This window comes from Somniosus microcephalus, chromosome 22 (genome assembly GCF_052327205.1).
Source record: "Somniosus microcephalus isolate GS21.2 chromosome 22, FLI_Smic_1.0, whole genome shotgun sequence".
NCBI lineage: Eukaryota > Metazoa > Chordata > Chondrichthyes > Squaliformes > Somniosidae > Somniosus > Somniosus microcephalus.
In genome coordinates, this window is record NC_141008.1 from 18,175,377 (window position 1) to 18,239,505 (window position 64,129).

Genomic DNA, 64,129 nt, shown 5'->3' on the forward strand with positions numbered 1-64,129 from the left:
TGATGTCTGCGGGGAAATGGCCTGCTGACACACACACTTGGCTCATCCATGAAGAATGACCACTTGGACAGGGTGCCATAGGATATGTGTTAACTGTAGAACTGGACCTTAGCAAGGGTCAGAAGGGTGAAATAGAGATCATTTACAAATCAGCCAAAACCATTTTTTAAAAGCAGCATTTGAGATTTCAGTTTTAAACCCAGAAGGGTTTACTTTAATATCATGTTATGTGATAAATACGTGACATAACCTGTGACATATGATATTTATCCACTAAATGAGAACAAACTCACCCGAAACCTTGAATTCATTCAATGAAAGCCTTGAAAATCAATCATCTTGACCTACTTAGCAATAGATCCCTTGATGTGTGTACATTAATTTTGAATACCTGACATCTCAAATTCAACACAAAAAAAACTCAGTCAAAAACAAGCAGAACCAATCACACAGCATTGTAGAGCTTTGAATTTTCTATTTCTCAAGCCTGCAATTAATAAAACATGTAACATTGTACTGGGTCAGGATTGGCATACAGTTCTGGCTTTCGCTAGCAGGTAAACTCCACATGCATTGTGACTGGATTCAAAGGAGTATCTATCCAGCCAACATTAAGCAAAGAAAAATATATTATTGTCACACCTTCACATAATCTTATAGCTTTTCATTGTATCTCACACAATTCCATACTTCAGCAAGTGCATATTCAAGCTACACATTGAAAGCCTTGCCACGTTCAAATCTTTAGAAATGCTGCAAATAGTTTTTAAATATTTGTCAGACGTGGCAAACCAAAATTGAGGGAAGCCAAGCACAATGCACAGGTACAAAATGGAGTCTGTGGGCAAGTGGTGAAGTGCAGCAGTACCCGCTCCCCTGTTTGATGGTGAATTCGAAGTGCTGCTGCATGGTGAGTGTGAGGAGGGGGTGAAGAATTGAGCCTCCAAATTTTCTCCAAAACATTTTTTTTAAAAGCCAGATACATGGTGTCATAAATCTCATCATCAAGAAACTACCTATGAAATAACACTGGACGGCCAGCTGGTGGCGCTGTCCAAGGAGTATAAATACTCGGGCGTCGGCCCTAGCTTGTCAGGGACATTTTGTAAGACAAGGAACTAGTGAAGTACAACTAGACCTCCATGTTCAGAAACAAGTTGATTAAAGCCTTGCTTTATACTCAAACCAAGTGTGTAGTGAGTTTTATTACGTCACATGGAAAAAGCGTCAAATAGAAACACCACACGAACAAGGCCTGTGGCAATTTCACGGCTCCTTTTCACCCTCAGAGCTTTCCTTGCTCTGATTTTGAGAGACTTTGCTGTGCATAAATCTTTCTGCCATATCCGCCTGCGTAATGACAGCTACCGCATTTCACAGAGTAATTGATTGTGTCGCGCTTTAGGGCGTCCTGAGGATGTGATAAGGTGCTACATAATTGGCAAGTTCTTTATTTCTTCTTCCTTTTTGTGCCCATGTTGCAAATCCTTGAGGTACCTTTGTAAACAAATATAAAACATATTAAGCATATATGGAACACAAAACAAGGTACAAGGTAACTGAAACCTGCATCTGAGATAATTGCTTGTGGAAGGCTATTTTTTTCTTTCCCAGGAGAGATCTACAGATGTCAGCAAGCTTTGATATGGCATCCTGCATATATTTTATACCTTGTCCCCAAGGGTTATCTGCTTCACTTATCCAGATTCTTATTGACTTGCGGCAGAAAAGAACGGCCTAAGAAAAAGTCCTGTCACACATTGGGAAGATGATACCCTCCCTGATGGCATTTTATTGTACTTACATTGCATATCACAAATTTTGTTTCCCTCTTGTGTTTCAAGTAATTGAAGGTTTCTATTACAAAGTAAGAATGAATTATGACAGTGAGTCAGCATGAACTAAGCAGCCCTCTGAGTGTTGGTGCTCTCTGCAATCTTAAAATTGCTTTCCCAGTGGCTCAAAAGTTTAAGTGAGTAGCTGAGCTGTACAGCCAGTTAACTGACCTCAGCTGGGATAATGCTCGCGGTTCCTGATTATTATCCAATAACCTTTGCTGGAAAGTGTGCTCGTGTGTTTGTCAGGTGAGGGCAGGATTGGTCTTGTAGTGATGTCTCCATGGCAAAATAGCCAACTGGCACTAAATGTCGAAAATCACACAGGAAGAATGGGCAGTTGGGTGAAATACTGGAGGGTGATCGATGTCCATGGCACTGTAACATCGTACTATAACACCGTTGTTATAAATCTCATCATTCATCAAGAAACTACTCATGAAATAATGCTGGACGGCCAGCTGGTGGCGCCGTCCAAGGAGTATAAATACTCGGGCGTCGGCCCCAGCTTGCCAGGGACATTTTGTAAAGACAAGGAACTAGTGAAGTACAACTAGACCTCCATGTTCTGAAACAAGCAGCACGGTGGCATAGCGGTTAGCACTGTTGCCTCACAGCACCAGAGACCCGGGTTAGAATCCGGCCTCGGGTGACTGTCTGTGTGGAGTTTGCACATTCTCCCCGTGTTTGCATGGGTTTTCTCCGGGTGCTCCGGTTTCCTCCCACAGTCCAAAGATGTGCAGGTTAGGTTGATTGGCTATGATAAATTGACCCTTAGTGTTAAGGGGATTAAACACGTGGGGTTACAAGGATAGGGTGGGATATGTGTTGGTGTTGGTGTAGGGGTTACGGGGATCGGGTGGAATATGTGTCGGTGCAGGCTCGATGGGCCGAAATGGCCTCTATCTGCACTGTGGGGTTTAAAAAAAAAAAGCCTTGCTTTATGTTCAAACCAAGTGCGGAGTGAGTTTTATCACATCAACCGTGCTGTAACATCATATTATATCCCCGTACTGGAACCCAGTACTGTAGCACCATACTGTAACATCGTGCTGTAATACAGTATCGGGGAATAAGAAATGAGTCACATAATGACTATCAGTCAATGTCAGCAGAACAGGAGCTGGCTAAATATGTAAAACAGCCCAAACCTTTACAAAGCAAATTTTGTCAAAGCCCAATGAAAAGTAACTCAAAGAGGAGCCAAGGGTGGGAAGAATGCATGACTTTGTTGGCTGTGTGTGAGGAAAATCGAGAGAACCCATTACACACCTGCAACTCTAAAGTCTGATGGCTGATGCCATAGGATTTTTTTGGCCAACTATCTTCAGCAGAAAGCAATGGAGGCAGCAAGTATCTATTGGAATTATGCAGGCATAACAGAAAGAGGGATAAAGCATCTTCATTAATGACCGAATGATGGACCTGCTAAGGATCCAAAATGCAATTCATCAGTTTAACAAAAACTGTCAGTTTTATTGGACCAAATATCATTGCAAGAGATCTTAAAACGTGGCTTGCTAAGGTACAGGAGGAGACAAAGGGGTAGAAATTTGTCTTGGCCAATAGCGTAAAATGGCCGGCATCACACTGGCCACCAATTATATGCCCCGCCCAATATTCAGCTCAAGTGAAGTCAGCATAGCAGATGACCGATGCGATAGTGCCCGTTTAACGCTACCGCCCACGCCAAATCTTACCCCCAAAGAATCCAAATAAGTGCCCGCTACCGTCGTTGCTGCCCTTTAAAAATAGCTGGCCCCAAAGGTCCGCGAGTCTCGCTCTGCTGCCAAACCAATGGCTAAGCAGGACTTTTGCTCACTGGACTACAGCTTCCCTGACTGAATCTGAACTCTTGGGGGTCATTGGCATTTGCATTAATTGGAGGGCGCCAGCCCTATTAAAAGTGCAGCTGGGGTGCGCACTTTGGGAAGAGCGGAAACTGGCTGAGGAGCCTCCCCTATGTGCATGAGGACTGTTAGGACATGTGATGCCTCACCTACTGCTTCTTAGTGTTGCTACATTGGAAGGGTTAAGTGAGGGTGCCCAGGTGAGTGTCTGTCTGCCACTTAAATCAATATCAGGGTGAATGGTCTGGAGTGAGGAGAAGGTACACACCTGTACTGCCCAGCAGTCCAGTGAGAGGGTGCATTAATGTTCTCCGTCTATATGTACAAACACCTGTAGGCTTAGCCTTCTCGTTTTCTCACTTTCTTTTTTTTAAATTCTTGAGAACAAGCCCCACATCCTTCCTGCGAATCTCCAGGCTGCGTGTGTACTCTAACAATGTAACAGTCCTGGGAGGAGATTCTTTTTCTGGACCATGACAGATGGAAATGTGATAAAATCTGAGCTAATAGAGAAATTGCTGTCTGCTTTTTAACTCTGGAATGGAATTCAGAAAACTTTCTGTGGCATGGATTGTGGGAATTCTTTCTACTGATTCCAGTTACAGATGTCTAAACCCTACCCTTTTGAGCTCTCCAACAGCAGTTAGCAGTGCCATCTGGGCATTGTCTGGGAAAAGCATGGACCGAGGCCCACAGCCCCGAGACCGGAGAAGCAGCGGACCTGCGCGGGAGCAGCCCGAGGCGGGAGAGCTTAAAGGCTTGAGAGGGAGCAGTCAGAGGCACCGAGGCCCACAGCCCCGAGACCGGAGAAGCAGCGGACCTGCGCGGGAGCAGCCCGAGGCGGGAGAGCTTAAAGGCTTGAGAGGGAGCAGTCAGAGGCACCGAGGCCCACAGCCCCGAGACCGGAGAAGCAGCGGACCTGCGCGGGAGCAGCCCGAGGCGGCGGAGCTTAAAGGCTTGAGAGGGAGCAGTCAGAGGCACCGACCAATCCAGGTTCCAGGAGAGAGGTAAAAAGTAATCCAAGTGTGACGTCACCAGGGAGCAGGTAAGTGATTGGTTGGTGAGTATTTCTCTCTTTTCAATACAAGCTTGAATTCTGTGGTGTTAAATTTCTGTGGTGTAGTGGGGATAGTTGGTAAATAAAACGCCCTAGAGTATACCTGTAACTGGGGTATTGAATAAATTTTTTAATTAATTAAAGGAGTAAGTCATGGCAGGAGAGTTCAGACCCGTGTTCTGCTCCTCTTGCTCCATGTGGGAAGTCAGGGATGCTGCCAGTGTCCCTGATGACCATGTGTGCGGGAAATGCATCCAGCTGCAGCTACTTGTAGACCGCATTGCGGCGCTCGAGCTGCGGGTGGATGAATTTTGGAGCATGCGCGATGCTGAGAGGGTCGTGGATAGCACGTTTAGCGAGTTGTTCACGCCTCAGGGTAGGGCAGCACAGGGGGTGACCATCAGGCAGAGCAACAAAGGCAGGCAGGTAGTGCAGGGAACCCCTGTGGACATCCCCCTTTCAAACAGGTATACCAAGTTGGATACTGTTGAGGGGGATGACTCACCAGGGGAAGGCAGCAGCAGCCAGCTTCCTGGCACCAGGGACGCTTCTGCTGCTCAGGAAGGGAGGAAAAAGAGTGGGAGAGCAATAGTGGTAGGGGATTCTATCGTAAGGGGAACAGATAGGCGTTTCTGTGGACGCAAACGTGACTCCAGGATGGTTTGTTGCCTCCCTGGGGCCAGGGTCAGGGATGTCACTGAGCGGCTACAGGGCATTCTTAAGGGGGAGGGTGAGCAGGCAGAGGTCGTGGTCCACATTGGGACCAACGACATAGGTAGGAAGGGGGATGAGGTCCTGCATCAAGAATTTAGGGAGCTAGGTAACAGATTAAAGAGCAGGACCTCAAAGGTTGTAATCTCTGGATTACTCCCAGTGCCACGTGCTAGTGAGTATAGGAATGGGAGGATAGAGCAGATGAATGTGTGGCTAAAGAGTTGGTGTAGGGGGGAGGGTTTTACTTTCCTGGATCACTGGGCCTGCTTCTGGGAAAGGTGGGACTTGTACAAGTCGGACGGGTTGCACCTGAACCAGAGCGGGACAAATATCCTTGCGGGGAGGTTTGCTAGCACTGTTGGGGGGGGTTTAAACTAACTTGGCAGGGGGATGGGGTACAGAGGGGAGCTGAAATAGGGGGTGATGTGTTGCCAATTATAGAGAAAAAAACAAGTCAGCTTGGTAGACAGGGCAAATATATAAGGGCAAGGCTGGATGGCATCTATTTTAATGCAAGGAGTCTTGCAAATAAGGTGGATGAACTGAAGGTGTTGATAAACACATGGGAGTATGATATTGTTGCTATCACGGAGACATGGTTGAGGGAGGGGCAAGACTGGCAGCTCAATATTCCGGGGTACAGAATCTTCAGGCGAGACAGAGGGGGAGGTATAAGAGGAGGGGGTGTCGCAATATTAATTAAGGAGTCAATTACTGCAGTAAGGAGGGATGATATATTAGCAGGTTCCTCTAATGAGGCCATATGGGTGGAGCTTAAAAACAAAAAGGGGGCAAGCACTTTGCTGGGAGTGTACTATAGGCCTCCAAACAGTCAGGGGGAGATAGAGGGACAGATATGTAGGCAAATCTCAGAGGAATGTGCAAATAATAGGGTAATAATAATGGGGGATTTCAACTTCCCCAATATTAACTGGGATAGTCAGAGTGTGAAAGGCTCAGAGGGTGTAGAATTCTTAAAGTGCATCCAGGAGAGCTTTTTGAGCCAGCATGTAGAAAGTCCTACAAGAGAGGGGGCGGTACTGGACCTAATTCTAGGGAATGTGGCCGGCCAAGTGGAAAAAGTGCTAGTAGGTGAGCACTTTGGTGACAGTGACCATAATATGGTAAGATTTAAGGTGGTCATGGAAAAGGACAGGGATGGGCCGGAAATAAAGGTTCTAAATTGGGGGAAGGCCAATTTTAATAGGATAAGGCAGGATCTGGCCAAAATGGACTGGGATCAGCTACTTGTAGGAAAATCCGCATCAGAGCAATGGGAGGCTTTCAGAAGGGAGATTGGGATCATACAATGGCAACATGTTCCCGTAAAGGTCAAGGGTGGTTCCAAAAACCACAGGGAACCTTGGATGTCAGGGGATATACGAGAATGGATTAGGAAAAAAAGGAGGGCTTTTGGCAGATACAAAAGGCTAAAGACGGAGGAAGCCCTAGAGGAGTACAAAAAGTGCAGGGGGATACTTAAAAAAGAAATTAGGAGATCAAGGAGGGGCCATGAAATAACACTGGCGAGCAAAATAAAGGAAAATCCTAAGATGTTTTATAAGTATATTAAGGGTAACAGGATAACTAGGGAAAAAATAGGGCCCATTAGGGACAAAAGTGGCAATCTGTGTGTGGAGCCGGAAGATGTAGGAGGGGTTCTAAATGAATTTTTTACATCTGTTTTCACTATGGAGAAGGACGATGTAGACATAGAAATAGGGCGGGGGGACTGTGATATGCTCGAACATATTCACATCGAGAGGGAGGAGGTATTGGCGGTTTTAGCTGGCCTAAAAATGGATAAATCCCCAGGCCCGGATGAAATGTATCCCAGGCTGCTGTGTGAGGCAAAGGAAGAGATTGCGGGGGCTCTAACACATATATTCAGGACCTCTCTGGCCACAGGGGATGTGCCAGAGGACTGGAGAACTGCTAATGTAGTACCATTATTCAAGAAGGGAAGTAGGGAAAAACCGGGGAACTACAGGCCAGTGAGCCTAACATCAGTGGTAGGAAAATTATTGGAAAAAATTCTGAGGGACAAAATTTGTCTCCACTTGGAGAGGCAAGGATTAATCAGGGATAGTCAACATGGCTTTGTCAAGGGAAGATCATGTCTGACTAATTTGATTGAATTTTTTGAGGGGGTGACTAGGTGTGTGGATGAGGGTAACGCAGTGGATGTGGTATACATGGATTTCAGTAAGGCCTTCGATAAAGTCCCGCACAGGAGACTGGTCAAGAAGGTAAGAGCCCATGGAATCCAGGGTGCCTTGGCACATTGGATACAAAACTGGCTTAGTGACAGAAGGCAGAGGGTGATGGTCGAAGGTTGTTTTTGTGACTGGAAGCCTGTGGCCAGTGGGGTACCACAGGGATCGGTGCTGGGTCCCCTGCTGTTTGTGGTCTACATTAATGACTTGGATATGAATGTAAAAGGTATGATCAGTAAGTTCGCAGATGATACAAAAATTGGTGGGGTGGTAAATAGCGAGGAGGGTAGCCTCAGTCTGCAGGACGATATAGATGGGTTGGTCAGATGGGCGGAACAGTGGCAAATGGAATTTAACCCGGAAAAGTGCGAGGTGATGCACTTTGGGGGGACTAACAAGGCAAGGGAGTACACAATGAATGGTAAGACCCTAGGCAAGACGGAGGGTCAGAGGGATCTGGGTGTGCAAGTACACAGATCCCTGAAGGCGGCGGAACAGGTGGATAAGGTGGTAAAAAAGGCATATGGGATACTTGCCTTCATTAGCCGAGGCATTGAATATAAGAGCAAGGAGGTTATGATGGAACTGTATAAAACACTGGTTAGGCCACAGCTGGAATACTGTGTGCAGTTCTGGTCGCCACACTACAGGAAGGATGTGATCGCGTTGGAGAGGGTGCAGAGGAGGTTCACCAGGATGTTACCGGGGCTGGAGCGCTTCAGCTATGAAGAGAGACTGGGCAGATTGGGTTTGTTTTCCTTGGAGCAGAGGAGGCTGAGGGGGGACATGATTGAGGTGTACAAAATTATGAGGGGCATAGATAGGATGGATGCTGAGGAGCTTTTTCCCTTAGTAGAGGGGTCAATAACTAGGGGGCATAGATTCAAGGTAAAGGGCGGGAGGTTTAGAGGGGATTTGAGGAAGAACTTTTTCACCCAGAGGGTGGTTGGAGTCTGGAACTCACTGCCTGAAAGGGTTGTGGAGGCAGGAACCCTCACAACATTTAAGAAGCATTTGGATGAGCACTTGAAATGCCATAGCATACAAGGCTATGGACCAAATGCTGGAATATGGGATTAGATCAGACAGGGCTTGATGGCCGGCGCGGACACGATGGGCCGAAGGGCCTCTATCCGTGCTGTATAACTCTATGACTCTATGACTCTATGACTCTATAAAGGACCATACTTCCTCTGAAGAACTGAAGTGACGGGGTTTTAGAGATCGCTCATCTATTTACATTTTCCCTCCTCTGTTCCTGAAATTCCACAGGGCTACAACTGATCTCTTGGGAAACCCGAGAGTGGAGCCGCTGTAAGCCCCAGTAACACGGCTGAAAATAGCCATGTGTGTTGTTTCTCTGGGGTTTCCGCCCATCTCCCACTGGAGTGGAAGCTCGGGGCCAAGGATTCTTCCCAGTCTTTGATTTGCTGGTTGCCAGTGGCCTTCCAGTATCCGGTCTAAGTGGACACTCTTCAAGTGTGAGCCTAGGCAGTATTGGTAGGCAATTTGACCATCACAGCTTAGCTTGATGCTTTCCTCTCCAGATCGTCACGTGTGTTCTGTATTCTGATCACAAATATGGGTGTGTTCTTTTTTACCCTCCCTAGCCCAGCATTGAGGGCAATTATGACACCTGAACATCATCCCAACTGACCTCAGCGCACTCAGCACAGATTGGAAATCAAACCTGGCACTGTTCTGGTTAAACTATGCAGTGTAATGTTCAATTCAATATAATCCCCCTTTCAAGCTTACAGGATTGTGATGTGAAACCAAATAGTGTGCATGTTACTCAATACTTCATAAAATCGCTCCTTATGGTATGAATGCTGATAGTCACAGATTAAAAAGATCGATACATTTATGAACCAGAGGAACGAACAGATAAATCAGGAGCTCTTTCCAAAAAAAAAGTATGAAGAAAATAAGCTTGATTTGGATTCCAAAACGTTAAAGGGGTCATCTTCTGTTTTTGTGCTGCTGGTGCAGAACATGACACACTGAGAGCGTATATCAGAATATGGGATGTGAAGGATAGCACTTCTGTTACACACTCCGATCATAGTGTTTCTGAAGGAAAATCAGGAGGGCTGTCTGCATAACCACTACATCTAATATTCTGATATCTGCCCCAGCATACAGTGCTCTGTGCTGGGAGTGCAAAAGTGGTCAATTACAGCAGAAGTTACAGGGGACACATTCCCAGTCCAAATCTATTTTTCAAAAAAATTCAACCACAAATAAAAAGGCCAAAATCCGAAGGCAGAGTAATAGGTTCCAACCATGCACTGTATGAGGCCTGTATTAAAACAGTGTTCATTGTGGTACTGGACTAGCAACCCAGAGCTCATGTGTTCAAATCCCAGTGCGGCAAATTGTGAAACTTAATTTAGTAAGTCTGGTCATTTGTCAGCGATGTTGTCTTCTGGATTGTTGTAAAAATCTAACTGGTTCAGGGAAGGAAACCTATCACCCCCTACTTGGTCTGGTCTAGACATGACTCCAGTCCTCCACTATGTGGTTGACTCTTAATGCCCTCGGGGCAACTAATAAAATGTTGCTCACATCCCAAGAACAAATGCTGCTGAAAACTGGAGTTCCTTAACTTCGTCAGGCTTTTAAAACCCAAATTTGCCATCATGTAACCCTTACTACTTGATTTATCTCACCTTCTCTTCTAATCTTATACTATACTATGGATCTTGGTCCTGCACCTAGGCTTCTCAATAAAATAATGTAAAGAAGCAGGCACATGCAATTGTAGTGGTTGTTGATAGGAAGCTTGCTACCAGAATCCCATAATGAGGGGCAAAGTTCTTAAACTTATAGGATGCTATAAAGACCTAATAGACCTTTTGAGCATTGTGCTAGAGCATGACACCCAGTGAGAGGACAGCAAGCAAGGTGAATTCACGTAGAGGTTGAAATCACCAATGATGGGATGTAAAGATAGAGCGAGGACAAAAGAGAGGACATTTTGGTTAGAAAGTTTCCCAGGGCCAGGAGACACAGAAAACAGTATTTTTTTTCAGTTCTGACGAAGGTCATTGACCGGAAACGTTAACTCTGTTTCTCTCTCCACAGATGCTGCCTGACCTGCTGAGTATTTCCAGCATCTTCTGTTTTTATTTCAGATTTCCAGCACCCACAGTATTTTGCTTTTGACACAGAAAACAATGATCTTGAAGGAGAGGTGGGAAGGGTGGTGGGGAATGAGATGTCCGAACATGGAGAAAGCGCCAGACAAGTATGGGATAGGCCAAGATAAGACCTATAGGTGAGAGCCACACGATCTCAACTACTTCTTGATTTACTTAGAATTTTCAACTATTTCTTCAACTTGATGTTCTCTGCACTGTAGACCTTGGCATTTCTCAGTTAAAAAAAAGGAAGCAATTATTCATACTAAGATATATACATGAGGAAGAATCAGCATACATCCTTAATGATGCAAGGGAAAATGATTAATAATGACCGCCTCACGAAATGATCTATTAATGCCAAAACTAAAGTAATGCCTACTGTACTGGCAATTAATAGGAGCGCAGAACATGGCGAGGATATTGCAATACTGCTGTAGTATTATAAGCATTTGTTCAAAAAGGTATTCATTGTAACCTAGTTCATTTCTTTTCTGTAGGTGGGAAAGAAATCAGAGACTATAGATAAAGATCACAAGGTATTGTTAGGAATGCAATGCTGCAGCCAAGTGTTTGTGGAACAAGGTATCACTGTTTAAAAACACTTGGTGAAGTTTGTTGGCAAAACACAGCTCCACAAAAAATATAAAATAAAATGCTAAATAGGGACAAACAAAAGTGGAGTCAAAGCCTGCTTGTTGCTTTGGGAAAACTGGCAACAATCAATGCCAACCCCTACTACAAGAGTGATTACTTTATAATGGAGGCACATACCTTCTCCATATTTCACCCACATAACAGTGAACAGGTTAAGGGTTGGGCTGGCTGTGGGTGATAAATAGCTGCTGGAATGACTAATATATACATTCATCTTCTGCTGAGCAACCCTGCCCTATCATTCCTTGGCAATAGCACAGTGAGCGAGCCTGAGGTTCAGAGGCACATTTTGATTTCAGGAGGAGACGCAAGGCAAGATGACATATCACCTTCCAAAATTCATGAGTCAGTATGGTTTGTAAACCCCTCAGCAACTCTTGAAAAGTGATTGATGCCGCGGAGATACCAACTTGCCACAGTTAATATGTAGGCTCCAAAGTTTCTCACCTGCTGAATTATCTTATGGTTTCTCCCCATTTCCAAAAATCCAGGCAGGCAGCTTTTACTGAAAAGCCTGCAGTCTTCATATGAAAGACACCATGTTGGAATCCACGCAATCAGGTAGTGTGTAAATACATTGCCCTATCTGGTACTGAATCATTAGAGCAGACAAAGTCCTCTGCTTTAATCCCTGGTCTGAACTGAGTTAGCCGAGTCTCGGCTGGTGCAGCAGTTAATTTGTTACAGTGCCCATGGGAAAGGAAAAATCAACCTGGGTTCCCACATCTGATTAAGGGCAATAAGAACCCTCACTGAAGTCTGGCTGCCAGCCAGAGCCACATCCAGCATGACACCAGGCAGGAGTTACAGCTAGTTCAGGAAAACAGCGGGACCTTATCCTTCAAAACCTATCTGCAATTTTAGAAGAGATACTGGGATATTTTGGACAAATTATGATAGCTTTCTTTTTAAGTACCAATAAGATATCATCACCATATCATTAAGAAAGCTAGGCGAATGAAAAAACTTGCATTTAGATAGCACCTTTCACCACCTCAGGACGTCCCAAAGCGCTTTACAGCCAGTTAAATACTTTTGAAGTGTAGTCACCATTGTAATGTAGGAAACACAGAAGCAAGATCCCACTAAACAGCAATGAGATAAAGGACCAGATCATCTGTTTTAGTGGTGTTGGTTGAGGGATAAATATTGGCCAGGACATCGCGGAGAATTCCAATGCTTTTCTTCGAATAGTGTCATGGGATCTTTTCCGTACACCTGAAAGAGCATCAGTTTAAGGTCTCACCTGAAACAGCATCAGTTTAAGGTCTCTCCTGAAAGACGACACCTCGGACAGTGAAGCACTCCCTGTCCTGGAGTGTCAGCCTAGATTTTGTGCTCAAGCCTCTGGAAAGGGACATGAACCCATGACCTTCTGACTCGGATGCGAGAGTGCTACCACTGAGCCAAGGTTGACACCTGAAGCAGTACAAGGATCAGTCATTTTTAAAAGGCAGGGCATGTGCGTCATCAAGTCCTTGGACTACTGTAAAATGATCACAAAGTGTATATCCTCTAACAATACGACGGATGCATTCTATTTTCCTTGATCTATTGAAGGTGTGTGTCCTGGTTGGTACAGATCAGTGACGCCTGCATAGCAGAAAGTGATCTGTGCAGGTGTGGTTGGGTCAGCAGCAACAATGAAAGGGGAAAATCAAGAGAACCATCTTTAGAGTAAGATCACGTCACTGTCCAAACAAAAAGGCAATGCGTTTTCCATAGAAACGCCGCAATAAAGCAATGGTCACAAAGAAAGGCTCGAGTTTCATATTCAATCCACTGAAGAAATGAGGTTACACAAACAACACGCACAAAGATATCTGACAAATTGATGTGAATTCATGATCAGAAATCTGAGACAGTTCTAAAGAGCAGGCACTGTGAAAGCTTTTTCCATTTTTTCTAGATTTCTAATATGCAAGAGCAACAACATTCAAATGAAGCGTTAAATTGAGATGCTTAAAGAGAAGGAATGGCTAGTACTGTGTACGTCCCTTTGAACTGCCTCTCCTTCTGTTAATTAAATCCGTTTGCCATATTCTGTTAATAATAAGTCACAGTCAAAGGCCAAGGCCCATAGCGCAGGCTACATTACCAGTTATTGTGCATATTATATCGCACTTTGATTGGTAGGGAGAGACTAAGAAAGCAGATGAGGGGAAGTCAAAAAATAGCAATTAGGTGATGCTATGAAATGACTGAGGAAATTAAGGAGTTTCCAAGCTTTGAATGGGAAGAATAAAGTCGATTAGGAGATTGTGGGGTGAATCTTTATTTCAACACAATGAGGATGCAGGAAGCAGGAAGACTAGGTGGGTTGCCAGATTGGGAAGTTAAGAGGAACTGGAGAAAAAACTGGTATGCTTTTAGGGCTTCACAAATATTTCTCTTGTGCTCAGAGCCAAGGACAACTCCCGTAAACATGCCCTCCCTTCTTACGGACCTAATGTAGCATTGCCCTGGAGTTGAACAGTAAGCTTTGTTATTGTAATGTATCACTGGGCTTGATTCATGCTCTGTCCTATTCTCTTACCCTTGGATAGCAAAAGAATAAACACTGTAGCAGACTATGCGGTAGACTATAAACTACAAATCAGGTTAAGTAGAAGGAAAAATTGAACGTTATCAGAAATTAAATAAGAGCAGATTTTACTAGATTACAGAACTTTTAACTTACACCCCCATGGATACAAAATAATAAAAGATGTGATCCCTCTCACAACTGCTGAAATGCAGTGCGGTATCCGGTTGGCAATGGCACAGGCAGTCAAATGATGAAGCAAAATACTATGGATGCTGGAAATCTGAAATAAAAACAGAAAATGCTGGTCAGGCAGCAGATCAGGCAGCATCTGTGGAGAGAGAAACAGAGTTAACGTTTCAGGTCGATGATTTTTGAGTGAAAACATTTGTAAAGAAGTTTGTAAGAGCTCTACTAAGAGATAGTTAACCAAGTGTTTTTGTTTGCTTCCTGGAAAATAAATGATTAATATTTTCCTTACTCACCACAGCTAGATAAATAAGTAGATATCACAGCTGCATGGAAACAATTGTCATTGCTATAAATTCTAAATTCTCAATATAACAAAGGCCTCAGCTGCAATCATCCCCCCTCTCTATCAGCCAGCTTCTCTCTGTGAAGCAAGCAGGGTTACTGGGTAGTGCAAAGGAGAAGGGTGCACATCTTCAGTGTTTCTCTCATATGCCTTCTGTTGTCTCAAGCTAATATCACTTGTTATTTAACCATCTCCTGTTTTCCAAGTAGGCACTTTACAGGTCATTCTGTTTCTTCTCTGTTAGATCCGTGATTCTGAGAGTATGATGTTTTTCAATAACCACACGGATGCTGTAACTTAACAATCAACAGGTGTTTACTGGAGTAGGGTAGTCTCAAGACTGACAGTACAGAGGCATGCTCAAGGCTTATATACAGGTGTGGTCACTGCTGGTACTACAGTATACAGGAGCTGTAAAAGTAGTTCTCTCTTAAAGGTACATACACTACAATTCCTCCCCTTTTAGATTAGCAGTACCCATAATATTCAAATAACAATTAACACTTTAACATGTACATTAAACAACAATAGTCCATTTATAGATTCAGTCTTTGGGGAGGCTTCCTGATCCTTTCGGGATAGCGCCTTTCCTGAGGTTCTTGTTCTTGGTGCGGAGGCGATTCTGGCCCCTTTTCGTCGGTTAGTTCATCGGTTTCCACTGCTACTGGTTCGGAGGTAGGTGCTACCGGTATGTCGGGTTCATCCCCAGGTACGCGAGACATGGGGTTGACTCGTTCCTGAGACGCTAAGATCTGATCAACGTGGCATCTCACAATGTTCTCCCCGACATCCACTGTGTACATTAATGGCCCCTGCCTTGTGCATATCGTTCCGGGTTGCCATTTCTCTGTTCGGTAGTCATGGGCCAAGACTGGTTGTCCTATGTTGAAGCTGCTTGTCGGCTTCTCATTGATGTGCTGGAATTGTTTATCCTCAACATTCCTTCGCACATTTGGTCTGAGCAAGTCCAGACGAGATCGCAACCTTCGGTTAAAGAACATCATGGCCGGGGTCTGGTTGGTAACTGCATGTGTCGCGTTTCAGTAGGCTAATAAGAAATTGTCCACCTTATGCTGTAGTGGAATTTCATCATCGCACATGGCCTTTATCGCCTTCTTAAAGGTTTGTACGAACCTCTCAGCCAATCCATTTGTGGCTGGATGATACGGGGCGGATGTGTAATGCCTTACCCCATTCCTTCTCATAAATTTTCAAAACTCTTCGGACACAAACTGTGGTCCATTATCAGAGCAAATCTGCTCTGGCAAGCCGTTCCTGGCAAATATGGTCCGTAGGACTGCAATCGTTTCCTCTGTAGTGGTTGAGGACATTTTTATCACCTCAGGCCATTTCGAATGAGCATCCACTGCTATTAAGAACATTGAATCCATGAATGGACCAGCGAAATCAATATGCACCCGTTGCCATGGAGAGGAGGGCCACTCCCATGGGTGTAGAGGGGCATGTGGTGGTGCATTTTGGATCTTCTGGCATCCTGAGCAGCTCTTGGTTAGGTCTTCAATTTGTTGATCGATTCCCGGCCACCACACATAAGCCCTAGCAAGGCTTTTCATTTTCACTCCCCCCAAATGACCTTCATGAAGCTCATTTAACACTCTCTCCCTTAACTTGGGTGGAATCACCACTCTGGATCCACACATCACTGTCCCCTGGCATACTGACAGCTGTTCTCTTCTGGATGAGAATGCTGGCAACAGTGAGTCGCCATGTGTTGGCCATCCCCTCACCGTCAAATCATATACCCGAGACAGCGTCGGATCATTGCGGGTCTCCTTCTCTATATCCGCGTTCGTTACTGGCAATCGTTCAATTATTGACGAATAAAATATCTCGATAGGGTCCACTGATGGTGCTCCCTCCACAGTAGGCAGTGGCAGGCGTGATAGCCCATCAGCGTTTCCATGCTGTTTCGTGCCTTTATATTCTATTTCATATTGATTCGCCCCTAGAAACAGGGACCATCTTTGTAACCGTTGTGCAGTCATCACTGGAATGCCCTTCTTAGGATTAAAGATGGAGACAAGTGGTTGGTGGTCAGTCAGCAAGGTGAACTTCTGCCCATGCAGATAGTGGTTGAATTTTTTTACTCCCCATACTAGGCTGAGGGCCTCCCTGTCAATCTGGGCATAGTTGCGCTCGGCTGAGGTTAGTGACCGAGACGCAAAGGCTACTGGCCTCTCCAACCCGTCTGGGAATTTGTGCGACAGCACCGCTCCAATACCATAGGGTGATGCATCACATGCCAAACGAATTGGTAGTGCTGGGTTGAAATGGGCCAACACCTCTTTTGATGTGATCAATTCTTTACACTTCTGGAAAGCTCGTCTATGTTCGTCATTCCACTTCCATGGTACCCCTGTTTGCAGTAGGGTGTTCAGTGGGTGTAATACCGTGGACAAATTTGGTAAGAACTTATGGTAGTAGTTTACCAGCCCGAGGAACGACCTCAGTTGTGATACATTTTCCGGTGCTGGAGCCTTGACTACTGCCTCAATCTTTTCAGGGGTCTTATGTAACCCCTCTTCATCGATGATGTGGCCACAATACGAGATCTGCTTCTGGAAAAACTCGCACTTGTGGCGATTAGCTCGTAGCCCATGATGTAAGAAAAAGGAGACTTACCATCAAGTAACTTTAAAGTAAGCTTTAAGTAACTTATAAACACACTATATACAAGAGAGGTCTTTACCATGCCTCTGGTAGAAGCCTCTTACAATACTGAACAGACCAGTATTTATACCAGTCCAACAGGAAGTGACATATGACAGGAAGTGAGGTATGTACACAGTTCATAGTTCATAGTTCACAGGAAGTGATGACATAACTTCCCGGAAGTTATTATTTTTATCACATTCTTCCCTCCTGCAGGATTAGGAGGCTGTGGTCTACCTTTTGGTCCGCAGCCGCCGAACAAGGAAGAGTCGCACCCGTTTGGATTCCCGTCGTAGAGGGTCGCTGGTCCGCTTACATGCGGTTGGCCATTGGTCAGAGTCTGTGTGGCCTGGATTGCCCTGTGAAGGGTCGGGGAGATCATGGCTTCGAGTACGAGCCCCAATAGGTTCAAAGTCGGACTGCCTCTGTTCAGAGGGAGGTGCAGAGCTGGTCTGTGGCGGATCAGTACTTTCATGCGCGGTACTGGGAGGGTCGCAACCTTGAGCACGGGGTTCTAATGGCACCAAGCTAGTTGGTGTCCGATCAGGATACTGGAGAGGGGTACCCGATAGGTCCCAAGAGTTTCCTGGTGAAATGCCATCACCCGATGTCCCACTAGGTCCTGGTGGGCAGGGAGCCAGATCCCGTAATGATACGGTAGATTCTCGGCCGTCGGAATATCGTATGTTTGCATAGGTGGGGTTGGCATCGGTTAGTTCGACCTCGTCTACAAGAGGGTCATTTTTAGACGTCCGAACGTATCTTCGGAGTAATACAGGTCCAGGAGTAGTTAGCCATGACGGGAGTGATGTCCCATGAGATGAGCGACGCTGGAATCCAAAGAACCACTCATGAGGTGTAGTATTTGTGGTAGAAAGCAGGGACCGTATAGAGTGCAATGCATCCGGAAGCACTGTTTCCCATTGCTGGTCTGGTAGGCCCCGAGATCTTAAAGCGAGACGTACGGAATTCCAGATGATACCGTTATACCTCTCTACCTGCCCATTTCCGATGGGATGGTATGGTGTTGTTTTGCTTGTAGCAATTCCCCGTTCTGAGAGGTAGTCCTTGAGTTCCCTTGACATAAAGGATGGACCCCGATCTGAGTGAATATAAGCCGGCATGCCACAGAGAGAAAATACCTGCTCAAGGCAGCAGATTACTGTGGACGCCAGCATATTGGAGCAGGGGAAGGCAAACGGAAAACGTGAATATTCGTCGATCATGGTGAGCAAATATGTGTTCCGAGTTGAAGAGGGCACTGGGCCCTTAAAATCGATGCTAAGTCGTTGCATCGGTTGGGTTGCATGTATGAGTATACCATCTGAGGGGCGGAAGAACTGAGGTTTTAATTCCGCACAAAGCCGGCATTCTGAGCATATTTTCTTTACATCTCCAGTGGAAAAAGGGAGATTCCGTGATCGTACGAAATGTAGCATGCGCGTAACGCCAGGATGACACAAACCATTGTGGACATCCATGAGAGTGGAGGATGACATAGTGGAGCAGAATGCCCGTGTGAGGGTGTCCGGGGCCACATTCTCCTTGCCAGGCCGATAGAGAATGGTATAACCAAAAGAGGCCAGTTCCATCCTCCAAAGTTGTATTTTATTATTCTTAATTTTGGTTAGTTTTCGATTATCGAGCATGAAGGCGACTGATCGTTGGTCCGTGATCAATGTAAAGTGCTGGCGAGCTAGAAAATGGTTCCACTTCCGTACTGCCTCTATGATGGCTGTGGCTTCTTTCTCAACCGGAGGATAATGTAGCTCGGCACCTTGTAAGGTCCTGGACATAAATGCTACAGGACGACCTTCCTGATTCAGAGTAGCCGAGATCGCCACCTCCGAGGCATCACATTCAACCACAAAAGGGAGATTCTCATCAATGGAGTGAAGAGCCGCTTTCTCCAACTGTTTTTTGAGAAGGTTAAAGGCTGCAACAGCCGCTGTTCCCAGTGGAAATGATCTAGCATGCAGCAAGGGTTGGATTTTGTCTGAAAAATGAGGAATCCATTTAGCGTAGTATGCAAACAGACCGAGAGCCCGACGTAAAGAAGCCGGATTCTTAGGTGACGGGAGCTCTTGGAGCGGGCGAAGTCTTTCTGGGTCTGGCTTAATGATACCATTGCCTACGCAGTAGCCAAGGATGTTGATGGTCGGTTGCGACTCAACAGATTTGGATTCATTCAGGGTCAAATTACGGCGATGGAGGGCATCCCGAAATTTTTGGAGGTTGGAGTCGTGTTCCTGTTGATCGTGACCTGCAATGGTAATGTTATCAAGATAGGGAAAAGTGTCCCTTAGGTTTTCCTGCTTAACCAGGCCATCCATTGCCCGTTGAAAGACAGCCACTCCATTAGTAACCCCGAATGGGAGGCGACGAAATTGGTACAGCCGTCCATTAGCCTCAAAGGCTGTGTACTGCTTATCTGAGACCTTCAAGGGTAACTGATGATAGGCACTTTTTAAATCGTAAGTTGAGAACACTTTGTATTCGGCCAGTTTATTAACCATATCATCAATGCGTGGCAATGGGTAGGCGTCCAAGTCGGTATATTGATTGATGGTTTGCGAATAATCGATGCATAGTCGCTGTTTGTGAAGTTTTAGAGGGTTCTTGACAATGACGACTTGAGCCCGCCAGGGCGACGAACATGGTTCAATGATATCCTCTGCTAGAAGTCGAGAGATTTCAGCCGCAATAAAAGATTGGTCTTCCTGATTAAAGCACCGCGATTTCGTTATTATCGGTTGGCATTGAGGCGGAATACTGGCAAATAATGAGGGTTCATCAAGTGAAGCTGCTGATAATGCACAAAATGGTAATTTAGACGGTATATTAGAAATAGTAAGTCCGGGTTTGGATCCACCAAACTCAATGGTGAGTTTCTTATGCTGTTTTTGGAAGTCCAGCCCTAAGAGGAGATCACTACATAAGTCCTTGAGCACCGAAAGTCGGGTGGAGGGATACATACGACCATGAAGTGTCATATCAACAACACAAAAGCCGGAGATTCTGGTATTAAGTGATGACTGGGCCATCGCAATTCCCTGGTCCGATGGGGAGACATGTAGTTTCAATTTCGCAACAATCTGTTCCTTAATGAAACTATCAGTACTTCCTGAGTCAATTAAGGCATCTAAGGTATGCCCTTTAATTGAAATTTTTGTGGCTGCATGAGACAGGTTCTGTGGGCAAGCAGCTGTAATTGGTGTCGTTGCACAGAGAGTGGCTAAAACTCTCGGTGTGCTTCTTCGGGAGAGAGCTCGAGAGGAAGCTTGATAGGTCCTAGCTGGAGCATCTTGATAGGCCCTAATTGGGGCAGTTCGGTAGGCCTTAGCTGGATTGGCCCTCGTAGAGGCCCTTGATAGGCAAACTTTAGCAAAGTGTCCTTTTTTCCCGCAATAACTGCAGATTGCATTGCGAGCAGGGCAGGTTTTCCTAGGGTGAAAAGCATCTCCACAAAAGAAGCATTCCTTCCTAGATTGCCAAGAGGCTGCTAAAGTGGGGTCGTCCTCCTCTTCTTCATCAGAATTATCAGAATTAGATTCCCCCATGATAGGGTTCACCTGAGACCGCTTGAATTGTTTGGTTGCAGCTACAGCAGCAGATCGAGATCTGGGCAGCTGATAGAGGTCTGCATTTCTCTTTGCCAAATCCAGTGAACAAGCTAGGTCAAAAACTTTTTGTAGCTCAAGTGTTTTACTTTCTAGTAGACGCTGGCGTATAAATGGAGAGGCAATCCCGCAGATGAAAGCATCACGAATCATTTCTTGGCGGTACAGCTCAGCTGAGGCTGCCTGAAAGTTACAATCTACGCTGAGCCTGCGAAGTTCTTGCAGGAATTCGTCAATTGATTCCCCTGGCCCTTGTCGGGCTGTGGCCAGTAGATGTCTAGCATAGACCTCATTTGGGGTCTTCGCATACAGTTTCTTAAGTGCCCGAATCACCTCTTCGTAATTATCCCATTCATCAACATATTCGAACACTTTTGGGGTCACATAATTGACAAGTATCTTCAATTTAGCAGGAGCATCCGCTTTACATTCATCCAGAAAATTCTCAAAGGTACGATACCAATGCTTCCATACCCTGCCAGCTGCTGGTGTATTCGGGTCCAAGTCCAGACGAATAGGTCTAAGGATTTTCTCCATGATGGGTGGTTCCCTGGATCCTTAACTTCCGAGTTTGTCTGAAGGTCTAGTATTTGTCAGTGTAAATACTAAGTTACTTAAATTGATGTAAGAAAAAGGAGACTTACCATCAAGTAACTTTAAAGTAAGCTTTAAGTAACTTATAAACACACTATATACAAGAGAGGTCTTTACCATGCCTCTGGTAGAAGCCTCTTACAATACTGAACAGACCAGTATTTATACCAGTCCAACAGGAAGTGACATATGACAGGAAGTGAGGTATGTACACAGTTCATAGTTCATAGTTCACAGTTCACAGGAAGTGATGACATAACTTCCCAGAAGTTATTATTTTTATCACAGCCCATATTCCTTTAATCTGGTGAGCACCTTCTCCAAGTTGGCGAGGTGATCACTGTCATTTTCGCCCGTGACCAGGATGTCGTCCAAATAACACTGGGTCCCTGGAATCCCTTGCAGGACTTGATCCATCGCCCTTTGCCAAATAGCCGGATCCGATGCTACCCCGAACACCAGCCGGTTGTATTGATAGAGACCTTTATGAGTGTTGATCGTGAGGTATTGTTTCGAGGCTTCTTCTACCTCCATTTGCAAGTACGCCTGGGCTAGATCAATTTTGGTGAAGCGTTTACCTCCAGATAGCGAGGCGAAAATATCCTCAATTCGTGGAAGCGGATATTGTACCGTGTGAAGGACTGGGTTCACTGTCACCTTAAAATCCCCACAGATGCGGACCTTCTTTGGTTCCCCAGGTGTATTACTCAATGACCTCTTCCCTCCTGGAACACTTCTTTTGCATCAGTTAGCATTTTTGACAATCGTCCAGGTGTGACGTCGTCATCCTTCAGACGAACAGAAAAGTGACACAGACTCCGGAAGCAAGGTGCTGGGTTGTCTGAAACTACATAAGGTAACCAAAATGGAGGATCACCAGACTATCTGGGTTACACTCAAGATAGATGGAGTCCAAGTGAAAATGGAATTGGACACAGGATCAGCCCTAACAGTCATAAACCAAAGGGTCTACAAGCGGCTATTTTCACATATACCCTTGAAAGCTACAGAGATTGTCTTGAAGATGTACACGGGGCAAAAAGTCTACCCCAAAGGAAAAATAAGGGTGAAAGTGATATATAAAGGCCAGGAAATACCTAAAATGGATATATATGTATTGCCAGATGGAGGACCACCACTGCTAGGACGTGAATGGATCCGGAAGATACAATTAGATTGGCATTCCATACAGGCACTGAAGGTTGAGGCCAAAAAGGATGACGACGTCACACCTGGGTGACTGTCAAAAATGCTAACTGACGCAAAAGAAGTGTTCCAGGAGGGACTCGGAACACTAAAAGGCATAACAGCAACGATTAAAATAGAGGAAAATGCAAGCCCAAAGTTTCTTAAGGCCAGACCAGTGCCTTATGCGATCAGACCAGCTGTCGAAGCAGAGCTGGAAGGGTTGGAACGTTCAGGAGTACTGTCCAAAGTAGACTGGAGCGAGTGGGCTACACCCATCATTCCTGTAATGAAGAGGTCGTTGAGTAATACGCCTGAGGAACCAAAGACGCTTCACCAAAATTGATCTAGCCCAGGCGTACTTGCAAATGGAGGTAGAAGAAGCCTCGAAACAATACCTTACGATTAACACTCATAAAGGTCTTTATCAATACAACCGGCTGGTGTTCGGGGTAGCATCGGCTCCGGCTATTTGGCAAAGGGCAATGGATCAAGTCCTGCAAGGGATTCCAGGGACCCAGTGTTATTTGGACGACATCCTGGTCACGGGCGAAAATGACAGTGATCACCTCACCAACTTGGAGAAGGTGCTCACCAGATTAAAGGAATATGGGCTACGAGCTAATCGCCACAAGTGCGAGTTTTTCCAGAAGCAGATCTCGTATTGTGGCCACATCATCAATGAAGAGGGGTTACATAAGTCCCCTGAAAAGATTGAGGCAGTAGTCAAGGCTCCAGCACTGGAAAATGTGTCACAACTGAGGTCGTTCCTTGGGCTGGTAAACTACTACCATAAGTTCGTACCAGATTTGTCCACGGTATTACACCCACTGAACACCCTACTGCAAACAGGGGTACCATGGAAGTGGAATGACGAACGTAGACGAGTTTTCCAGAGGTGTAAAGAATTGATCACATCAAAAGAGGTGTTGGCCCATTTCAACCCAGCACTACCAATTCATTTGGCATGTGATGCATCACCCTATGGTATTGGAGCGGTGCTGTCGCACAAATTCCCAGACGGATTGGAGAGGCCAGTAACCTTTGCGTCTCAGTCACTAACCTCAGCCAAGCGCAACTACGCCCAGATTGACAGGGAGGCCCTCAGCCTAGTATGGGGAGTAAAAAAATTCAACCACTATCTGCATGGGCAGAAATTCAACTTGCTGACTGACCACCAACCACTTGTCTCCATCTTTAATCCTAAGAAGGGCGTTCCAGTAATGATGGCACAATGGTTACAAAGATGGTCCCTGTTTCTAGGGGCGAATCAATATGAAATAGAATATAAAGGCACGAAACAGCATGGAAACGCTGATGGGCTATCGCGCCTGCCACTGCCTACTGTGGAGGAAGCACCAGCAGTGGACCCTATCGAGATATTTTATTCATCAATAATTGAACGATTGCCAGTAACGAACACGGATATAGAGAAGGAGACCTGCAATGATCCGATGCTGTCTCGGGTATATGATTTGACGGTGAGGGGATGGCCAACACATGGCGACTCACTGTTGCCAGCATTCTCATCCAGAAGAGAACAGCTGTTAATATGCCAGGGGACAGTGATGTGTGGATCCAGAGTGCTAATTCCACCCAAGTTAAGGGAGAGAGTGCTAAATGAGCTACATGAAGGTCATCTGGGGGGAGTGAAAATGAAAAGCCTTGCTAGGGCTTATGTGTGGTGGCCGGGAATCGATCAACAAATCGAAGACCTAACCAAGAGCTGCTCAGGATGCCAGAAGGTCCAAAATGCACCACCACATGCCCCTCTACACCCATGGGAGTGGCTCTCCTCTCCATGGCAATGGGTGCATATTGATTTTGCTGGTCCATTCATGGACTCAATGTTCTTAATAGCAGTGGATGCTCATTTGAAGTGGCCTGAGGTGATAAAAATGTCCTCAACAACTACAGAGAAAAAGATTGCAGTCCTACGGACCATATTTGCCAGGAACGGCTTGCCAGAGCAGATTTGCTCTGATAATGGACCACAGTTTGTGTCCGAAGAGTTTTGAAAATTTATGAGAAGGAATGGGGTAAGGCATTACACATCCGCCCCGTATCATCCAGCCACAAATGGATTGGCTGAGAGGTTCGTACAAACCTTTAAGAAGGCGATAAAGGCCATGTGCGATGATGAAATTCCACTACAGCATAAGGTGGACAATTTCTTATTAGCCTACCGAAATGCGACACATGCAGTTACCAACCAGACCCCGGCCATGATGTTCTTTAACCGAAGGTTGCGATCTCGTCTGGACTTGCTTAGACCAAATGTGCGAAGAAATGTTGAGGATAAACAATTCCAGCACATCAATGAGAAGCCGACAAGGAGCTTCAATGTAGGACAACCAGTCTTGGCCCGTGACTACCGAACAGAGAAATGGCAACCCGGAACGATATGCACACGGCAGGGGCCATTAATGTATACAGTGGATGTCGGGGAGAACATTGTGAGACACCACGTTGATCAGATCTTAGCGTCACAGGAACGAGTCAACCCCATGTCTTGCGTACCTGAGGATGAACCCGACATACCGGTAGCATCTACCTCCGCACCAGTAGCAGTGGAACCCGATGAACTAACCGATGAAAAGCGGCCAGAATCGCCTCCGCACCAAGAACAAGAACCTCAGGAAAGGCGCTATCCCGAAAGGATCAGGAAGCCGCCCCAAAGACTGAATCTATAAATGGACTATTGTTGTTTAATGTACATGTTAAAGTGTTAATTGTTATTTGAATATTATGGGTACTACTAACCTAAAAGGGGAGGAATTGTAGTGTATGTACCTTTAAGAGAGAACTACTTTTACAGCTCCTGTATACTGTAGTACCGGCAGTGACCACACCTGTACATAAGCCTTGAGCATGCCTCTGTACCCCAGTCTTGAGACTACCCTACTCCAGTAAATACCTGTTGATTGTTAAGTTACAGCATCCGTGTGGTTATTGAAAAACATCATACTCTCAGAATCACGGATCTAACAGCTTCCACCACCCTTTCAGGTAGTACGTTCCCGATCCTAACAACTTGTGCTTAAAAAAAATTCTCCTCAAACAGTTGCTTTTATAATTGTATTAGAGAATAAAGTTCAACACTAATAACAGGAACTGTACCCAAGCTTGAGTTATCTGTTTCAGGAGAGGAGAGAGAACAGTTGGGTGGGGGAGGGGGGATTTAAAAATCCAGAGCTTCCTCACAAAGTAGCAATAAAGTCAGAAAAGTTCTAAAATTAGCAAAAAGTTCTTTGTCCCATGTCTGGAATTTTGGAACCCAGGTAGAGATTACAGCAATAATCCACAATGAAACCACTTCTAATTGGCCTGGTAACCCTTTATCTAAGAATGATTACATCTCCAGCTCTAGGGGTCACAATCTCAGAATAAGTGTTCGGCCATTTAGGACGGAGATGAGGAGAAATCTCTTCACTCAAAGGGTTGTGAATCTTTGGAATTCTCTACCCCAGAGAGCGGATGCTCGGTCATTGAATACATTCAAGACAAAGATCGATAGATTTTTGGATACCAATGGAATCAAGGGATATGGGGATAGTGAGGGAAGGTCAGACATGATCTTATTGAATGGCGGAGCCGGCTCGAAGAAGCGAATGGTCTACTCCCTCTCCTATTTCTTATGTTCTTATGTTCTCTATCTGGCCTGTCCCTACACTGAATCAAACATTCTTCCCTGTGGATTCCCGCTGTAACTGAGAGGCAAGGCTTCAGAAAAGTGTCACTTATGTGATTAGGTTTCTATGTTGTCAGCAATTAAGATCCCCAATTGGCACTTAAGTCGACTCTTTAAATTGATGGTAATTCCACAAAGAGCCATTCTTTTATTATTTTATACAGGGCTCTCTGGCACATACAAGACAACATAGGCTTAGGATATGATCAAATACTATAAAACGAAAAAACCTCATTAATCATTTCACTGAACAGAAGGGAGCCTGACAACTTGGAGACGACATTATACGAGTAATCTCTATGGAAACAGCAGAAAATTACTCAGTGGAGCTCAACAGACAAACCCTTTGCAGAGGACGTGTCTAAATATGGAAGGGTTAAAAACTAACGGAGGCAGATTTACAAAACACCTTTGTCCAATGTTGGTAATCCCTGCTCGACACTCGTGTAAGAGAGACACAGCACTCGCTGTCTGATGAGAGCAGTGTGTGATATGAAGAGGCAGAATGTCAGGAGCAGCCCAAGGACACCTTGCTGACAAACGTCTAGGGCACTGAGAGCTGAGGTCTGTCTGCGGCAGCGCCACACATTCCAGCCCGACAACGTGAGCTGTGTTCTTCTGCTGCTTGCTGCCCTACATTTAGCTCATGCTCCCACATTCTGCTGCTCTCTTACTTACACTGTGCTGCTGACAGAAGTAGGTTTGAATGACACTTGCAAGAACTAATCTTTCCACCGTGATGCCAGTGACAGAGAGTTTGGCCATTTATCCTATGGCCCAGTTATGCTACTGTTTTAGCGTCAATGTGTTGTAGGTTTTCCATTGACACAAAGGCAGCAGTATGATTTGGGAATAATTTCACCTTGTCTTTTGGCAAATGGCGTGAGACCATCTCAAGCGGCTGTCTCAACTTGTGCCAGTTTCTCAGCAGTTGCAGTATAACTGCCGACAAAGTCTAAAATGATCAAAGGACAGCTTTTTCCCCCCTCTGTCCTGGTGCTGGACAGGAGGAAGCGCAGCTGAAGTGTGCTGCTCCTGGACAGGCCCAGGGTTACCAAGGCTTCCTGTAACAAGCCATTTACAGAGATTGAAAAGAGCTCTGGGATCATCCAAACCTAAAAATAGATCCATTCCGCAATTCTTTGCTAGAGAGGTGGTCAATTGTATTTTAGGAATTGTTAAACCCAGTGTTGCTGTCTCTATCAAGGTTGTAAATGTGTGATAATTAGATGACTGAATTGAAGTATGATTAAAGGATTAAAAATGTTATAGTTTCCCCACTCGCAGTTGTCTTGTTGGATATTGGCAAGGACATAGCAGCCAATTTGCGCAGAGCAAGGACCTACAAACAGCAATGAGATAAATGACCAAGCAATCTGTTTAGGTGCCGTTTGCTGAGAGAAAAATTGTTGGTCAAGATCGCTCCTGCTCTTCTGCAAACAGTGCAATGGGATCTTTTGTGACCACCTTAGAGGGCAGATGGGGCCTTGGTTTACTGTCTCATCCAAAAGGCGGTATCTCCGCATAGTGCTACACTCCTCAGTACTACAATGAAGTGTCAGCCTAGGTTACTGCGGGTAAAAGAAAATATGGTATGCATCCCCAAAATGCAGGGAGATAGCAGAAGCACTAAATCTCCCAAAATTCTTCAGAAATAGGGCATTATGCTAAAGTGCGGTGCATTGAGTGTAAGCAGAGTTTGGTAAGTGGCAGAAAAAGTCATTTAAGTGTATTTACTGAATTTTAGTCAGTGAAAAAGTTAATTGTTTGAAGTAAGTTTAATTTTTTAGAGTAAATTAAGCTGTTGGGGAGTTTAAACCGGAAGTAGAATCTGGGTATAAAAAGGGGTGGGCTTAGTGCGGCAGCTCTGAATGCGGTGCATTGAGTGTAAGCAGAGTTTGGTAAGTGGCAGAGTTCGGGCAAGTGGGAGGTGGGGGGTGTTTTTGCTCTGTTTTGCTTCCCACTCTCAGGCTAATCCAGCACTGCGGAAGCGGAGCAGCGAGACAATTCAACCGGACAGGCCCCACAGACAGCATTCAAAAGGGAGGTTGGTAATCAGCTGGTTGGTAGGTCCTTTTCCTTCTCTTCTACACCTTTAAGTTGGTAAGTCCTATTAAATAGTGGTGTAATATTATCATCTATATCGGGGCAGAGGGCCTTCATACCTAATAATAAGAAATTTAATTAATTACATAGATATGGGTGAACAGGTGATGTGTTACTGTTGCAAAATGTGGGAGCTGGTGGACCCCATTGAGGCTCACGGTGATTACATTTGCGATAAGTGTTTGCTGCTAGAAGAACTCAGGCTCCGTGTTAAAGAGCTTGAGACCGAGCTTCAGACACTGCGACACATCAGGGAGGGGGAGAAGTTCCTGGACTCTATGTTTCAGGAGGTAGTCACACCTATGGAATTAATTAATGCAGATGAAGTCCGTGGTCAGGGACAGGACAGTGTGACTATGAGTGAGGCAGGTATGGGGATCCAGGAGGTAGTGTTGAAGGAGACGCAGCCCTTGCTCTTGTCAAGCAGGTTCGAGGTTCTTACTCCCTGTGAGGGCGGGAGCGGGGACTGCAGGGAGGATGAGCAACCTGGCCACAGCACTGTGGAACAGGGGGCCATTCAAGTGGAGGGAGTAAAAAGAAATGTTGTAGTGGTAGGGGATAGTATCATTAGGGGGATAGATAGGGTTCTCTGCAGTCAAGAGCGGGAGTCCCGAAGGCTGTGTTGCCTGCCCGGTGCCAGGGTTAAGGACATCGCTTCTGGGCTGGAAAGAAACTTGGAGTGGGAGGGGGAGGATCCAGTTGTCATGGTCCATGTTGGTACAAACGACATAGATAGGACAAGGAAGAAGGTTCTGTTAAAGGAGTATGAGCAGCTAGGGGTCAAATTAAAAAACAGAACCTCAAGGGTAATAATCTCTGGATTATTACTTGAGCCACGAGCAAATTTGGCTAGGATAAATAAAATTAAAGAGTTAAATGCGTGGCTCAAAGACTGGTGTGGGAAAAATGGGTTTTGCTTCTTGGGACACTGGCACCAGTACTGGGGCAGGAGGGAACTGTTCCGTTGGGACGGACTTCACTTGGCCAGTGCTGGGACTAGAGTCCTGGCGAATCATATAACTAGGGCTGTAGAGAGGGCTTTAAACTAATTAGTGGGAGGGAGGTTTCTAGAGCGCAAATAATAAAAATGACAACGGAGAAGGTCATAGACTTAGGTAGCAGTGGTGGAATTAAAAAACAGAACGTGTCAGGAAGGGACAGAGGGTATGGAGTAAAAGGTAAAGTAGTAAAAAGGGAAAAAATAGGAACTAAGTGTCACAAAACATATTTGAAAGTTCTTTATCTGAATGCACGTAGCATTCGTAACAAAATGGATGAGTTAACGGCACAAATAACTACATATGGGTATGATCTTGTGGCCATTACAGAAACATGGCTGCAGGGTGACCATGACTGGGAATTAAACATGCCAGGTTATTTAACAATCAGGAAGGACAGGCAGGAAGGAAGGGGAGGTGGGGTGGCTATGTTAATAAAGGAAGGAATCACTATAATACAGAGAAATGATATTGGGTCAAAGGAGCAGGATAGTGAAACAGTTTGGGTGGAGATAAGGAATAACAAGGGGAAAAAAACACTAGTGGGCGTAGTCTATAGGCCTCCGAACAGTTGCAACTCTGTTGGATGGCGTATTAATCAGGAAATAGTTGAGGCTTGTAATAAGGGAACAGCTATAATTATGGGGGATTTTAACTATCATATTAACTGGACAAATCAAATTGGGCAGGGCTGCCTTGAAGATGAGTTCATTGAGTGTATTAGGGATGGGCTTCTTGAGCAGTATGTAACTAAACCGACCAGGGGGCAAGCAACCTTAGATTTGGTCCTGTGTAATGAGACAGGATTAATTAAAAATGTCCTAGTAAAGGATCCCCTTGGAATGAGTGACCATAACATGGTTGAATTCCATATTCAATTAGAGGGTGAGAAGATTGGATCTCAAACAAGCGTGCTGAGCTTGAATAAAGGAGACTATGAAGGTAGAGAGGCGAATTGATTAGACTGGACAGGGAAAATAGATTAAAGGGTAAGATGGTACATGATCAGTGGTGTACATTTAAGGAGTTATTTTACAACTTCCAAAAAATATATATTCCACTGAGGAAAAAAGGGTGTAAAAGAAAAGATAGCCATCCGTGGCTAAGTAAAGTAATTAAGGATAGTGTCCGACTAAAAACAAGGGCATATAAGGTAGCCAAATCTAGCGGGAGGATAGAAGATTGGGAAGTCTTTAAAAGACAGCAAAAAACAACTAAAAGATTGATTAAGAAAGGGAAGATAGGTTATGAAAGTAAATTAGCAAATAATATAAAAACAGATAGCAAAAGTTTCTATAGTTATATAAAAAGAAAAAGGGTGGCTAGAGTAAATGTTGGTCCCTTAGAGGATGAGACCGGGAAATTAATGGTGGGAAACATGGAGATGGCAAAAACGCTGAACAAATATTTTGTATCAGTCTTTACGGTAGAGGATACTAAGAATATCCCAACACTGGACAAACAGGGGGCTCTAGGGGGGGAGGAGCTAAATACGATTAAAATCACTAAGGAAGTGGTACTTGGTAAAATAATGGGACTCAAGGTGGATAAATCCCCTGGACCTGATGGCTTACATCCTAGGGTCTTGAGGGAAGTGGCGGTAGGGATTGTGGATGCATTGGTAATAATTTTCCAAAACTCCCTGGACTCAGCAAAGGTCCCGGCAGATTGGAAAACTGCTAATGTAACACTCTTATTTAAAAAGGGTAGTAGGCAGAAGGCTGGAAACTATAGGCCTGTTAGCCTAACATCTGTGGTTGGTAAAATTTTAGAGTCCATTATTAAGGAGACAGTAATGGGACATTTGGATAAACATAATTGAATAGGACAAACTCAGCATGGTTTCATGAAGGGGAAGTCATGTTTGACAAATTTGCTTGAGTTCTTTGAGGAAGTAACATACGGGGTGGATAAAGGGGAACCAATGGACATAGTGTATTTAGACTTCCAAAAGGCATTTGACAAGGTGCCACACAAAAGATTATTGCTCAAGATAAAAAATCACGGGATTCGGGGTAATATTCTGGCGTGGGTGGAGGATTGGCTCTCTAACAGAAAGCAGAGAGTTGGGATAAATGGTTCATTCTCAGACTGGCAATCAGTAACTAGTGGTGTTCCGCAGGGGTCAGTGCTGGGTCCCTAACTCTTTACAATCTATATTAACGATTTGGAGGAGGGGACCGAGTGTAACATATCAAAGTTTGCAGATGATACAAAGATGGGAGGGAAAGTAGTGAGTGAGGAGGACATAAAAAACCTGCAAAGGGACATAGACAGGCTAAGTAAGTGGGCAGAGATTTGGCAGATGGAATACAATACTGGAAAGTGTGAGGTTATGCACTTTGGCATGAAAAATCATAGAGCAAGTTATTATCTTAATGGCAAGAAACTGGAAAGTACTGTAGTACAAAGGGATCTGGGGGTCCTGGTGCACGAAACTCAAAAAGTTAGTATGCAGGTGCAGCAAGTGATCAAGAAGGCCAATGGAATGTTGGCTTTTATTGCTAGGGGGATAGAATATAAAAACAGGGAGGTATTGCTGCAGTTGTACAAGGTATTGGTGAGACCGCACCTGGAATACTGCATACAGTTTTGGTGTCCATACTTAAGAAAAGACATACTTGCGCTCGAGTCAGTACAAAGAAGGTTCACTCGGTTAATTCCGGGGATGAGGGGGTGGACATATGATGAGAGGTTGAGTAGATTGGGACTCTACTCATTGGAGTTCAGAAGAATGAGAGGCGATCTTATTGAAACATATAAGATTGTGAAGGGGCTTGATCGGGTGGATGCGGTGAGGATGTTCCGAATGATGGGTGAAACTAGAACTAGGGGGCATAATCTTAGAATAAGGGGCTGCTCCTTCAAAACTGAGATGAGGAGAAACTTCTTCACTCAGAGGGTGGTAGGTTTGTGGAATTTGCTGCCCCAGAAAGCTGTGGAAGCAACATCATTAAATAAATTTAAAACAGAAATAGATAGTTTCCTAGAAGTAAAGGGAATTAAGGGTTACGGGGAGCGGGTAGGAAATTGGACATGAGTCTAGGTTTGGAATGGTCATGGCCCTGTGGGTAGTGGAGCGAGCCCAGGGGCTGTGCAGCCTGGTCCTGCTCCTACTTCTTGTGTTCTAGCTCTGTGTTAGATTTCAGGAGATGGTTTTATTCCTGTTCCTGGCTGGGGTGGAGATCACCTTTTACAGAAGGTAAGTACTGTGGAAAATATAGGGACAGAGTGATCTCCTGGACGAGTTTCAATCGCCTAGATGGGTCGGAGAGGAATTTCCCAGATTTTTTCTCCCAAATTGGCCATTGTTTTTTTTAAATCTGGTTTTTCGCCTCTCCCGGGAGATCACATGGGTTTGGGTGGGATGGAGAGTGATAGTAGATTTGAGGTTAGGATCAGATCAGCCATGATCTTATTGAATGGTGGAGCAGGCTCGAGAGGCCGATTGGCCTACTCCTACTCCTGCTCCTATTTCTTATGTTCTTATGTAAAGGGTCGCAAATTTGACATGGCTGCTCAAGAAAGGGGAAAGGGATAAGCCAAGAAATGTTGGCCTGTTAGCCTTCGCTCCATTGCAAGAACATGGGTTGCTTTGCCATAGTGGATATTGAGCCAGAGAAATCATTTAAAAGGGAATTGGGTAAGTATTTAGAGGGTTCAATAATGAGGATAGGTGGCATAAACTTGGCTTATATTTCCTTGAGTATAGAAGATTGACAGGGTGAGCTGCTCGAGATGTTTAAAATGACTTGACAGGGTAGATACAGGGAAACTATTTCCTCTGGTGGAAGAATCAAGAACAAGGGGACAGAATCTTAAAATTAGAGCCAGGTCATTCAGGAGTGAAATCAGGAAACACAAAGGGTGGTGGAAAATCTGGAACTGTCTCCCCCAAAAGACTGTGGATGTAGGGACAATTGGAGCTTTTTGGACTGAGATAGATAGATTTTTGTTAGGTGTGGGGGATGTAGAGCAAAGGCAGATAAATTAAGTTGAAGTGCATATCAGCCATGGTCTAACTGAACGGCAGAGCAGGCTCTTGGGGCTGAATGGCCTACGCTGTTTCTAATGTTCCTATTGAAAGAAGCATATAAAAGAATATGGGGAGAGAAAGGGCAAGGAAGTAGAATTAGAGTAGATGGCTCCAGTTGTAGAGCCAGCACTGACACAGGCATGGTGAGCCAAATGGCCTCCTTCTGTAGTGTAATTTCTATGATTCTGTGTTGATTTGATACAGAAAACAAATCGAATATAACACAGCACAAATTTGTTACAACAAAGCCCCAAGTTTCATTACATAAAAGAATTGAATTCGCCCAGAGAGAAGGGTGCACCTAGTCCGCAGGACAAACATTACAGTAACTGATCTCTGATGTTGCAACAATGCCAGGAGCGAGGGGAAGAAAAGGCACAGGCCCCTGTTCATGTAATCTGAGTCGAAGGTACAGGCTCATCAATAAGCCTATTTACATGGCATCACCAGGCACTGATTTAAGTAGCTGCAGAGACACGCATAAATGCTTGTGCATGCTGCTGAAACAATGGCGTGTGTGTGCTCGCAGGAAGCAGCACAAAACCACGTGTAATTATATGCAAATACTAGTCGTGATGCAGCGTCGTGTAGCGACGGCAGCACGTCGAGTAAAGGAAACATTTCTCTGACCGCAGGATTAGTTTATTTGGCACGCTGGCAGATGCGGCTTCAGGCTCGGCCTTTCCTATGAGTCAATTTACCAATTTCAACCCCCTGCCCCCACTTCCGAGTCAGGGACAGGCTCTGAACATTAGCCAAGGGCTCCTTACTGATTTGCCAAGTCAAACGGGCAGGATGTGGGCAAGACGAGAAGTAGCACTGCAGCTCGAGCTGATGATGGAAACTAACATTCATTGAAAGCCTTTATCGTTCTGAGTAACCAATGCCTCTGTATCAGAATGTACAGAGGCCAGCGCAAAAATGAACCTTAATTTAAAATGAAGCTTTTCGTAGGTCAAGTTTACATTGCAGACAGCCCATTGAATAAAATCAGACAGACAGTCTGTTCCAAATTTAGATCATTGACAACTCTGAGCAATTCCCCCGAGATAAAGAGGAAATAGATCAGGAGAGTGACTGTATCCGTCCATCTCTTAGCAACTGAGTATGGAACACAAAAGAAAAGCAGATTCTGGAATTCTGAAAAAAACAGAAAATTCTGGAGGTCAGTCAGCATCTGTGCAGAGAATGGAAAAGGCACCATTTTAGTTGTGGATCCTTAATCAGAACTGAAAGGCATTACAGATGAACAGTATTTAAAATGAAAAATACATACACACACACATACAAGGGGTGCAAAGTTCTTAAGTGAAAATCAGGAGCTAGTTAAATCATAGGAAGGAACATAGCCATTTAAATTACTTTTTGTATATGTACAGTAGATTTTAGTGATTTCTGAACATGGATCCCTGAATCTTTCTGCTGCTCCACAGTTCCAAGCTTCTCATCATTTAGAGAATATGTTCTATCTTTCTTAGGTCCAAAGTGGATGACCTCACACTTCCCCACATTAAACTCCATCTGTCACAGTTTTTGCCCACTCACTTAAACACTTTGCAGCTTTCTGCTCCCTTCTGCACTATTTACTGTGCCACCTAATTTAGTGTTGTCAGCACACTTGGATATGCGGCTCTCTATTCCTTATCTAAGTCATTTATAAAATATAGTGAAAAGCAGTAGCCCCAGTACAGATCCCTGGGGGGCACCACTAGTCATATCCTGCCTATTTAAGTACATGCCCATTATCCCGACACTCTGAGGGCGATTTTGTCAATGGCGGCGCGTTGGAGGCGGGACTGCGGTTTGTCGGGTTTTAGTCCCACCTCCATCGACTTGTGGCCAACCCACGTTATTTTCCCTTGATTGAACTTGTCAAGCCCACCCAGCGGGCTTAGCAGGCCAATTAAGGGGAAGCTGGTTACAGAGAATGTCAGCGTATGACGTTTCATTTGTCAAAAATTTTTGACAGAAGAACTGTCATCGTTTGACAGCTCTGTGAAGCTCTCAAACACTTACATTCTCTGTAGTTTGATGAGTTCTTGTATTCAAGACTCATCAGACCTCTTTTGTGAGCAGAAATTTGTTGGTTGTTGCATCGGAGAATGCAGCAGCCATCTGTCATCTCTGCCGGTGAGATGCGAGACTCTCCACATACCCACCGACTGAAGCCTGCAGGAAGAAACAAAGGTAAGTAAACATTTTCTATCAATTTTCACTCACCTCACATACTCTCCTCTCCACACTTGCACCCATCACTTACCTCCAAAGTGCACTGGAGACCCACTGCTCGCCTCGGTGGCCCTGGCGGGGTTTCCTGACGTCGGGAAGCCCGCGCCTCTGCTGGAAAAATGGGGATAATCCTCTTAACTGCCTGTTAACTCCTGGGAAGATGGCACTGAGGCGGGTTGGGGGCGGGATGGGTACCTGCCCCCAGATTCCCGGCAGTCCCACCTCCCCAGGGCTGGCAAGATCGCGCCCTCTGTCTCCTACCTCCTAACCAAATGCCTACCTATTTCAATAGGTTGCCTCCAATTCCCTATGCTCTCATTTTTGTTAACAATCTCTTGTGTGGAACCTTACCCAATGTCTTCTGGAAGTGCATATAAATATATAAATGTATAGACACTCCCTTATCTACCACTTTAGTTGCCTCTTCAAAAATTCAACTAGGTTCATTAGACATGACTTATCTTTTACAAATCCATGCTGGCTATCTCTGATCAGTTCATATTTCTCCAAGTGCTCACTCTGTCCCTAATAACAGATGCTAGTAACTTCCCCACAGCAGATGTTAGTCTAATAGGCCTATAATTTCCTAGTTTATCTCTCTTACCTTTCTTAAATAATGGAGTGACATTGGAAATTTTCCAATCCAAGGAGACAATTCCTGAATTGAGAGAGATTTGGATGATCATGGCTAGAGCATCTACAATATCCTCACCTAGGAGAAGTGCATTTCTGCATTTCCTCATCTATTCTGCACTTTTATTATTTTAATTTATTCTTGGCTTGTGGGCGTCGCTGGGAAGGCCAGCATTTATTGCCCACCCCTGGTTGCCTTGAAAAGGTGATGGTGGGTTGCATTCTTTATACAACTGAGTGGCTTTCTAGGCCAGTTCACAGGGAATGGTAGCATAGTGTGTTACTGCACTAATAATGCTGAGGCCTTGACTAATAATCCAGAGACGTGAGTTCAAATCCCACCACGGCAGCTGGGGAATTTAATATTAACTTTAACAACTTCTGACATTAACGACAGCTTCCAGTTTCCATTCGATAAGTGTTGGCAATGCGGGATGGGTGTGCTGGTGTTTCTAAGCAGAGAGACAGGTTGGTGCTTGATGTTGGGACCCTCCGTCACACATGGGGTGGTCTGCATCCTTGGTGCCGACCTGCTTTTTCCTTCTACTGGGCCGCTAGAGCCGCTCTACTTTGTCAGTTTTTCATACTTCCGTTTCTACCTGCCTTACCCTCTAACTTCCTGTGTTACTGATACATTTGCAGTATCTCAAATGTCTTTGATGCCGTTGATCTAGCTCATTATAACTCCTCGTGCCTAATGCTAATATCACTTCTGTTAATGACCATCTCCTGTCTTCCACTCAAATACCTTACAGGTCACTGTATTTTTTTTGTGTTTATGTGTGTGTCTGTCTGCCTGCCTGTGTTTCTCCCCGCTACCCAACCCTTGTTCTACCCCTATTGAAATTATGTTCATCTATAATATTCTTCAATTCTCATGAAGAACCCACACTTGAAACATTAACTGTTGTTCTGATCTAGCATTTTCTCTTTTTGTTTCATGTATAGAGCTACTAGTAGGGGAGCCCCGCATTGCGAGGGCTTTTTTTGGGGCTGGCCGATGTGTGGGCCGGGAGCCTGGGACTGGATTTGGGTTGTCAGCAGTTTCCAGGGCTTTTTTGGGCCTGGTGGATGTGTGGGCCGGAAGCCTGGGACTGGATTTGGGCTGTCGGCAGTTGGAGAAGCCTAGGCCCGTTTTGCACTGTTTTTTAGCTAAACATTTCTAGCTTTTAATACCTTCAAAGATGAAAGTTAAAGTACTTATAAAACATTTTTGGTAAATCTTATTTTTTTTTAAAAAAGAAACTGACCTGGATTACGAAAGTTTTGAGCTGCCCTGGCTGCTGTATAATGGCTGACAGATCCCTGAGATGAAAACGATTAGTCCCGCCCACACACACACCGATTGGTCAACCATCAGGTGACTAAACTGTAGGATTGGTCAATCATGACGGCACAGGATTGGTCGACCTTGACGTCAGTCAATGCTAATGAGTGGATAATGAGTGGAATTTTGAAGGTTTTTTGTATAATGTGCGAACAATTTTTGTCCGACCGAAAAGTAAATACGCTTATGACCGTTCTGGAATCGTAAGCTTTCTTTGGATGTAACGCACGTGTAGGTACGCTCTATAACTTTAGAGTGTATAGCCGGACAGACAGACAGACGGAAGGACAGACAGACAGACAGATCGATCCTTTTATATAGATACTAGCTGGGGAGCCCCGCGTTGCGAGGGCAATTTTGGGGCGCGAGGGCAATTTTGGGGCATTTGGTCTCCCTGCCCCTGTGTGTCCCCCCTCTCCCTGTCATGTCCTCTCCCTCCCCTCTCTCCCTCCCTCCCCTCCCCTCTCTCTCTCCCTCCCTCCCCTCCCCTCTCTCCCTCCCTCCCCTCCCCTCTCTCCCCCTCCCTCCCCTCGCTCCCTCCCTCCCTCCCCTCCCCTCTCTCCCCCTCCCTCCCCTCGCTCCCTCCCTCCCCTCCCCTCCCTTCTCGTCTCCCTCTCCCCCCCCACCCCTCCCCTCCCCCACTCCCCTCTGTCCCTCTCTCCGGCCCCTCCCCCTGCCTAGCGCCTGAGGTCCGGTGCCGTTGCTGAGGTCCCCCGCGTATCGCGCGGCTGATGGACGGCCGCTGCGGGCGGGGCGGGTGGCGCATGCGCGGTGAGTGCGGGCGGCGCATGCGCGGTCAGTGCGAGCGGCCCGCGGGAGCCGGCAAGGCCGTTAGCGAGCGGGAAACTTCGGGCGGCGCGCCCGCGCTCCGTCCGCGACACCTGAGAGGGGGAAGTAGAGAGAGACAGAGAGGGAAGAGGAGAAGGAGAGAGAGAGGGAAGAGGAGAGAGGGAAGAGGAGAAGGAGAGGGAAGAGGAGAAGGAGAGAGAGAGAGAGAGAGAGAGAGAAGAAAGAGAGAGAGAGAGAAATTTTTCAGCTTCAGGCCCCGAGTCCCCCCTGCATGAGGGTGAGGAGGAGGGGGGGGGGTTGCTAAACACAATATAAAACTCAAATAAATTGTTAATTAATTGCCTAACACATAATTGAAATATTTACCTTAGTTCCCTAACACACAGAAAGTGTGGGGGGAAAAAATCGTGGAAAATCAAGATGGCGGCCACTCACCTCGGTTCAGAAGGATAAGGCCCGCCCCCACACGCACCGATTGGTCGACCGGTCAGGTCACCGAAGCGTAGGATTGGTCAATCGTCGAGTCACTCGACACTCAACTGTAGGAAGACCTCGACGTCACACGGTCGCTAATGAGATGCTAATGAGCAGAACGCTGAACATTTTTGGGATACAGCGGGTGGGATTTTTGTCCGGCCGAAACGTAAATACGCCTATGACCGGTCTGGAATCGCAAGCTTTCTTTTGAGGCGACGCGTGCGTCGGTACGCTCTGTAACTTCCAAACGTATAGAGACCAGGCGGACAGACAGACAGACAGACATCGGGACAGACAGACAGAAGAGCCGCTTTATATATATAGATATAAGATAGATAGATAGATAGATAGATAGATAGATAGAAGATAGATAGATAGAAGAAGATAGGCAAATACCAAGGAACAGATCTCAGCCTCCTACCCTGGTTAGGATAGAAAGATGTATGTGGGACGAACACATTTCTGAAGAGAAAATCGGAGAACAATAATGTAACAACCCACACAGAGAAAAGTAGCCGTTTTAAAGAAGTATTGCAACATATGTTAGGCTGACACAGTCACATCCTACCTGGTTTTAGTCCCAGCCCAGGTGACTCAATCTCACACATATTGACATATCAAGAATCTTCCGCCAGCTACAACACTGGTGTCCCACTCGGAATGGTACTGGCATCACCTCCTATGCTGCATGGCATGTTTTCTCAGACACATGGGAAAAGATGCAGTGCCCATTTCAACACCAGCCTTGACACCTTCTGGGCTGGATTTTCAATGGGCCATGGAGGCATGATTGGAGGCGTGTGGGGGGTTAAAATCGCTAAACTGGCGGGCGGGACCCCCCCGCCTGGTTCCCGACTCCGAGCAACTTTAACTCAGTCGTGTCTAATGGTCCCGACTTTGTCCCTCCTCCAACAGGCGGGATAGGTCGTTAAGGCCCTTAACAAGCACTAAATAGCCTCTATAATCCTATTTTGAAAGGCCCTTGCGAATTTAACCCTTTTCCCACGTGAAACACGCCTGGTGGGAAACACAATGGTGAAACCTGGCGGGAGCACTATTGGATTGCTGACTATCAACTGCAGGTCAACCATTAAAGAGGAGATTTGATCAGCCATCATTTGCAGGTGGCAGGACTTTGTTGTCGCAGGTCTGGGGGAACTTTTAGAAGGCATAACCACAGCTGTGGAAGTTTGGAGCCTGACACCCATCTCCAGTGTGACCTCCTGGGAAACCCCTCTCCCCACCCTCACTGAGCGCTTTCTCAACTGAGGCATATACCAGAAGCATGGGAGGCATTTATTTCCTTCCCTTCTGGGCATTAGATGAGCTCAAGCACCAGTCGCGGCACCAGCAGAACCAGGAACAACAGCAGCACCAACAGCAGCAGCAACAACAGGAGCACCAAGCTGCTGCTCACCCACCTGAAGCTGCACAGGCCAGAAGGGGCCAGCGCCTGGAAGCCCGTCGGCGCAGGAGATACCCCCCAAACAGGGTTTACAGACACAGGGTCAGCTACCTCAACATGTCTGAGCAGCAAGAGGTACTGAGTGACATCTGTGCAATGCTGCAACAATACCTGCAGCCCAGAGGACCAGGTGGACAAGCCTTACCAGTGGCCGTCAAAGCCACCACCGCACTCAACTTTTTTGCTTCAGGCTCATTCCAGGGATCAGCAGCAGACATCAGCGGCATCTCCCAGGCGGCCGCACACACTTGCATAACGCAGGTAACCGATGCCCTCTTTGCCATCGCGCACAATCACATCCATTTCACCAAGGATCAAGCAAGTGTCACAGCGCGAGCGGTTGGATTAGCTAATCTGACAGGCATTCCAAGGGTGCAGGGCGTCGTTGACTGCACACATGTGGCCCTTAAGGCACCCCATCGCAATCTAGGTATTTTTGTCAACCACAAGGGCTTCCACTCCCTTAACGTTCAGCTGGTGTGTGACCACAAAAAGGAAATTTTGCATGTGTGTGCCAAGTACCCTGGCAGTTGCCATGACTCCTTCATACTGCGCCAGTCTAGTGCGCCTCTGCTATTCAGTCCACCAGGCCAACTTAACAGATGGCTACTTGGAGACAAGGGCTATCCCCTGAAGACGTGGCTAATGATGCCGTTGAGGAGCCCTTCCAACGAAGCTGAGGAGAGCTACAACTCCAGCCACATGTCCACCAGTGCCATAATCGAGCAAACCATCGGTTTGCTGAAGATGCGCTTCAGATGCCTGGATAGATCCGGTGGAGCCCTGCAGTACTCAGCAGCCAGGGTCTCCAGAATTGTCGTAGTTTGCTGTGCACTTCACAACATGGCACAGTGTCATGGCTTGCAGATTCCTGAAGACCAAGTGGCTCCTCACATACCCTCCTCAGATGAGGAGGAGTGCGAAAAAGCACATCCTGCAGAGGCCCATCAACCAGCGGCAGCATTACGCGAGAACATTGCTGCCCGGGATGCAAGGAACACACTCATCTTGGCCAGATTTGCCTAGCCTAGCCAATCAAGCACTTTTGCCTCGCAGCTTCTTGCCTGAGCATCGACAATGGCCAAGACCCTGCTGATTCCTAGCTATTTGACCAGCATACTGACAGTTGCAAGTAATCCTAAGCCCTCAATGTGAAAGTCCCATTCGCAAAATGACAGACTCCACAACTGCAACAGTTGCCATCAGAATTTTTATGTACAAGAACCAACTGATGGTATTTTTACAATGAACACAACATTTCACCCAAGTGACTACCCTTGTGTCTATTTGTGCAGAATTTTTCTCTTACGCATGCTCCTACGTGGTGCCTCCCCTGTGGCTTCAGCAGATGTGGAGGCCCCTTGCTCACTTTGCTGCTGCTCCTGTCTCGACACCTTTGGCGGGCGTCCTCTGGGGTTGGGACCCTGTGAGGGCTTGTCAACAGTCTGCTGCTCCTGCGGCTGTGCAAGGGTTGAGACGCCAATCTCACTTGGGTGTGGACTCCGGTGGGGCTCTGACTGAGGGCTCTGCAGTGGTATGGAAGTGTGAGCGCTTGGAGAGGAGCCCCCACTTCCTTGAGGTCTGCCACCAACTTTCCTCTCAGGGGTCAGGTTCCCCTCAGCGCCTGCAAGTGGCTGGAGAGCAACTTGCTGCACATCAGGGGGGCCATGGGGACCCGTATCTGCAATGGCAATCCTACTCAGAAGGACTTCCATGAAGGTCTGGTTTCTCAGTTCAATAGATGACCATCGCTCCTCCAGAGATGTTATTCTATTATGAACACTCACCATGTTTTCAGCACTCTGGCAACTTATCTCCTCCATGGCCGAAGCCATCCTCTCATCTACTGTTGCTATTTGTTCCAGGGAGGTTGCCATCCTTTCTGCCGTGATGCGTTCATGTGCCAATGACTCCACAAAGGCTCTGCTCATGGTTGCTATGGACTCCTCCATTCGCTCCACACTCGCAGCGACCCTGGAGACAAAACCTGCCAGAGACTCCTGCATCTGTTCCTGGAGTTCCAGCACCATTGATCTTATGGATGGATGCAGAGGCAGAGGGTCGACATGCAGCTGAGCTGAGCTGGCAGAGTCCTGCGCCCTCCGACTAGGACTCTCCACTGCTGTCCCTGTCTCCACAATCTGCTGATGCTCGCTTGTGAGCTGTGATACACCAGGTGACAACACTACTCTATGTCCCGAAGGTCCCACCGAGGTGTGAGTGTCTGCGCTGGTGCTGGGTGCGCTGAATTCTGGTGACGCTGCGCCCTCAGAGATTGCAGCTTCCTCTGAGGAGTCTGGCTGCTCAGCCTGTTCTTCCTGGCTAGTGGGGATGGATGCTTGCGATGGTCCTGTGGGGGAGTAAAGAAAAGAGTCAGAGATGTGATGCCAAGGTTACATGCACATTGCATATTGCAGATGCTCATAAGTCCATTTGTTAGAGCTTCAAAATCATTATCAGCGGCTCATGCAATGCCAATGAGAGAGATGGGAAACTTTTCTGTCACCAGCTTGCTGTGTTGCACCCGTCTGTCTGTCCCCCACTTGCGCATCCTCCTCTACTCCCACGATTTCCAGGACCGCCTCCTCCCAGGGGGTCAGGTGGGCTAATGAGGCTGTCCCTCCTCCTGTCCTTGCTCGCTCTCTTTTCCTGCAATGAGGGAGACAAGTGGAGGTTGAGTGAGAATGAAGGAGTGAGTGTAGAGATTGCATAGCATAGATACTTAGGAGGCAAAGATGGAGTGAGGTAGCAAGACCAAGGGCCCTCCCTGTGTGTTGTCAGTTGTTTGCATAGCATCACAGTGATAGGGAGTGTGAGGGCTGCATAGTCGAATAGTTATGTGAATGTGACCATAGAGAGAAAGGAAATGGGTAAGGGTGCATGGATGTCAGTGTCAAGTGGGATGTGGAGGAAGAGATTGCTAAAGCTGAGTGCTGGTGAGGAAAGGCAATGGGGATCAGATTGAGGGTGATGAGAAAATCATACTCACTTTTCCAGTGCGGAAAAGGTCATGAAATCTCTTGCGGCACTGTATCCAGGTTCTGCGGGTGACTCCCAAGGAGTTGACCTCCTCAGCCACCTGCATCCACACTGCCTTGGTCTGCTTGGGAGGCCTCTTCCTCCCTGTAGAAGGGAAGAGCACCTCCCTGTTGGCTGTAGCCCCATCTACTAATGCCAGCAGGGCCACCTCATCAAAACGATCTGGGTCTCCCGCTAGTCATCTTTCCTGCAGGTCTCTCACTCTGCACAGGCAAAAAGCTTGGCAGTCTGCAGAAGAAGCAAGGCTTGCTGTAGACCTTAAACACAGCAGCAATGATGATGTCATCGGAGGGGACTTTCAGTCAGGAAAAACCCATTTGCCAAGGGTTCCCACACGTTGGAAATCAATTGGACAATTAAGTTAAAATTGCATCACTCTCCCACATCCATTTAGATTCGGGTGGATAACACGAAATGCGGATAACACGACACCATCCCGCACCTGAGTTAAAATCCAGCCCTCTGTGTCTATGCTACGTGCACCAAAACAAAATCACATGCCATGCTGGTGTCACAGTGACTAGATACCAGGTACCCTGTCAGTTTTTCCTTTGTTTTCTAGGTAGTTCTGGTGTGTGTACACACAGGGTACGGTAACAGAGTGGTTCTGTTACTGGACTAGTAATCCAGAGGCCTGGACTAATGATCCAGAGACCGGAGTTCATAATCCCACCACGGCAGCTGGGAAATTTACATTCAGTTAATTAAATAAATCTGGAATAAAAAGTATCAGTAACGGTGACCATGAAACTACCAGATTGTTGTAAAAATCCCTCTGGTTCACTAATGTCCACTAAGGAAATCTGCTGTCCTTACCTGATCTGGCCGAAACATGACTCCAGACCCACAGCAATGTGGTTGACCCTTAACTGCAATTAGGGATGGACAATAAATGCTGGCCTTGCCAGCAACACCCACATCCCGTGAACGAATTTTAAAAAAAGCTGCAGTAAATTAAATCACTTACTAAATGCAGTGAATTGATGACACCACATTCAGTGTGACGTGCTGCAAAAAATAATTTTATTCCAAGGTGACAACTCATCATTGTCAACTGTGTGAAACAGCACCATCTGCTGGGAAATTCCAAACTCTTCTTCAAAATCATACTCCTTGCTGTTCCAAGGTTCAGTGACTAATTTATTTTGTGTTCCATAGTTCAAGGCATTAAATGTGGCAGCAAAACAGATATTCTCTTAATAAATTCGGACTATGGGACAACTCAGTGAGCCTGTCCCAACACAAGCATTGTCCGCAGAGATTTAAGTAAAGCAAATGACCTCTGTGACATGTAATTTTTTAAAAATAGGGCCAGTAGATAAAGAACAGATTCATTTTCATCAAGCTAGGCAAGTGCCTCCTCCCGCAGCACAAACCCAGCTCTCATGTGTAACCGGAGAATAAATGGGATCAGAAGGATAACACAGGAAAGGGAGGATGAGAGGCCTTGGGTGCTCAACCAGTCTCGGCCTAGTTCCATTCTCCAGCACTGGGATCTCTCACCTTGATGTGCGCAATCAGCAACAAATTAAATTTGAAAAAAGTGCATTTTTGGCATGCTTTTGTGTTTTGACAGATGGTGGCACAGCATAAACCTCACAGAATGTGGCAGAAATGACAAAGTCACTTCTTCCTTACATTGGTGAAATTCCCATGGTTTTTTAAAAAGACTCGATAGTGTCAGCTTTGCTCAGTTGGTATCAGCCCAACCCTTGAATCAGAAAGTTGTGGGTTCAAGCAGTACTCCAGGATATGAGCACTTAACTTCAGTGCTATTACATTACATATTACATAGAATCCACAGCACAGAAACAGGTCATTCTGCCCAACTGGTCTATTCCACGGTGTCTTTATACTCCACACGAGTCTCCTCCCAGTCTAATTATCTCTTCCCACCCTGTCCCCATATCCCTCTATTTCCTTCCCCCTCTATGCATCAAGCCTCTCCTTAAGGTGTGCCCATGCTACCTGCTACAATCACTCCACGTGGCAGTGAGTTCCACATTCTCACCACTCTGTGTAAAGAAATTCCTCTAAATTCTTTATTTGATCTGTTAGTGGCTATCTTATATTTATTCCCATTGTTCTGGACTCCCCCAAAAGTGGAACGTTTCTCCATGTCTCACCCAGAGACTGACCCAAGATGGCAGAAGTTCGAACAAACCAAAAGCTTAGAGCATACACCTGAAATGTTAACCTTTTCCTCTTTACAAATTATGCAAATGTAATTCCTTTATTCCTAAAGAGAGGGAGACAGAAAGCAGGAAACTACAGGCCAGTTAGCTTAACATCTGTCATAGGGAAGATGTTAGAAGCTATTATTAAAGGCGTTATAGCAGGGCATTTAGAAAAGTTCAAAGTAATCAGGCAGAGTCAACATGGTTTTGTGCAAAGGAAATCATGTTTAACCAATTATTTGGAGTTCTTTGAGGAAGTAACGTGTGCTGTGGGTAAAGGGGAACCGGTGGATGTACTGTACTTAGATTTCCAGAAGACATTTGATAAGGTGCCACATCAAAGGTTATTGCAGAAAATAAAAGCTCATGATGTAGGGGGTAATATATTGGCATGAATAGAAGATTGGCTAGCTAACAGGAAACAGAGAGTAGGCATAAATGAGTCATTTTCTGATTGGCAAGATGTAACGAGTGGTGTGCCACAGGGATCAGTGCTGGCGCCTCAACTTTTTACAATTTATATAAATGACTTGGATGAAGGGACCGAAGGTATGGTTGCTCAATTTGCTGATGACACAAAGATAGGTAGGAAAGTAAATTGTGAAGAGGACATAAGGAGTCTACAAAGGGATATAGATAGGTTAAGTGAGTGGGCAAAGATCTGGCAAATGGAGTATAATGTGGGAAAATGTGAAGTCCATTTTGGCAGGAAGAATAAAAAAGCAAATTATCTAAATAGTGAGAGATTGCAGAGCTCTGAGATGCAGAGGGATCTGGGTGTCCTAGTGCATGAATCGCAAAAGGTTACTCTGCAGGTACAGCAAGTAACTAGGAAAGCTAATAGAATGTTATCATTTATTGCGAGGGGAATTGAATACAAAAGTAGGGAGGTTATGCTTCAGTTATACAGGGCAATGGTGAGACCACATCTGGAGTACTGTGTACAGTATTGGTCTCCTTATTTAAGGAAGGATGTAAATGTGTTGGAAGCAGTTCAGAGAAGGTTTACTAGACTAATACCTGGAATGGGCGGGTTGTCTTATGAGGAAAGGTTGGACAGGCTAGGCTTGTATCTGCTGGAGTTTAGAAGAGTAAGAGGTGACTTGATTGAAACATATAAGATCCTGAGGGGTCTGGACAGGGTGGATGTGGAGAGGATGTTTCCTCTTGTGGGAGAATCTAGAACTAGGGGTCACTGTTTAAAAATAAGGGGTCACCCATTTAAGACAGAGATGAGGAGAATTTTTTCTCACAGAGGGTCGTGAATCTTTGGAACGCTCTTCCTCAGAGGGCGGTGGAAGCAGAGTCTGAATATTTTTAAGGCAGAGGTAGATAGATTCTTGGTAAGCAAGGGGGTGAAAAGTTATCAGGGGTAGGCGGGAATGTGGAGTAATCGGATCAGCCATGATCTTATTGAATGTCGGAGCAGGCTCGAGGGGCCAAGTGGCCTACTCCTGCTCCTAATTCGTATGTTCGTATTTTTTTATTACTACAATTTAAAAATTGACTTCGGGTTGCAATTTTTTTTTAACAACGTACATTGTCCAAGCAGTGACAGCATTGCAAGTATTCATAAACTTATCGGAAACTATCACATACAGCAGAGCACATCGGGAGAGCGGAGCATTTAAATACAGCGGGAACCCAGCAGCAGCAGCAGTGCAGCGGAGCACATCGGGGGAGCGGATTCAAAAACAACAAAAAAACAAGAGTGAAGTCACAGGATGGCAGGCAGGTGAGTGGTTGGTGAGTATTAACTTTTTTTTCCTCGAAGCTAGGACAGTGGTTTAAACTAAAAGCAGGAAACTATAGCGTACTTTATAAAGATTAAGGCCTAGAAATTGAGTGCCCTTAGCGCCGATTTTGCGGCGCTAGAGGGCCTAGCGCTGCATTTGGCGCCGGCGCCGAAATTGCCTGGGGCCCTTCCGCCGCGGTAGACCGGTAGCGCTGCGCCGGCACCGATGACGTCATCGGTGTGCGCAGCGTCCCGGTTGCCATGCCGACGGGCCCCAGCGCCGAAATTCAGTTGCGGCCGCCTCGCCCGTGACAGCCGCAACTAAGACTCTGGCAACAGAGTCTTACAAGTCTTTGCGCCGGCGCATTAAAGGCCCCGCGGCGGCCGGCCGCTTTCCCGCCGGCCGCCTGGCCGCAGCTCCCTCCCCGGACTTCCCCCCCGCCCCCCCCGGAACAGAAGCAAGCCCGGCACTTGTCCGAGGTGCCGGGCTCATTTTTAAAAAGATTTTCGCGGGCCGCGGCCGGGTGCAGGCAGCTCCTCCTTAAGGGAAGGAGGAGGCCTGCACTTCCCGAGCCTGCCGCACCGCATCGGGTGCCGCAGCGCCGGAATTGCGGCGCGAAACGGCAGTTAGCGCCGATTTACCGCCGCAAAGACCCTTCAGTAGCGCCGGCAGCCGTTTGGGCGCGGCCCTGCTGAATTTTTGGCGCGCGCAGGGGGACTTAGCGCCGGCACTAACTTCCGGCGCTAAAGCCCTGGCTAAGCCAAAACTCAATTTCTAGGCCTAAGTACTTAACTAGATAAACGAATTAATATAACTATAAATAATCGTTTAATAAAGATTTTAACTAATTAAATAATTAAAACAAGGTTAGATTAAGAGATATGGCAGAGCAGGTTGTGTGCCTGGACTGCAGTATGTGGGAGTTTGTGGACAGCGAGACTGTCCCGAACTAACACGTCAGCAGCAGATGTCTTCGTCTCAAATTTCTCCGGCTCACAGTCATTGAGCTGGAGTACATAGATATATAGATACATAGAAGATAGGAGCAGGAGTAGGCCATTCGGCCCTTCGAGCCTGCTCCGCCATTCAATGAGATCATGGCTGATCATCCAAATTCAGTACCCTGTCCCTGCCTTCTCCCCATATCCCTTGATCCCTTTAGCCTTAAGAAATATATCCAACTCTTTCTTGAATATACTTAATGAATTGGCCTCCACCGCCCTCGGTGGCAGAGAATTCCACAGGTTCACCACTCTCTGGGTGAAGAAATTCCTCCTCATTTCAGTCCTAAATGGCTTACCCCTTATCCTTAGACTATGACCCCTGGTTCTGGACTCCCCGGCCATCAGAAACATCCTTCCTGCATCTAGTCTGTCCAGGCCTGACAGAATTTTATAGATTTCGATGAGATCCCCTCTCAATCTTCTAAACTCCAGTGAGTATAAGCCCAATCGACCCAATCTCTCCTCATACGTCATTCCTGCCATCCCAGGTATCAGCCTGGTGAATCTTCGCTGCACTCCTTCCATGGCAAGCACGTCCTTCCTCAGGTAAGGCGACCAAAACTGCACATAATACTCAAGGTGTGGTCTCACCAAGGCCCTGTACAACTGTAGCAAGACATCCTTGTTCTTGTACGCGAACCCTCTTGCTACGAAGGCCAACATACCATTTGCCTTCTTAACCGCCTGCTGCACCTGCATGCTTACCTTCAGCGACTGGTGTACAAGAACACCCAGGTCTCTTTGCACTTCCCCTTCTCCCAAACTATTACCATTCAAATAATAATCTGCCTTCCTGTTTTTGCCACCAAAGTGGATAACCTCACATTTATCCACATTATAGTGCATTTGCCATGTTTCTGCCCAATCACCCAACCTGTCCAAATCGTGCTGGAGTTTCACGACATCCTCCTCACAGCATACCCTCCCCCCCAGCTTTGTGTCGTCTGCAAATTTGGAGATATTACATCCAATTCCCTCGTCCAGATCATTAATATATATTGTGAGCAGCTGGGGTCATAGGACCGATCCTTGCGGTACCCCACTAGTCACTGCCTGCCACTTGGAAAATGACCCATTTATTCCAACTCTTTGCTTTCTGTCCGCCAACCAGTTCTCTATCCAAGTCAATACCTTGCCCCCAATCCCATGTGCCTTAATTTTGCACGCTAATCTCTTATGCGGGACCTTATCGAAAGCCTTCTGAAAGTCCAAATACACCACATCCACTGGTTCTCCCTTATCTATTTTACCAGTTACATCCTCAAAAAATTCCAGTAGTTTAGTCAAGCATGATTTACCTTTTGTAAATCCATGTTGACTTTGTCCAATCCAGTCACTGCTTTCCAAGTGCTCTGATATTACATCTTTTATAATGGACTCTAGCATTTTCCCCACTACCGATGTCAAGCTTACCGGTCTATAATTCCCCGCCTTTTCTCTACCACCTTTTTTGAATAGTGGGGTAACATTAGCTACCCGCCAATCCATGGGTACCGTTCCAGAGTCTATCGAGTTCTGGAAGATGACCAGCAATGCATCTACTATTTCTAGGGCCACTCCCTTAAGTACCCTGGGATGTAGATTATCAGGCCCTGGGGATTTATCGGCCTTCAGTCCCATCAATTTTCCTAACACCATTTCCCTACAAATACTGATTTCTTTCAGTTCCACCCTTTCATCAGACCCTATGTTCCCCGGCATCTCTGGGAGGTTATTTGTGTCCTCCTTTGTGAAGACAGAACCAAAATATGTATTTAGTTGGTCTGCCATTTCTTTGTTCCCCATTATAAATTCCCCCGATTCTGACTGCAAGGGACCTACGCTTGACTTCACCAATCTTTTTCTCTTCACATATCTATAAAAGCTTTTACAGTCAGTTTTTATGTTCTCTGCAAGCTTACTCTCATATTCTATTTTCCCTTTCTTAATTAATCCCTTTGTCCTCCTTTTTTGAATCCTAAACTGCTCCCAATCCTCAGGGTTATTGCTTTTTCTGGCCAATTTATATGCCCTCTCCTTGGACCTTATGCTATCCCTAATTTCCCTTGTTAGCCACGGTTGGGTCACCTTTTTTGTTTTATTTTTATGCCAAACTGGGATGAACAAATTCTGTAGTTCATCCATTCGGTCTTTGAATGTTTGCCATTGCCTATCCACCGTCAACCCTTTGAGTGCCATTCCCCAATCAATCCTACCCAACTCGCTCCTCAGACCATCATAGTTTCCTTTATTTAAATTGAGGACCCTAGTCTCCGAGTCAACTACTTCATTCTCCATCTTAATGAAGAATTCGATCATATTATGATCGCTCCGACCCAAGGGGCCTCTTACAACAAGATTGCTAATTAATCCTTTCTCGTTACATAATACCCAGTCTAAGATGGCCTGATCTCTGGTTGGTTCCTCGACACATTGGTCCAGTAAACCATCCCGTAAACACTCCAGGAATTCCTCCTCCACAGTATTGTTACTCATTTGGTTGGCCCAATCTATATGTAGATTAAAGTCACCCATGATGACTGCTGTGCCCTTATTGCACGCTTCTTTAATTTCTCTTTGAATGCTATCCCCAACCTCCGCCTTACTGTTTGGAGGTCTATAAACCACTCCCACTAACGTTTTTCTCCCCTTAGTATTTCTCAATTCCACCCATACAGATTCCACCTCATCAGAGCTAATATCCTTCATTACAATTGTGTTAATCCCTTCTTTAGCCAGTAATGCTACCCCACCTCCCTTTCCTTTTTGCCTACCTTTCCTGAATATCGAATACCCCTGGATGTTGAGTTCCCAGTCCTGACCTTCCTTGAGCCACGTTTCCGTAATCCTAACCAAATCGTATTTGTTTACTTCTATTTGCGCAGCCAATTCATCCACCTTATTACAAATGCTCCTTGCATTAAGACACAAAGCCTTCAGGCTTGTTTTTTTAACGCTCTTAGACCTATTAGAATTATTATTTACTGTGGCCATGTTTGATTTAAACCGTTGATTTCTCTGACTGCCACTTTTGTTTTTCTCCTTCCTATCTTTTGCTTTTATCCTTGTTTCCCTTTCCTCTGTCTCCCTTCTCAGGTTCCCAACCCCCTGCCATTTTAGTTTAAACCCTCCCCCACAGCACTAGCAAACACTCCCCCTAGGACATTGGTTCCAGCCCTGCCCAGGTGCAGACCGTCCGGTTTGAACTGGTCCCACCTCCCCCAGAACCGGTTCCAATGTCCCAGGAACTTGAATCCCTCCCCCTGGTACCATTCCTCTAGCCACGTATTCATCTGAAGTATCCTTCTATTTCTACTCTGACTAGCACGTGGCACTGGTAGCAATCCTGAGATTACTACCTTTGAGGTCCTGTTTTTTAATTTATCTCCTAACTCCCTATACTCCGCTTTTAGGACCTCATCCCGCTTTTTACCTATATCGTTGGTGCCTATATGCACCACGACAACTGGCTCTTCACTCTCCCCTTCCAAGATGTTCTGGAGTGTGAGTTGGAGACACTCCGACACACAAGGAAGAGTAGCTGGACAGTTTTCTCCAGGCTTCGGTCACAGCCTAACTGTGTGTGAACATTTATCCAATAGAGATCATAACATGATCTAGTTCAACATAGCATTTGGAAGGGAGAAACACGAAACAGCTACTAAAGTATCAAAATCAGCATAAAAGAATTTTTACAATTATATTAGGGAAAAGAGGGTAGTCAGGAGAAATGTTGGCCCCTTAAAAACTGAAAGTGGTGATTTATTGTCAATGATAATAAGGAAATGGCGGACATGTTGAATAATTACTTTGTGTCAGTATTTACAGTAGAGGAAGAGGATAGCATGCCAGAAATCTCAAGGCAACTAATATTAAATCGGGGACAGGTAATCAATAAAATTAACGTAAGAAAAATAACAGCAAAGAAGAAAATAATGGCACGAAAGAGTGACAAATCCCCAGGACCAGATGGTTTCCATCCCAGGGTTCAAAGGAAGTAGGTGAGCATATTGCAGATGCCCTAACTATAATCTTCAAAACTTCTTGTGATTTAGGAACCTTTCCTTTAGATTGGAAAATTGCACATGTCACTCTGCTATTGAAGAATGGTGAGAGAGGGAAACTAGGGAAAGAGAGACCAGTTAGCCTAACATCTGTTGCCGGGGAATGGGTGACTGAACACCTCGAAAATTTTCAGTTGATCAGAGAGAGCCAGCATGGATTTGTGAAAGGTAGGTCATGTCTGACAAACCTGATTGAATTTTTTGAGGAGGTGACTAAAGTAGTGGACAAGGGAATTGTGGTGTATGTAACCGTTCCACCTTTAAGAGAACTATTTTAAGAAATGCACTACTTTATCTTGGCTGCTGTATACTGTAATACCGGTGGTGACCACACCGGTATATAAGTGCTGTGTAATGATTTATTGGACAGTTCAGCCTGACCTCCGACTAGTAAAGACCTGTTGAATTTACTCTTGTGGTCTGTGTGCAGTGATTCTTATTAACAATAACTAGAACACACAGACTTAACAGTGGCGACGATGACGATCTTACCCTGCGGCAGAGATATATCCAAGGCAGTTTAACGGGCGTCGAGAAGAGGCATCCGCCCTCATCATCCTGCTGAGAAAAGACTCGGGTCTGAAGAGCAAGGAAGAATCCTGACACGAAGCCTTCCATCAGCAACAGGCAGTGATCATCCCTTCTATCACGGTGATGGGCAAGCCGATCAGCGACGAGCAGCAAGTCGACCACGTTGGCTGTGAAGTAGGGGAGGGAAAAACGGAGGATATAAGGGCGGAGAACTCGACACGGCCGGGGAAAAGAGCCGGACAGAAGTCGGGGCCAGAGGCGCTGAGACTGGGGCAGCGTAAGGCACGGGAGCCACGGTGAATGCAAACGCAGCCGGAGTAAAAGACCGGGCTGCAAGCGGGCTGGGAGACGCAACAGCGTCGAGAGAGAGCTCGACCGCGACCGGGGAAAAAGGCCGGGCAGCTACCGAGGCCGCGAGGCACGGGATAAAATTTTTAAAAAAACCGTGGAGCACTCAGCCGCAGCCGGGGGAAAGGACCGGACTGCAAGAGGGGCTGGGAGGCACGATTTGAGAACCGCTGGGGAGGGTGAACGCAGCAATACGGCAATCGCCATTACAGCCAGCGGGGGAGAAAGGCAAACGCGGGAAGCCGCCATTTTCGTAGGTGGGGGAAGAAGACAAGCGCGGGAAACCGCCATTTTGAAAAAAAAAAGAAAGGAAAAATTTCTTTTTGTTTCTCAAGAAGATTGCGAGGATGCCTAAGCATGGTAACATCAACGATTTCGATCCCGATGTTGAAGATTGGGCCACGTATGTAGAACACATAGAGATTTATTGTAAGGCAAATAAAATATCAGATGAAGATAAAGCACTAACCTTACTAAACTCAATGGGTGCGAAGACATACGGGCTATTGAAGCATCTTCTATCACCAGCTAAACCGGTGGATCAGGCTTTCGCTAATATTGTTGCTGTCCTGAGAAATCATTTGAACCCCACACCGCTGATGTTAGCGGAACGATTTAAATTTTATGCGAGAACGCAACTGAAAGAGGAAAGTAACGCGGAGTATTTAATTGAACTGCGTAAGCTAGTGAAATACTGTCAGTTTGGGGAAAGACTGACAGAGGCACTGAGAGACAAATTCGTGTGTGGATTGTCGAAAGAAGGAACACAAAAGCGGCTGCTTGAAGAGAATGATCTTACACTTGATAAGGCTGTCACTATTGCAGCATCGCACAAAGCCGCAGCGAGAGGCACTGCGGAAATGCAGCTGAAGGCAGCGGTACTCAGCATAGATCAAATGGCTTTGGGTACAGCGAAATGTTATCGTTGTGGAAAGACAACACACGATCAGAACCAATGCTGGTTTAAAAATCAGGAATGTAGAAAATGTGGCAAGCTTGGTCACATAGCTAAAGTATGCCGGTCAGGAAAGAAGACCAGCAACAAAAAGTCACCGCAGGAAAAGTGCAGAAAGGTACATAAGGTGGCTGAGAAGAGTTCGGATGAACAGAATTCGGATTCAGACTCCAACAGCAAGGAACTGGGTAGTCTGAGAATTCACAATGTGAGTAACGAAGCTGACCTACAAACTATCTGGGTCACACTTCAGATAGCAGGAGTCCAAGTGAAGATGGAATTGGACACCGGATCAGCGTTGACGGTCATGAATAAGCAAGATTACAAAAGGTTATTCACACATATTCCCCTACGGGATACGGAGATAGTATTGCAGACATACACGGGGCAAAGAGTATACCCCATCGGAAAGATAAAAGTCAAGGTGGTACACAAGGGCAAAGAACACCAAGGAATGGACTTATATGTACTACCTGAGGGAGGTCCACCACTTCTGGGACGGGAGTGGATCAGGAAAATAAATATGGACTGGCAGTCCCTAAAAGCAATAACAGTAGATTCCGGAAAAAAAGATGTCAAACCTGAACGATTGTCCAGAATATTGGATGAGGCTAAAGAGGTGTTCCAACAGGGACTGGGAACACTGAGAGGAATTACGGCAAAAATCAAGATTGCAGAACATGCAAACCCAAAATTTTTCAAAGCCAGACCGGTACCTTATGCGATACGACCTGCTGTGGAAGCTGAGCTGGAAGGGCTAGAACATTCAGGAGTACTGTCTAAGGTGGACTGGAGTGAGTGGGCCACGCCCATTGTTCCCGTCATGAAGCATTCATCGAGTAACAAGCCAGGGGAACCGGGGAAGGCCCGCATCTGTGGAGACTTCAAGATCACGGTTAATCCGGTGCTTCACACGGTGCAATATCCGCTTCCGCGGATTGAGGATATCTTTACTTCATTGTCTGGCGGGAAACACTTCACCAAGATAGACCTGGCGCAAGCGTACTTACAGATGGAAGTTGAGGAAGAGTCGCGCCAGTATCTCACAATCAACACGCACAGAGGCTTGTATCGATATAATAGACTGGTTTTTGGAGTGGCTTCGGCTCCAGCAATTTGGCAGAGGGCCATGGAGCAGGTATTACAGGGAATTCCAAGCACTCAATGTTACTTGGACGATATCCTGATTACAGGAGATGACGATGAGGAACACCTTGCAAATTTGAAACTGGTGCTCACCAGATTGAAGGAATATGGACTTCGAGTTAATCGCCAGAAATGTGAGTTCTTTCAGAAACGGATCTCGTACTGTGGTCATGTCATTGACCAGGAGGGGCTGCACAAGTCACCTGACAAGATCGAAGCTGTTGTGAAGGCTCCCGCTCCGGAAAATGTATCCCAGTTGAGGTCGTTCCTAGGGTTGATTAACTATTACCATAAGTTTCTGCCAAATCTATCCACGGTGCTGCACCCGCTGAACGCTCTTTTGCAGAAAGAAGTACCATGGAAGTGGAGCGAGGACTGTAAGAAGGCCTTTCGCAAAAGCAAGGCATTGATCACCTCAGAGGAAGTGTTGGCTCACTTCAACCCAACGCTACCTATTTGTTTAGCTTGTGATGCTTCTCCTTATGGTATTGGAGCAGTACTCTCACACAAGTTGCCAAATGGCTTGGAAAGGCCAGTCGCATTTGCATCCAGATCATTGACCTCCGCTGAGCGCAACTATGCTCAGATAGATAGGGAGGCTCTCAGCCTTGTGTGGGGAGTAAAGAAGGTTAATCATTACCTGCAGGGCCAGAAGTTTACACTGCTGACAGACCACCAGCCGTTGGTATCCATTTTTAACCCTAAGAAGGGTGTTTCGGTGATGACAGCACAGAGGCTCCAGAGATGGTCCCTTTTCCTAGGGGCACATCAATATCAGATAGAATTCAAAGGTACAAAGCAGCATGGTAATGCTGATGGGCTGTCGCGCCTGCCACTACCTACTGAGGAGGAGGCACCGACGGTTGACCCGGTGGAGTTATTTCACTCGACCATCATCGAATGTTTACCTGTCACCAATGCAAATATTGAAAGGGAGACTAGGAATGACCCGACACTGTCCCGGATCTACGAATTGACAGTAAAGGGATGGCCAGCCCATGGTGATCCACTGTTACCGGCATTCTCAGCAAGACGAGAACAGCTGTCCATCTGTCAGGGAACATTGATGTATGGAACAAGGGTGATTATCCCTCCTAAGTTAAGAGAGAGAGTTCTAAAAGAACTACATGAAGGTCATCTGGGGGGAGTCAAGATGAAAAGCCTTGCTAGGGCTTATGTGTGGTGGCCGGGTATCGACCAACAGATGGAGGATCTGACGAAAAGCTGCTCAGGGTGCCAAAAAGTCCAAAATGCACCTCCAATTGCACCGCTGCATCCATGGGAATGGCCTTCAACCCCATGGCAACATGTACATATTGACTTTGCTGGTCCATTCATGGATTCCATGTTTTTAATTGCGGTGGACGCACATTCTAAATGGCCAGAAGTGATTAAAATGACCACCACTACCTCAGAGAAGACGATCGCGGTGCTAAGAACGATATTTGCAAGAAATGGATTGCCAGAGCAAATATGTTCAGACAACGGACCACAGTTCGTGTCAGAGGAATTCCAGAAATTCCTGAAGAAGAATGGGGTGAAACATTATACCTCTGCCCCATATCATCCAGCTACGAATGGGCTGGCCGAGAGGTTTGTACAGACGTTCAAAAAGGCAATAAAGGCCATGAGCGAAGATCAGATTCCACTGCAACACAAGGTGGACAATTTCCTAATGGCATATCGAAACGCCACCCATGCAACAACAAACCAAAGTCCAGCCATGATGTTCTATAACAGGAGGTTGCGGTCCAGGTTGGACTTATTAAAACCAAATGTGCGGAGGGAAGTCGAAAACAAACAGTTCCAGCATATCAATAACAAGCCCACTCGGAGTTTTGAAATAGGACAACCGGTGTTAGCCAGGGACTATAAAAACGAGAAATGGCAATCTGGAACAATTCGGGCCAGACAAGGACCCCTGATGTACACGGTAGCTGTTGGTGAAAATGTAATGCGACGTCATGCTGACCAACTGGTGGGATCAAGAACAAGGGTCGAGCCCATGGTTACGACAGAGACAACCATGGAGGAAGTTAGTGAACCTGAAGCATCTACCTCAGAAGTGAATATACCTGATGATGATGTCCTATCCATAGGGGATCAACTAGATGAGTCACCCCAGCAACGAGAACCAGAGACCCCTGAAAGGCGTTATCCATCTCGGATCAGGAGGCCTCCTCAGAGACTGAATCTGTGAACTGTTTTTACATGAAGTTGTGTATATATGTTATTATGTTATGTTTAATGGGGAATATATACTGTTAAGCTAAAAAGGGAGGATTGTGGTGTATGTAACCGTTCCACCTTTAAGAGAACTATTTTAAGAAATGCACTACTTTATCTTGGCTGCTGTATACTGTAATACCGGTGGTGACCACACCGGTATATAAGTGCTGTGTAATGATTTATTGGGCAGTTCAGCCTGACCTCCGACTAGTAAAGACCTGTTGAATTTACTCTTGTGGTCTGTGTGCAGTGATTCTTATTAACAATAACTAGAACACACAGACTTAACAGGAATGTCTATGGATGTTATTTATATGGACTTCCAGAAGGCATTTGATAAAGTCCCACATAAGAGACTGTTAACTAAAGTAGAAGCCCATGGAATTGAGGGCAAATTAATGACCTGGTTAGGAAATTGGCTGAGCGGCAGGAGACAGAGAGTAGGGATAATGGGCAAGTACTCTAATTAGCAGGATGTGACTAGTGGTGTCCCGCAGGAATCTGTGTTGGGGCCTCAAATATTCAAAGTATTTATTAACAACTTAGATGATGGAATAGAAAACCATATATCAAAATTTGCTGATGACACAAAGGTAGGTGGGCAATGTAGACAGTGTAGATGAAAGCATAAAATTACAAAGGGATATCAACAGATTAAGTGAATGGGCAAAACTGTGGCAAATGGATTTCAATGTAGGCAAATGTGAGGTCATCCACTTTGAACCTAAAAAGGATAAGAGATGATCTTATTGAAACATAAGATTCTGAAGGGGATTGACAGGGTAGATGCAGGGAGGATGTTTCCCCTTGTGGGTGAATCTAGAACTAGGGGGCATAGTTTCAGAATAAGGGGTCGCCTATTTAAAATGGAGATGAGGAGGAATTTCTTCTCTCAGAGGGTCGTGAATCTGTGGAATTCTCTACCCCAGAGAGCTGTGGAGGCGGGGTCATTGAATATATTTAAGGTGGAGATAGACAGATTTTTGAAAAACAGGGGAATCAGGGGTTACGGGGAGCGGGTGGGGAAGTGGAGTTGAGGCCAAGATCAGATCAGCCATGATCTTATTGAATGGCGGAGCAGGCTCGAGGGGCCGAATGGTCTACTCCTGCTCCTATTTCTTATGTTCTTGTATTCTTATGATAGAACAGGGTACTTTCTAAATGGTGAAGAGCTAAAAACAGTGGGGGTCCAAAGCAATGTTCCCTCTAATTTTTTTTGTACTGAGCAGGCCATGAACTCCTCTGAGCACGACCTTTTCGTCCGTGTGTAAATTTTACAACAACAACATTTACAACGACAGCAACAGCAACCACTTAAAAGCATATATACAGTAATGCCGTATTGCCACCCCACCATCTCAAATCATGAGACAATCAGACAAGGTTCGATACAGGTTTAACATAATTTCTCTGCTTTTGAATTCTATTCCCCTAGAAATGAACCCCAGTGCTTTATTTTACTTTTATGGCTTTTTTAACCTGTGTTGCTACTTTTAATGATTTGTGAATCTATACCCCTAGATCCCTTTACACCTCCACCCCATTTAGATTCTTATTTTCCAAGGAGTAGGTAGCCTCCTTATTCCTCCTTCCAAAATGCACCACCTCACACTTATCTATATTGAAATTCATTTGTCATTTACATGCCCATTCTGCACATTTGTTTATGGTAGATTTAATTAAAAGCTTTTAGTTTGTCATGTACAAACTCTATTTTAAAAAAAATACTTGTCAGAAATGACTGGGATATAAAAGAACTGCATAATAATGCAGTAACACTTCAGAAACCTCACTGTTACACGGTTATGCATCAACAATCCAAAAGCCCAAGGTGAGTTGAAAGAGGCATATCTATTCGTGCAATTAGTATTCATTTTAGTGTTAGCCCATCCCTCATGTCACTATAGCAATGGCTGCACAAGCAGCAGGAGCAGCGGCTTTCCTATGGCGCTGACATCTACATAAGTGATTAGAATATTAATCACAATGCAACCAGACAACCAACAAATATAAAGTGCTGTAGTTCTTTAGTTCACAGTATTAAAAAGAATTGAACAATTGAACAAGAACGGGCATCCATATTTTCAACTTCAATCATTTCCATTAATAAACATTGTCTTCCTGAACCAGCACCCTCCCCATGTAACATGTCAGAAATGCAGCACTTATTCACAAGTGCAGAAAAACACATACACAGTTTGCGTCATCGAATTAAAAACAAAAAGCAGGAACATAAGAACTAGGAGCAGGAATAGGCCACTTGGCCCCTCGAGCCTGTTCCACCATTCAATGAGATCATGGCTGATCTTGGGCTCACAGCCACTTCCCCACCCGCTCCCCATAACCCTTCACTCCCTTATCTTGTAAAAATCTGTCTATCTCCCCCTTAAATGTATTTAATGACCCAGCCTCCACGGCTCTCTGGGGCAGAGAATTCCACAGATTTATGACCCTCTGAGAGAAGAAATTCCTCCTCATCTCAGTTCTAAAAGGGCGACCCTTTATTCTGAAACTATGCCCCCGAGTTCTAGATTTCCCCACGAGGGGAAACATCCTCTCTGCATCTACCTTGTCGAGCCCCCTCAGTATCTTATATGTTTCAATAAGATCACCTCTCATTTTTCTAAATTCCAATGAGTATAGGCCCAACCTGCTCAACCTTTCTTCATAAGTCAACCCCCTCATCTCTGGAATCAACCGAGTGAATCGTCTCTGAACTGCCTCCAATGCAAGTATATCCTTCCTTAAATAAGGAGACCAAAACTGTACGCAGTACTCAAGGGGTGGTCTCACCAATACCCTGTACAGTTGTAGCAGGACTTCCTTGCTTTTATACTCCAACCCCCTTGCAATAAAGGCCAACATTCCATTTGCCTTTTTGATTACTTGCTGCACCTGCATGCTAACTTTTTGTGTTTCAAGCTATGATTTAACAGAAATAAACATTCATCTTGCTTCCCGGACAGGAGAACCAATCAGACTGACTTGGAAATGTTTACTAATATGATGACGTAAAGATGTTAATTTACAAATTGTTTTTCTCTCAAACATTCTCCACAATATTAATCCCTGCTCTTAGCATGAAAAGTGTTGAATTACTTTAGGTACTTCGCAATTAAATAGCGGGAAACAAACTTCATTGTATTCTTAATTTTTAATCTCCTATTTCAAACATTTATACCAAATTAAAATTGTACATAATCTGTGTCTTTCTCAATAAACAAATAGTGGTTTCTTCTAAAGTAGCTTCCTGCAATTTTTATACATCATTACATTACTCTTGTAACTATTAACACTCCACTAAACATTTAAGAGGAAATCTATATTTACATTATTCCTGGGACTATAGAACGAGAGACAAAATAAAATGATTTGTATTTTTCCCCTTTTTTGGTTCTCTTCCTAAACATCTTAATGATATATTTTTTTAAGTCAATAAAAAGTCATATGTAACTCCTACAAATCCTCCCCAACCCTCCCCCTCCTCAACAGCACGGTTGCATGTCTGTGTAAAGCAACTCACTTCCGTCGATCATTCAAAATCAAACATTGAGAAATTTCAATTTTAAAACATTTTAAGCAATTCAGAGCTTCTTTAAAAGAGTTTGGACTTCAAGATCTGGTTGAAACTTTAGAGGAGGGGAAAATTGATTTTTGCTTGTTTCTTCCAAAATCGAAACTTAGGTGGGGGGTAAAAGTGTTTTTAAAACTCATTTTTTGTGAAAAGTTCATTAAAAATCTTTAAATTCTTTCAAGTCTCATTGCAGCTGTGACAAAAGCAGTAGCTCCAAGTTTTTCTTTCCCCCTTCAAAGCTGTCGTTAAACATACAACAAAAAATAATGGGCCAGTAATTCCGGTCCCAACGCGTGAGTACGGACGGGGTACTCACGCGTGGGCCCGTTGGAAGTGCCGGATTTCAGCATGCACAGCGCATGCGTGGGAAACCGGCATTTCCTCCAAGGGGTTCAGAGGCCCTGCGCGCACGCATTGAACTTCCTTCTTTTTGACAGGTTTGGGCCTGAACTTTTTAGAAATGTGAAAAGGAGACATAAGGACTTGATTCTTGAAGGTAAGTGGTCTATTATTTAAAATTATAACATTTTTTCCACAGCTTTATTGTTTTTAAGGACTTTACAGTAAGGTAAGTTTATTTTTAGACCCGATTTCTTAAAAAATTATTTTTTTCAAAAATTTGATTAATTGTTTAAAATAGTTTTTTAAAGTTATTTATAGTTTATTTAATTATTGGGATGTTTTTTAAAATTTTATTTAAAGTTAAACTAGTCTTTTGGCCGCCCGTACTTTTCATGAGTTTGACAGTTCTTATTATCAAACTCATGAATGAAGTTTCCCCTCCCCTGATTGGCTGCACAGTGCTCACCTGATCCCAGCCGGCACATCGAACTAACTACGCCGCTGGATCAGGTAAGCACAGCGCGCCGACATCTGAACCGGGCCAGTGACAGGAATTCCAAGCAGGCCCAGGCTTCAGATGTCAGCGCGCCGGGTGAGTGCACATCGGGGGCTTGCACGCGCGGCAAGCCCCCGAACCTAATTTCTGGGCCAATAAAATAAACTCTAATTCCAAACGAAGCTCAAATGAGAAAGTGAATAAAGAGGCTAAACTTCCTAAGATGGCGGTGAGGTTATCTATCCCCAGCCTTGGCGATGAGTTGGGATCAGTTTTAGAGAAGTTGCTTCCTCTTTTTCTACTCCCGTTCCCTCCGTCTCTCACAGACTCTGAGGTACAAACGGAGGACAAACTCTTCCCCTCTTTCATACCATGATTTAAATAATCCTGACAACACCTGGCAAAATTTAACTGGGGTTAGTTAGTCTCCCTACCAACTAACTCCTAAATTGAGAGAGCAATAAATAAATTAGGGGACCACGAGTGGTGGGAAGCAGCCTACAATGCCAGCCAGCATCCCTGGGCATGAATGGTATCAGCGGGCCGATAACTTAGAACTAGCTAGATTAGTCAAGATTGGGAGAAGTCATTAAGGATATTTCCTTCTCAAGGTGCGGAATTATAACAAACAGTGAATTGGAAGAAATTGTGAATGGTAAAAAATGAATCTATATATATAAACAAGTCGATCTGTCTGTCTATCTGTCTGTCCTTCTGTCTGTCTGTCCTCACGTGTGCATCTGTCCGGCTATGCGCTCGAAAGTTATAGAGCGTACCTACGCGTGCATTACGTCGAAAGAAAGCTTACCTTTCCGAAACGGTTGTAAGCGTATTTACGTTTCGGCCGGACGAAAATCGCGCCCGCGGTATCCGAAAAAACGTTCAAAATTCCGCTCATTAGCATCTCATTATCCGCTCATTAGCGACAGAGTGACCTCGAGGTCGACCAATCGTACGCCGGGTTCCTGGCGCGTGCGGCCGGGCCCTCCTACGGTCGAGTGACGGGACGATTGACCAATCCTACGCTTTGGTGACCTGACGGTCGACCAATCGGTGCGTGTGTGGGCGGGCCTTATCGTTCTGAACCGAGGTGAGTCGCCGCCATCTTGATTCCAAACTTTTCCTTTCTTTTTCCCGCTTTCTGCGTCTTTCAAAAAAACGTTGCTTTTAAAACACATAGGGCTAAAAATTCAGTTTGGGGCGCCAAGCTCGCCTGGGCGCCGGAATTACCGCTGCGCGCAGAGCCACTTGCGCCCTCGGGATATTCAGTTTCAGCGCCCCAAATGGAAGCCGGCTGCTAAACAAGGCTTTAGGCGCCCCGCTTGGGGCGCTGAAACTGAATTTCGGCGCGCAAAGTGCCGCAGCGCCACCCGCTGCGGCACGGCAGGCTGCGGTACTGCAGGCCTTCCTCCCACTGTTAAGGGGGAGGTGCCTGCAACAGCGCGATCCCCGCTCGCGAGTGCCGGCAATTGAGCCCGGCACCAAGGAGAAGTGCCGGGCTCTCGGGAAACAGCCGGCAATGCCGCGGGGGGGGGGGGTGTAGGAGGCCGGGGACGGAGGTGCGGGCAGGCGGCCGCCGAAAAACCGGCCGGCCACACCTCCACCTTAACTCGCCCCACTACCGCCACAGGTAGGCCCCTGTGTACCAGTCGCTATTTGCGGCCGGCGCGGAAGAGGCGGCTGCGACCTAATATGGTGCTCGGGGGCGGTAGCGGGGTGCTGCGCACACCGATGACGTCATCGGTGGCGGCGCAGCGCTACAGGCTAACGCCGCCATTAGCGCCCCGCTAATATCGTGGTGGTTGTGGCCAGTGGCGCTAAATCCTCTGAGTGGCCTCTTTGGGCGCAAACTGGTGGCGCAAGCAACTGAATTTCTAGGCCATATTGTTTTTTTAAAAAGTTAATTACTTTCAAAATCTTTTATCTAATCTCATTAATTTTCCTACCTTTCCCCGTTTTTTCCAGGTAGGCCTCGAAGCCTCGGCCTCTCCTCCGCACCCACGCCCGAGCTAGGCACCTCCCGGCCCCAGTCAACAAGCGGCCCCCGATCGCCGCCATCTTTGTGAAGGCTGGAGGGGCGGGCCTCAGCCGAGCGCCGCTGCCTTAGTAAAGGGTGCACGCGCAGCAGGAGCAGCTGAGACGCGGCGTCTCTCTG

General features: G+C 45.8%; 1 long non-coding RNA gene across 1 annotated transcript; it reads right to left on the bottom strand.

The window, feature by feature from the left end:
• Positions 1-219: 219 nt before the first annotated feature.
• LOC147102071 (uncharacterized) lies at positions 220-37,883 on the bottom strand. The gene is made up of 3 exons (XR_015073294.1): positions 37,547-37,883; positions 35,695-35,774; positions 220-1,497 (listed from the first exon to the last, which is right to left on the bottom strand). It is a non-coding gene; the product is annotated as an uncharacterized LOC147102071 (long non-coding RNA).
• Between the last annotated feature and the right edge of the window lie 26,246 nt (positions 37,884-64,129).